Here is a 72089-nt window from a genome sequence, read left to right on the forward strand (position 1 = left end):
TGACCATATAACTGTGGGTTTATTTTGAGGTTTTCTGTTCTACTCCATTGATCTGTGTGTCTATTTTTGTGCCAGTACCATACAGTTTTGATCACTGCAGCTTCATAACATAACTTGACATCTGGAATTGTGATGGTTCTAGTTTTGCATTCCTTTTTCAAGATTGCTTTGGCTATTTGAGATACTCAGTTTGTTTTATTTTTATATTACTTGTAGGTGTTCTTTGTATATTATGAATTTTAATTTTGTGTGTTAGGCATGTTACTGTCTGCCAATTTTCTGTCAAGTTTGTTTATGTTATCTTTTGTCCTAGATAGGTTTCCTCTTTTTATGTGGTCAAATATGTCAAACATCAATATAAGCTTGTCAGTTTCCACAAAATAATTCCTTTGCGAGTTTGACTTGGATTGTACTGAATGTATTAGGAGAACTGATGTTGTTAAAATATTGAGGTTTCAAAACTCATCAAAATGCACAATTTTAAATGGATTGATTTTAGTGTATAAAAATTACTCTTTGAAAGCTGTTTAAAAGGAGACATCCAGGGTCATTGTATATGTCCACTTACTGTGGTATTCTTTTATATCTTTCAGTAAAGTTTTATAATTTTCTTCTTATATTCCTGCACATAATTCCATTTCTATTGAGAATAGGGTCTGTTTTTCATTCTCTTTTAAATGGAATTTTTCTGTTATAGAGGAAAGTGCATTAATTTAAATATTAATCTTTTTTCTTGCCACTATATATCTGTTGTATGATGGCTCTGAGATTTCAGAATTTATCCATTATAGGAATTAGTGTTACCTTAGCTGTCTCATGGATATAATAAACTATTTTAAGAAATACAATATTAAATGAAAATATGTTATGCAAGATTGTATGGCTGTTCAGGTAACTGGGTAGAAAGTGATATAAATGAAGATATAGAATAAAGGACAAAGAGCAGACTTGAGGGAATGTAAAGAGTTCAGTATTGTGCATGTTGAGCTTGAACTGTTCACAGAGCCTCAAGTGGAGATGTCCAATGAACAGTTTGGAACTCTGGAGAAAAGTCTTGACTTCAGATAGAATATACTTGAGGATGAAAGTGGTGGGCTTGGATGCCATAGCTTAGAGGGGACAACTGAGGGCACAAATGGACTGAGGTTGGAAAACTAGTCCATGCCATAAATGGAGCTAAGAGGGTTTTGGTTTTTCAGGGTTTTTTGGGGGAGGGGGTTAGTTGTTTGTTTTGGCTGGGTTTTGGTTTTGCTTTGTTTTTAATGGGTGCTCTCTTTCTTTCTAAAGTGAATGAATATGAAAAGAAATCATAGAATCACAGTCTGGAATCTTACATAGATTCAACAATTGACACACTGTGTGACTTGACAAGTAATTGAACATCATGCTTTTCAGTCTATGAAATAGTATCCCTATCCTCTCTATTCCTTGGAATTGTCATGAGGTTGAGGGTAGGATAAAAACATAGATACAAAGTTCTTTTATGAGGTACAAAACCCAAACAGAATAGAGGCATCCTTAAACTCTGAACTTGTTTACCATCTTCCAAATTCCTTCCCAATTCCTGGGGAAAACTTTAGGTCCCTTGGTTGAATATTAGTTATCTCCAGGTAAAGACAAAATACACTCTTGTATCAAGGGCTAGAAAAATCCATTTCAGGTCAGGCCAGGTCAGAAAACAGAGAATACATGAAAACAAATAAGGAGGGGGAAGATTAAGAGATAAGATGATGTGAATCTTATGCAGAGAGAGGTAAGTAGGAGACATTAAGAAGGAGGCTGGGAGGTGGAGATGTAGGACCTCATTTAGTATTGACCTAAGAGTATAGACAATTATTTTAAAATTATGCCATAATCAAAGCGGATTCTGGCTTAAAAAAAGAAACGTAGTTTCCCATGATAAATTAGTTACTGTAAGGCATGAAGATCATTTAAAACAGGAGTTCTTAAACTACACTTGGCCAGAATCACCTGGGAACACAAAGAGGAAGACGTAGCCAGCAGGTCACCAAGACCCTTCTTTCCTAGTTCAACTACACAGCTCAACTTCATCTGTTTTACATATTGAATAATTATTTACTATATCATCTTAACAGAAAGTTTCCAGGGTAAGGGAAAAAATCTGGAATAATACTCCAATATTATTATATCTACTAGATAGAAATATGTAAAAATATCAAATGTTACCATTATACAAAGAAGGTAATTTTCATTCTACAAAAGACTCTCCGCAGGGCTCCCTTCATGTCTCTGTTCCTCAGGCTGTAGATGAAGGGGTTCAGCATGGGGGTGACCACAGTGTACATCACAGCCATGACAGTCTCCTTAACAGTAGAATTATTCATGGATGGGCACAAGTAGAGACCAATAACTGTCCCATAGAAGAGAGACACCACAGAGAGGTGGGAGCCACAGGTGGAGCAGGCTTTGCGGATGCCCCTGGCAGAAGGAACCTTGAGGATGGATGACACAATCTGTGCGTAAGACATGATGATGAGCAGGAATGGGATGACAAGAACGAGCCCTCCCATGATAAATATCACCAACTCATTAACTTGAGTGTCAGAGCAGGCCAGCTTCAGCAGCGCAGACATGTCACAGAAAAAGTGGGGGATTGTGTTGTCTGCACAGAACCACAATCTGGCCATGAGCAGGGTGTGTAACATAGCATGGAACATGGTCAGCACCCAGGAAAGCACCACCAGGAAGACACAAAGCTTGGGGCTCATGATGGTGGTGTAGTGCAGGGGGAAGCAGATGGCCACATAGCGGTCATAGGCCATGGCCACCAGGAGGAAGCTCCCCAGGTCTCCAAAAAACAGGAAGAAGTATATCTGGGTCAGGCAGCCAGCATAGGGGATGGATGGGACTTGGCTCTGCATGTTCTGCAGCAATTTGGGCATTGTGACAGAGGAGAAGCAGAGGTCGGAGAAGGATAAATTGCTGAGAAACAAATACATGGGTGTGTGGAGGTGGGAGTCCAGGCGAATGAGGACGATGATGAGAAGGTTCCCCACGATGGTGGTAACATACACGACCAGGAACAGGGCATAGAACAGGTCTCGCTGATCTGGATCAATGGGCAGGCCCAGGAGGACGAATTCTGAGATGACAGTTTGATTCTTTCCTATCATGCTCTGCCTTCAGTATCTTTACAAAGAAATTACAGTATCCATTAAAAACTGAATTTAAAACCAAACATATTTCTGGGATACATAATGTTAGGTGCTCTGTAAAGATACTGTATATCACTCTCATCACAATAATTACCATTTCTATACTCCAAATCTCTAACGACAGAACCTCCATGATCAGAAACGACTTTTCTTCACTTCTCTTTAACAATGTTCCAACCTTTATAAAACGCTCTTACCCATTACCTTCTGGACACCTATATGTTGGTTTTCCTCATACCTATCTGACCAGGCATCCTCAGTAACTCTAATTAGTTTCTTTTTGTCAAACTCTTCATGTTGATGTTCCAGGGCTCTTTCCTCAACACTGTTCCCTTATAATGCTACATATAGCACGAAGAAAAACTCATCTACTCCAAAGGACTTGATTACCATTTAAACCTCAGATGTAGATGACTCTCTAATCTATAAAACAGTGTACCTAGTTGCTTAATGATTATCTTCCCTTAGACTTATCACATGCATTTTAAGCTAGGCAGATCCTAAAAGAAAGTCATGTCGTGCCCTTCTCTCAATTCCAATTCCTTCCTCCTCTAATTCCCTCTATCTCAGTAAAAGAAATCAAGGGGCAAGTCATACACCTGAGAGGTTTCTTTAGTCCCCTCCTTTCCCTCAATATCTAATCTGTCAAAACATCCTAAAGACTCTGCCACATTAAACCTCTTTCTCATTCATCCACTCATTACCTCAACCATCACTATCCTGGCTGGGCTGACATCATGTCTTGTCTGTACTATTGCGACAGCCTCTTCTCTCTTCACTCGTCTCCCTGCTTCCACACTTGAACACTCTCTCCTTCAATATCCTTCATTCACACTGTGGCATTCTAAGATGAACATTTGATCATCATTCTCCCTAAAGTCTTCACAGATTCTCATTGCTCTCAAGATAAAGGCAAAATTCCCTCCAAAGGAATTGCACAAAAGTTGCTTCAAGACCTGCCCCTTGCTGACTTCCACAGCTTCACCTGGCCCCATAGTGACACTCAACATTCACCTCTCCAGAAATGCTGGACTTGAAAGGCACAATTTCTTGCCTCCAGCCTTTTCCACTTGCTGTCCCCCCGCCTAGCATCTTCCCCCCTCTTCACCTGGTTTGCTCCTACTTACCCTTCAGCCATATTACATGTCACTTCCTCAGCTACATCTCTCCTGTCCCCCCTCCCCAGACCAGGTGAGAACCTGCTACTATGCTTCCCCAGCATCCTGTACTTGTCCCTAAAGCATTAAATGCCCAGGGAACTGTTTACAGCTGTTCTCCCTACTGGGTTGTTAAACATGCAGGAAAGGCCATGTCTGCCCTCATGACTGCAGAAGTGTCAGCACCTGGCACAGTGCCTGGATACAGCCAATGTTTCATAAATATTTATTGGCTGTGCTTCAGCCTGAGACATGCATTCCTTCAACTCTAGAGACAGCAAACTCATGTTATGTTAGAATACCTACTCCTATTAAATCCTCTCAGAAGAAGTACTCACTTGCTTCCACCATTTAGCACTAAATTTGTTACCTTGTTACAGAGTTATGAATGTAATACTCTACCCATAGAGAGTGTTGGGGTACCTCAGATAAGACTACCCTGTTCACGAATATAGATTAATGATAGAGATAATAGAGACATATAACTAAGTGTATAGATATATAAATACAAGTATTGATATAAATAAAGTTATACTCTCCTATTTATTCTGTTTCTCTGGAGAAACCTGACTAATACACACCTTAATGTCTCTAAAAGCTGACAAAGAAAGCAGAGGAGAACCACCAAGAGATGTGAGGCTCCTTCGTTAAAGACCTGACTCTGCTGGTGCTGTTTGATCCAACTACGTTAACAGTTTTTACACGTGGACATTACATACTGGCATCACAGTGGGAACAAACATCTAGGGGAAATCTCACAGCTGTTTCCTCAGAATTTTGCTTCCCAGTAGATGAGGGGATCCATCTCTGGTCTTGACGGTATGCTGAGGAACCAGAGACAGCACCTGCAGATGCTACCACTAATTAGGTAATGACCCTCTCAGCTTTACCCATTGTCAGTGGTTCTCACCCTGGACTGCACATAAGAATCATCTAGCACAGTGCTTCTAAAATTGAAAATCACCCAGGAATTCTGCTAAAATGCTGGTTCTGATTCAGTAGGCCAGTTCTACATATTTTTATTTTATCTTTTTAAAAGATTTTATTTATTTATTTGACAGCAAGAGAGAGCACAAGCAAGGGGCAGCAGCAGGTGGAAGGAGAGGGAGAAACAGACTCGCCACCAAGCAGGAAGCCTGACGCGGGGCTCATTGCGGGGCCCTGGGATCATGACCTGAGTTGGCTCAGGCAGATGTTTAACCGACTGAGCCACCCAGGTGTCCCATAGTTGCACATTTTTAATTAGCACCCAGGGACTGCAGTGCTGTGGTCCATGGACTATACAGTGAGTAGCAAATATATATGAGGCTTTTAAAAATGAATATTACTGGGTGCCCTCAGATAAATATAGTCACAATCTTAAAGGAGGCCTGTACAAAAAATGTTAAAGTTCCCAGATGGTTCTAAAATAAAACAAGGGCTCAAACTACTGCATTAAAGCCTACCACAAGACATGAACAGACATCTCTCCAGAGAAGACATACAAATGACCAACAGACACATGAAAAAATGCTCCACATCACTAGTCATCAGGGAATACAAATCACAACCACAATGATTACATCAGGTAGAATGGCTAAAATTAACAAGACCGTAAACAACAAATGTTGGTGAGGATGTGGAGAAAGGGGAACCCTCTTACACTGTTGGTGGGAATGCAAACTGGTACAGCTGCTCTGGAAAACACTATGGATGTTCCTCAAGAAGTTAAAATAGAGCTACCCTATGACCCAGCAATTGCACTACTAGGTATTTACCCCAAAGATACAGATGTCATGATAGAAGGGGCACCTGCACCCCAATGTTCATAGCAACAAGGTCCACAATAATCAAACTGTGGAAGGAGCCAGTATGTCCTTTGACCGAAGAATGAATAAGGAAGATGTACTATATATCTATATCTATATATCTGTATATATATATACACACACACAATGGAATATTACTCAGGCCTCAGAAATGATGAATACTTACCATTTACATCAATGTGGATGGAACTGGAGGGTATTATGCTAAGTGAAATAAGACAATTGGAGAAAGACAATTATATGATTTCACTCATATGTGGAATATAAGAAACAAAGCAGAACATCATAAAGGAAGGGAGGAAAACTGAATGGGAAGAAATTAGAGAAGGAGACAAACCACGAGAGACTCTTAATTATGGGAAACAAACTGAGGGGTGCTGAAGGGGACGTGGGTGGGAGGATGGGGTAACTGGGCGATGGGCATTAAGGGGGGACACATGATGAGATGAGCTGGGTGTTACACAGCACTGATGAACTGTTGAACACTACATCTGAAACTAATGATGTGTTGGCTAATTGAATTTAAACAAATAAAGCCTACCACAAGAGCTGTCATTACATTGGAATTATACAATCTTGTAAGAATATATGACACACTAATATTTACAAATGCTATCACTGAAAACAAGATTGTAACTGGTAAACGTTAAAGAAATATTTCTAGAATGTGGGGAAGTCTCGGGAGGCAGGGAGGTGAAGAAGAGGAGGGTTATCATACCTGAAGAACTATCCTGCAGAACATCACACAACCTGGGAAGGCAAGACCCTTGGGTTAGAAGGACCCTAAGGGACCAGCTCATTCACCCTCTGCCCAACTTACCCAGTGTGTCTGAGGGTGACTCCAGTACACTAACCTAAGGTCCTGTTTCCCTTTATTTACTGAGACGTGTGAAGTGACAGCCTCTGTAGTCACCTGTGTCTGCAACATCCCTTCTCACATCTCCCATTCTATGCTTCCCTGGGTCTAGGAGGCCCTGGATCCCACAGGAGTCTAGATCTTAAAGGAACTCATTAAAGACACAGAAATTACCCAGGACCCTTAGGACAAATGCTCTGAGTCCTGGAGCAGTGACCGATTACATCACTGATCACACCTGACTATACTTTGGGGGAAGTGGGGAAGGAGAGAAGTTCATATAGGGATGCTTAATCGCTGCCAGTTTAGGGAATATACAGTAGTCCTGTGGGGCTGGAGCCTACATTTTGGGAAGTGAAGGAGGATGGTTGGAGAAGCCATAGAAAGGAACAGGGACCAGGCTGTGAATATCCTAAAATATCTTACAGTGTAAGAGGCTTTACTTTGTGGGCAAGAATAAGTCGTAAGTAGTCTTTGAACAAAGTGCCATGAAAGACACATATTTTGGAAAGATTCCAGGGTGGCATAATCTCTCACTACAACCCAGTTTCTCATAAACATACTCAAGGCGAGAGATAAACCTGCAGCTAACAGAGATTAGATCTCTGTGACCCAACCACATGCAGATGCATAGAAAGTCCTGGAATCAGAGAGAATTCTCCCAGATTATTTTCAATTCTTCCCTTTTTTTTTTGGTTTTTTAACATTTTAATGGGAAATCTGATATTTGAAAATATTTTGCTCAGCACTAGCTAACTGATCAAGCATCACCAATGAATATCATTGCTATCCAGCAATATATACAGTTAACTGTAGATCATCAATAGCAAATATAATTGCCATTAGAATATCATTTTGCTGGGTGCCTGGGTGGCCCAGTCAGTCAAGCGTTAGACTCTTAAGTTTCAGCTCAGGTCATGATCCCAAAGTCGTGGATTGAGCCACATGTCAGGCTCCACGCTCAGCGTAAGAGTCTGCTTGAGACTCTCTCTCCCTCTCTAAAATATATAAATAAATCTCTAAAAAAAGACAGAATATCATTTTGCAAATTCTTTCAAGAACTTAGAAGTACCAAGTAACACGGGGAAACTTCAGAGAGCTAATGTAAAATCTCAAAATGACCTTCAAACACACGTATTTTCTGGAGTAGTTTACCACCAGGAGGAATACTCTGGGTGATACAGACTTTGTGGGCATCATAGAAGCTGACCTAGAGAGGGGATTGTCACTGAGGGCAGAACAGTGAGAATGAACAGATCTACTATTATGAGAAAAGACTCTGGGGCACTAGAACTATTACTTGAGTTACAAACAACAATCAGTTTTTATACCTGATACCTGCTTATATCTTCCCAAACATTTGTAACCGTACAGCTGTCAGAAATCCGCACATTCAGTGGACTATCTTCCCCATGTCACCTTTCCCTAAGATTAAGTCAATTGAGTATAGGGCCATTGTTGAATTTCTTTTTTTGTTTGTGTTTGTTTTTTAAACATTTTTAAACATTTTAAATGTTTAATTTCTTTTTTAAAAAAAGATTTTATTTATTTATTTGACAGAGAGAGAGACAGCCAGCGAGAGAGGGAACACAAGCAGGGGGAGTGGGAGAGGAAGAAGCAGGCTCATAACGGAAGAGCCTGATGTGGGACTTGACCCCGTAACGCCGGGATCACGCCCTGAGCCGAAGGCAGACGCTCAACTGCTGTGCCACCCAGGCACCCCTAAATGTTTAATTTCTTTTTTTTTATTATGATTTTTTATTTTATTATGTTAGTCACCATACAGTACATCCCCGGTTTCTGATGTAAGGCTCGATGATTCATTAGTTGTGTATAACACCCAGTGCACCATGCAATACGTGCCCTCCTTACTACCCATCACCGATCTATCCCATTCCCCCACCCCCTCCCCTCTGAGGCCCTCAGTTTCTTTCTCATAGTCCATAGTCTCTCATGTTTCATTCCCCCTTCTGATTACCCCCCAACTTTCTTTATCCCTTTCTTCCCCTACTGATCATCCTAGTTCTTATGTTCCATAGATGAGAGAAATCATATGATACTGTCTTTCTCTGCTTGACTTATTTCACTTAGCATTATCTCCTCCAGTGCCGTCCATGTTGTAGCAAATCCAAGAACCATTTTTCTGAGGAGCTCTTATTCATATTACATAGATTACAGCTTGGAGAAGGCTTGTCTAGAATGGTGGCTCTCATTGTGTGCCTTGCATTTGACATAACGAGTTGTACACCTGAAAGCTGTTTTAGAATAGAAGCATAGGAAGCCATATGTATGAGTGAGGATTCTAGGTGCATACCAGAAAAGAGATTTCCAACTAGAGAATTTTTTGGAGTGCCTTTGTAATGGACTAAATGTATGCATCACCCCCAAATTCATATGCTGAAGTGCTAACTCTGTAGTGTCATTTGCAAATATATTCTCCCATTCCGTGGGCTGCCTCTTAGTTTTTCTGACTGTTTCCTTGGCTGTGCAGAAACTTTTAATCTTGATGAAGTCCCATAAATTCATTTTATCTTTTGTTTCTCTTGCCTTTGGGGATGTATCATGAAAAAGGTTGCTTTGGCTGATGTCGTAAAGGTTGCTGCCTATGTTCTCCTCTAGAATTTTGATGGATTCCTGTCTCACATCGAGGTCTTTCATCCATTTGGAGTTTATTTTTGTGTATGGTGTGAGATAGTGGTCAAGTTTCATTCTTTTGCATGTAGCTGTCCAATTTTCCCAGCACCATTTATTGAAGAGACTGTCTTTTTCCCACCGGATGTTTTTTTCCTGCTTTATCAAATATTAGTTGCCCAAAGAGCCGAAGGTCCATTTCTGAGCTCTCTATTCTCTTCCACTGGACTATGTGTCTGTTTTTGTGCCAGTACCATGCTGTCTTTGTGATCACAGCTTTGTAGTACAGCTCGAAATCCGGCATTGTGATGCCCCCAGCTTTGACATAGTTAGAATGTCCATGCTACCCAGAGCATTCTACACTTTCAATGCTATCCCGATCAAAATACAGAGGACATTTTTCAAAGAACTGGAACAAATAGTCCTTAAATTTGTATGGAAACAGAAAAAGCCCCAAATCTCCAAGGAACTATTTTCAACTCTTCTTCGTGCAGAGATAGAAAAGGAAACTCGGGTTTGAATCCCACTGAAGTACTTCCACATCATTACCTCTCTTGGAAAACCTTCACAGAACCTGTCACCACCATCATTTCAACCATTCTTCCCATGTGTCAGATTACCTATTTTCCAGTCCTTCCTTGTACTGTAATTGATCGCAAGGCTACAGTTGGCATTTGTAACTCCTTTCACTACACATTCTATGTTCTCATTGGCCATCATCTCAGCTGGATGGGGCTCTTTCCATAGTAGTAAATGGGAACCTTCATTCCTGGGGAATCTTCACCCTCATCAGTCCTGTCTTTATTAGGTCGTTATGCTTTCCAGTCAGATTTATTATTAGATAAAATACTAAGTGGCATCCAAGTGTTCCCCAGAATTTCAGACATGGTCCTCTCTGCTCCAGTTGTATACAACAACCCAGATTCACCTTGGTAATCAATATCACCACGTCAGGCAGAATGGCAACTCTGTTCTTTGGATGCCAGTTTACATAAGAACAGCAAAATATCCAGATGGTGTGCTCATCTTCCAATTCAATGAAAACGTTGCTCTATGAAACCACCCCCTGAAAGAAGCACTCCTCTCTTAAGAACTACGTGAGACACTTGTGCACTATTATAAATTCTTCAGTTTCATCCCTTATTTAGCTACCGCTACAGTAATTGCACTGACTTCAACTGGCACCTGAATTCTGCTCCGCACGCTCCTTGTTTCCTGCTCTGGAACTTCTCTAACTCCACGAAACAGGACGTCAGGGGCAACAGTCTCAATACTCATACAAATATTTAGGTGTATGATCCATTTTAAGTGAAATGTAGAGAGTGTGAGGTATCGATTGAGGTTCATTTTTTTTGTTTTTTTGCACATGGAAATCCAATTTTTCCAGCAGCACTGGTTGAAAAGATCATTTTCCAGAAATTGTCTTTGCATCTTTGTCAATAATCAGTGAGCAGTACTTTAGTGATCTATTTCTGGACTCTATCTACTATTCTCTACTCATAGTGATCCATATTTCTATATTTTCTTCAATACCACTCTTTCCTGATTATTTTAATTAACAGTAAGTCTGGAAACCAGGCAGTATGAGTTCTTTAACTTTGTTTTCTTTTCCAAAATCAGTTTCAATTTTTTTGTAGTTTCTTTGCCTTTACATATACATTTTATAATCAGATGGTCAATTTGTATCAAAAAAGTCCTGTAGGAATTTCGACTGGAATTGTGTCCAAGCTCTGGATCAGTTTTGGTAGAGTTGACATCTTAACAATATTGAGTCTTTCATTCATGCACAGTTTAGATCTATCCACTTTTTTCTTTGATTTCTTTAATCAGTGTTTTGTAGTTTTCATGCATATATTAAGATTTATGCCTGAGTATCAAATGTTTTGGTGCTAGTGTAAATAGTACTTTATTTTATTAATGTATGTATGTATGTATGTATTAAAGAGAGAGGGAGAGGATAAGCAGGGGAAGTGGCAGGGGGACAGGGAGAGAGAGGGAATCTCCAGCATACTCCCTGCTGACCTTGGAGCTGACATGGGGCTCCACCTCATGATTCTGAGATCAAGACCTGAACCAAATCAAGAATTGGACGTTTAACCGACTGAGCCACCCAGGCACCCCTAAGTAGTACTTTGAAGAGTTTTTCCACTTTACATATGTTTATTGTCAGTTGATATAAATTTGATTTTCATATATTAACATTATTTTATATTTATGCACAGAAATAAAGCTTCTTAATACATTGACTTTATATCCCATGGTACTACTCAACTCACTACTTCTGGAATGACATTTTATGTTCTTTGGGATTTTCTAAATAGACAATCTAGTTGTCTATGAACAGAGATGGTTTAATACTTTCCCCTCTATATACTTTTTATTTTTTTCCTTGTCCTGTCTCACTGCTTAGGATTTCAAATACAATGTTGAATGACAGTGGTGAAATCAAACATTTTTACTTTGTCCCTGAACTTAGGGAGAAAGCATTCAATCTCTCACCATTAAGTATGATATTAGCTCTAAGTTTTTTCACCACCTTTTTATTTAAATTCCAGTTGGTTAACATCCACTGTAATATTCGTTTCAGGTGTACAATTTAGTGATTTGTCACTTACGTACAGCACCCAATGCTCATGGCAACAAATGCCCTCCTTAATGCCCATCACCTGTTTAACCCCTTCTCTCCACCTCCCCCCCTCACAAACCACCCTTCCAGTAACCATCCATTTGTTCTCTATAGTTAAGAGTCTGTTTCCTAGCTTGCCTCTCTTTTTTGCCCCCTCTGTGTTCATCAGTTTTGTTTCTTAAATTTAAATGTAAGCGTGAAATCATAGAGTATTTGTCTTTGACTGATTTATTTCGCTTAGCACAATACTCTCTAGCTCCATCCATGTCATTGCAAATGGCAAGATTTCACTCTTTTTACTGGCTGAATAATATTCCATTATATATCGATATCTAGATATCGATATATAGATATAGATATAGATATAGATATAGATATAGATATAGATATAGATATAATCTATCTCACATCTTCTTTATCCGTTCATCAGTCCATGGACATTTGGGTTCTTTCCATGATATGACTATTGTTGATAATGCTGCTATAAACATAGGGGTCCATGTAATACTTTGAATCAGTATTTTTTTATCCTTTTGATGAATACTTAGTAGTGAAATTACTAGAATTACCTAAAATTACTAGAATTACCTAGAATTACTAGAATTTCATATTTTTAGCTTTTTGAGAAATCTCCATACTGTCCTCCAGAGTGGCTGCACCAGTTTGCTTTCCCACCAATAGTGCAAGAGCGTTCCCCTTTCTTCTCATCTTCACCAACACCTGTTGTTTCCTGTGTTGTTAATTTTAGCCATTCTGACTATCATGAGGTGATATATATCTCTGTAGTTTTGATTTGTATTTCCTTGATGATGAGTGCTGTGGAACATGTTCTCATGTGTCTGTTGTCCATCTGGATGTCTTCTTTGGAAAATTGTCTGTTCATGTCTTCAGCTCATTTTTTAAACCAGATTATTATTATTATTATTATTGTTGTTGTTGTTGTTGAGTTTTACAAGTTCTTAATAGATTTTGGATACTAAAATTTATTGGATATGTCATTTGCAAATATCTTCTTCCATTCCGTAGATTGCTTTTTAGTTTTGTTGATTGTTTTCTTTGCTGTGCAGAAGCTTTTTATTTTGATGAAGTCCTGGGAGTTCATTTTGCCTCAGGAGACATGTCTAGCAAGAAGTTGCTACAGCCGATGTGAAAGAGGTTATGCCTGTGTTCTCTTCCAGGATTTTGATGATTTCCTGTCTCTTTAGGTCTTTCGTCCATTTTGTGTATGGTTTAAGAAAATGGTCAATTTTCATTTTTCTTCATGCCGCTGTCCAGTTTTCCAAACACCATTTCAGGAAGAGACTGTCTTTTTCACGTTGAATATTCCTTCCTGCTTTGTCAAAGTCTCGTTGACCATGTTGTATGGGTACATTTCAGGGTTTTCTGTTCTGTTCCGTTCATCAATGTGTCTGTTTTTGTCCCAGTACCATACTGTCTTGATCACTACAGTTTTATAATATGATTTGAAGTCCAGAATTGTGATGCCTCCAGCTTTGCATTTCTTTTCCAAGATTGCTTTGGCTATTTGGGGTCTTCTGTGGTTCCATACAAATTATAGGATTGCTTCTTCTAGCTCTATGAAAAATGTTGTTGGTACTTTTTTTAATTTAAAAACAATTAACTAACATACAGCTTACTATTAGTTTCTGAGGTAGAGTTTAGTGAGTGATTCAACAGTTGCATGTAACACCCAGTGCTCATTACATTAAGTGCCCTCCTTAATGTCCATCATCACCCGGTTACCCCATTTCTCCATACACCTCCACTCCAGCAACCCTCAATTTGTTATGTGTAGTTAAATGTCTCTTATGGTTTGTCTCCCTTTCTGATTTTGTCTTGTTTTAATTTTCCCTCCTTTCCCCTACGTTCATCTGTTTTGTTTCTTAAATTCCACATATGAGTGAAATCATATGATATCACATGCTATGATATTTCTCTCTGATGATGATCTAGTTCCAACCACATCATTGCAAATGGTAAGATTTCACTTTTTTAAAGATTTTCTGTATTCATTTGACAGAGAGAGCAGAGCGAAAGAGAAAGAGCACAATGTGGGGGGGGGAGCAGAGGGAGAGGGAGAAGTGGGCTTCCCTATGATCACGGAGCCTGATGTGGGGCTTGTTCCCAGAACCCTGTGATCATGACCTGAGCCAAAGACGATGCTCAACAGACCGGGCCACCCAGGCACCCCAAGATTTCTTTTTTAATGGCTGAGTAATATTCCATTGTATATATGGACCACATCTTCATCCATTTGTCTGTTGAAGGGCATCTTGTCTCCTTCCACAATTTAGCTATTGTGGACAATGCTGCTATGAACATTGGGGTGCATGTGGCCCTTCTTTTCACTACGTCTGTATCTTTGGGATAAATACCCAATAGTGCAATTGCTGAGTCATAGGGTATCTCTATTTTGAACTTTTGGAGGAACCTCCATTGTGTTTTCCAGAGTGGCTGCACCACCTTGCATTCCCACCCATAGTATAGGAGGGCTCCCCTTTCTCTGCATCCTCCCCAACATCTGTAGTTTCCTGACTTGTTAATTTTAGTCATTCTGACTGGTGAAAGGTGGTATCTCATTGTGGTTTTGATTTGTATTTCCATGATGTCCAGTGATGTTCAGCATTATTCATGTATCTGTTGGCCATTTGGATGTCTTCTTTGGGGAGATGTCTCTTCATGTCTTCTGCCCATTTCTTGATTGGATTATTTCTTTTTGGGGGGTTGAATTTGATAAGTTCTTTATAGATTTTGGATACTAGCCATTTATCTGATAAGACATTTGGAAATATCTTCTCCCATTCTGTCAAACTAATATAACACAGCATGTTAACTGTACTGAAATTAAAAAAAAAAGAATATCCCCTAGCAAGGGGCCTCATTATATAGTGACATTGTCTGTCAGTAAGTCAAAGGAAGCCCATTTTTTTCATTCTTAAGTAGCTGATATTTCTTTAGTACAGCACCAATGAAATACATGCCTGTATCGGGAATCCTGTTGCAGAAAGGGGAGAAAAAGTATCTCTACTTCTAATCTCTTGCTTGGCATTCATTCATTCATTCATTCATATTTTCTCTCTCTCTCTGCCCCTGTTACTTTCTGAACGTCTATGATCACATTTATATAAGCTAAAATTAAGATGAGCATATATACCAGTTTGTCCTGTACAGTCCCATTATTAGACTCCTTTTATTCTCAAAATATATTCCAGTTTGAACTATGAAGATATAATACAATAGACATCCTCATGGTGAGGAGAAAGTTCTGGAGTTCTTTTGTTGGTGGTTATATATATATCCATATGTACAATAAAGTATCATAAACTACACACAAATAAATGATAGTGATGATGATGCTGATGATAATAAAAGAATGTGTGCAGCAAATACAGGTGGAATGCAAGTAAGGTCTGTGGTCCAGTTCATCATGATGTGCTAGTCAATTTCCTGGTTTTGTTAATGTATTCTACTTATATAAAATGGTACCACTAGAGAAACCTGGATAAGGTACAAATTATCTTTCTGTACTATTTTTCAAATTTCTTATGAGTCTATAATTATTTCAAAATAAAAAATTTATATGTATCTAAATTCCAGTTTGGACAATAAATTTTATGAACTCTCAGCTAAATGTACTTAGTTTAGTCACTCTTAACCCCCTTTCTTGACTTTACAGTTACTTCCTACAACTTCCCTGATAGTGCAGCCAAGACACTTCAGTGTATATGCAGACACTCTGTGAAACAGTGTGGAGGTTCCACAAAAAGTTGAAAATAGAGCTACCCTATGACCCAGCAATTGCACTACTGGGTATTTACCTCAAAGACAGAAATGCAGTGATCTGAAGGGACACCTGCACGTCAATGTTCATAGCAGCAATATCCACAATAGCCAAACTATGGAAAGAGCCCAGATGTCCATTGACAGATGAATGGATAAAGCATATGTGGTGTATATATAGGTGTATACATACACCACACACACACACACAGAGGAATATTACTCAGCCATAAAAAATGAAATCTTGCCATTTACAACAACATGGCTGGAACTAGAGAGTATTATGCTAAGAGAAATAAGTCAATCAGAGACAATTATCATATGATCCCACTCATATGTGGAATTTAAGAAACAAAGCAGAGGATCATAGGGGAAGAGAGGAAAAAATAAAACAAGATGAAACCAGAGAGGAAGACAAACCATAAGAGACTCTTAACCACAGGAAACAAGCTGAGGGTTGCCAAAGAGGAGGGGGATGGAGGGATGGGGCGACTGGGTGATAGACGTTGGGGAGGGTATGTGTTGTAATGAGCACTGAGTATTGTATAAGACTGATGAATCACAGACCTGTACCCCTGAAGCAAATAATACATTACATGTTAAGTAATTGAATTTAAATTTTAAAAAAATGGTTTTTAAGTTTTTGGAGTCAGGATTTAATCTCAGATCGAATGGCAAAGCCAGTGCTCTTTGCCTATGAGTGAGACCTCCTGAATACCAGCTTGGGAAACAAAGGAAAGGATCTGAAAAATTGATTTTAAGTTGTGAAAATTAGAGTAACTCAATTCAAAAGGGCACACCACTTTGGAAGACGTTTTGGCAATTTTTAAATAAAGGTAAATAAAGGCTTACCACATAGTACAACATGCTCTTAGCTATTTACGCAACTGATCTGATAATAGGTCCATTTTATTCTTTTTGATGCTACATCTATCTTAAAAGCTTCTGCATTGCAAAGGAAACAACAGAATGAAAAGGCATCCTGTTGAATGGGAGAAACTATTCGTAAATATCTAATGAAGAGGGAGTGTTTTCTCATGTGTCTGTTACATTTGTATGTCTTCTTTGGAGAAGTGTCTGTTCATGTCTTCTGCCCATTTTTTCATTTGCTTGTTTGGTTTTTGGGTGTTGAGTTTGGGAAGTTTGTTATAGATCTTGGATACCAGTCCTTTATCTGTAGTGCCATTTGCAAATATCTTCTCCCATTCCGTGGGCTGCCTCTTTGTTTTGTTGACTGTTTCCTTTGTTGTGCAGAAGCTTTTTATCTTGATAAAGTCCCAAGAGTTCATTTTTGCTTTTGTTTCCCTTGCCTATGGAGACATGTCTTGAAAGAAGTATCTGTGCCCAGTGTCAAAGATGATACTGCCTATGTTCTCCTCTAGGATTTTGATGGATTCCTGTCTCACACTGAAGTCTTTCATCCATTTAGAGTTTATCTTTGTATATGGTGTAAGAGAATGGTAGAGTTTCATTCTTCAGTATATAGCTGTCCAATTTCCCCAGCACCATTTATTGAAGAGACTGTCTTTTTTCCATTAGATATTTTTTCCTGCTTTGTCAAAGATTAGTTGACCATAGAGTTGAGGGTCCACATCTGGACTCTCTGTTCTGTTCCACTGATCTGTGTGTCTGTTAGCCATCAAGGCAATTCAAATCAAAACCACATTGAGATACCACCTTACACCAGGTAGAATGGCAAGAATTAACAAGGCAGGAAACAACAAATGTTGGAGAAGATGTGGATAACGGGGAACCCTCTTACACTGTTGGTGGGAATGCAAGTTGGTACAGCCACTTTGGAAACAGTATGGAGGTTCCTCCAAAAGTTAAAAATAGAGCTGCCCTATGGCCCAGCAATTGCACTACTGGGTATTTATCCAAAAGATACAGAGGTAGTGAAAAGAAGGGCCACATGCACCCCAATGTTCATAGCAGTAATGTCCACAATAGCCAAACTGTGGAAGGACCCGAGATGCCCTTCAACAGAAAAATGGATAAAGATGTGGTCCATATATACACATGTGGAATATTACTCATCCATCAGAAAGGATGAATACCCACCCTTTGCACTGACATGGACGGAACTTGAGGGGATGATGCTAAGTGGAAAAGCCAAGCAGAGAAAGACAATTATCATATGGTTTCACTTATATGTGGAACATAAGGAATAGCACGGAGGACAGTAGGAGAAGGAAGGGAAAAATGAAAGGGGGAAATCAGAAGGGGAGATGAACCATGAGAGACTGTGGACTCTGGGAAACAAACTGAGGGTTTTAGAGGGGAGGGGGACGGGGGGATGGGTTAACCCAGTTTTGGGTATCAAGAGGGGCATGTATTATAATGAGCACTGCGTGTTATAAGCAAACAATGTATCATAGAACACTACATCAAAAAGTAATGAAGTACTCTATGGTGACTAACATAACATAGCAAAATAAATAAAATGTCTAATGAAGGTATATATCCAAAGAAATGATATCAGGATCTCAAAAAGATATCTGCACTCCTGTGTTCATTGCAGCATTATTTACAATAGCCGAGATATGGAAACAATCCAAATGTCCATCAACAGATAAATGGATAAAGTGTAGCATATACAATATACTTTATATTTCCCTTCAATAAATGGTGCTGGGAAATTGGACAGCTATATACAGATACAATGGAATATCATTCAGCCTTTAAAAAGAAGAAACCTTGATATTTGCGACAACATGGATGAACTTAAAGGACATTATGCTAAGTGAAAAAAACCCACTCACAGAAGGACAAATACTGCATGATTCCATTTTAGATACAAGGTATCTAAAATAATCACACCCGCAGACAAGAAAAATTGAATAGCGCTTGTCAGGCGAGAGGGGGGAGGAGGAAATGGAGAACTGGTTTTTCAATGGGTATAATACGTTTCTGTTACATAAGATGAGTAAGTTCTAAAGATCTAATGTACAATATGGTACCCACAGTCGATAATATGGTATTGTACACTCTAAAATATGTTAAGAGGATAGATTTCATGTTAAGTGTTCTTATCAAAAAAGAACAGAAAAGCCATAAAAGAACACAAGGAAATCCTTAGAGACTAGGGATATATGTAATATTTTGGTTGTGATGATAGTATCATGGGCGTATGCATAAGTCTAAACTCATCAAGATGTATACATTACATGTGTGTAATTTTTATCACGTGTACTTCTGTAAAGTAAAGAACAAATGGACTATAAGCACAGTGAAAGCTTGGGGGAAATATAAAGAGTTATACTTTGCAGGTTAAGATTGAAGTGCTCATAGAGCATCAAAGGGAGATGTCTACTATGAAGATGAAAATAAAAACTGGGAACTGGTGAAAGATCCACAGATAGAAATGTGGAGGAAGCAGAATATAAGAAAGGATTAAAATAATGGATTTAGATGCCACCACCTAGGGGAGACAACAGGAAACAAACCATCCAAAGTTGGAATTCTAGACAATGCCATACATGGGGTTAAGACTGAAAAATTAATGACTTCTCCCCTTATTTCTGAGATGGGGGAAAGGAGAAGAAGAAACCCTAAAATTAGACAGTCTGAGAAATTAAGCTCAATATTGACCAATTCTGGGACTTTGGCAAGTCATCAAATTCCACATTTTCAATCTTTAAGATGGTGATAAGATTTCTTTGTGGAATCATCATAAGAGTAGAATAAGATCATAGATGTAAAATTTGTTTAAAAATTCCAAAATACTAAGCAGGAGGGAGACACAATTATCATATGGTTTCACTCATTTATGGAACATAAGAAGTAGGAAGATCGGTAGGAGAAGAAAGGGATAAAGAAAGGGGGGGGCGTAAATGAAAGGGGGAATGAACCACGAGAGACTGTGGACTCTGGGAAACAAACTGAGGGCTTCAGAAGGGGAGGGGGCTGGGGGAATGGGATAGGCTGGTGATGGGTAGTAAGGAGGGCACGTATTGCATGGTGCCCTGGGTGTTATACGCAAGTAATGAATCATGGAACTTTACATCAAAAACTAGGGATGTACTGTATGGTGACTAACATTATATAATAAAAAATAATATTAAAAATATATAGGTAGGTAAATACATATAAAATCCACAAACAACATGTCGCATTAGTCTGTAAGTTCTTTTTTATTTTCCCCAAAAATGTTAGAAATCCTTTTATGTGTTTGTTTTTACAAATGTGTGTGAGATTTCCTGGGTTACATAACGAGGATAAAAACTGCTGAGTTACACGGTGTGGCTTTTTTCAAGTTTACTGAATATCAACAAAATGTTTTTCGTATTGGTTATAGAAATATGCACATTTTCAGCAGTATATTAAAATTCTTATAGCTCCTCAAACAAAATATTGACCTGGGAGAGCAGGGTATTATTTGAAACAGAGTTTTGGTTAAAAAAAAATGGACACATGATATATTAGTTCTTAAACAACTGGAGACAGAAAGATCAATTAAAAGTTAAAAAATAAAGCTTCTTTAGAGTCTCCTGGGAATAACAAAGAGAAAGACCTTGTTGGCAGGTCACTGAGATCCCCCTTTCTGAGAGCAACTACATAACTCCATTTCTTTGATGTATTGAAGAATTATTTAGTATATCATTTTAACAGAAAACTTCATAGTGAAAAAAAAAGCCTGGGTCAATATTCTTATTTAATATCACTGTATCTACTTGATAAAATTATGTAAAAATCCCCAGCTTTACCATTATACAGGGAAAGGAATTTTCTTCTTGAAAAGAACTCTCCCCAGGGCTCCCTTCATGTCTCTGTTCCTCAGGCTGTAGATGAAGGGGTTCAGCATGGGGGTGACCACAGTGTACATCGCAGCCATGACAGTCTCCTTAACAGTAGAATTATTCGTGGATGGGCACAAGTAGAGACCAATAACTGTCCCATAGAAGAGAGACACCACAGAGAGGTGGGAGCCACAGGTGGAGCAGGCTTTGCGGATGCCCCTGGCAGAAGGAACCTTGAGGATGGATGACACAATCTGTGCATAAGACATGATGATGAGCAGGAATGGGATGACAAGAATGAGCCCTCCCATGATAAATATCACCAACTCATTAACTTGAGTGTCAGAGCAGGCCAGCTTCAGCAGAGCAGACATATCACAGAAAAAGTGGGGGATTGTGTTGTCTGCACAGAACCACAATCCGGCCATGAGCAGAGTGTGTAACATAGCATGGAACATGGTCAGCACCCAGGAAAGCACCACCAGCGAGAGACAAAGCTTGGGGCTCATGATGGTGGTGTAGTGCAGGGGGAAGCAGATGGCCACATAGCGGTCATAGGCCATGGCCACCAGGAGGAAGCTCTCCAGATCTGCAAAAAACAGGAAGAAATACATCTGGGTCAGGCAGCCAGCATAGGGGATGGATGAGTCTTGGCTCTGCATGGTTTGCAACAAGTTGGGAATGGTCACAGAAGAGAAGCAGATATCAGAGAAAGACAAATTGCTGAGAAACAAATACATGGGTGTGTGGAGGTGGGAGTCCAGGCAAATGAGGACGATGATGAGAAGGTTCCCCAGGACAGTGGTAACATACATGGCCAGGAACAGGGCATAGAACAGGTATCGCTGATCTGGATCAATGGGCAGGCCCATGAGGACAAATTCTGAGATGACAGTTTGATTCTTTCTTGTCATGCTCTGTGTCCAGTATCCTTAGGAGGAAATAATACTGTCCATTATAAACCCGAATAAAAATGAACATATTTCTATGATACATGGTAAGTTGTTCTGCAAAAATTGATTTCACCCTCATTATCCACAACAACATTCTGTAACCACAAATATAACAAATCACTAAATTCAATCACTTTCAGACTTTTTTCATTTCTCATTCATCACCATTTAACCATATTGACTTTCCCCTCCCTTCTGAAATACTCTCATCTCTTATCTTCTGTGTGATCATCTTGGTTCTCAGCCCTTCATTCTCAGTAACTGTGATTGGTGTCTTTCATAACAGCAGCTTATATATTGGTGTTCCTTAGGCTTTTTCCTAAATACTGCTCTCTTACAATGCTACCTATGCAGCCCTAAACAAATGGCCTATTCCAATGGCATAAATTACCATCTAAATCTCATTGATAAATCTCTATCACCTTCAGAAACTGTATCGTTAATTGCTTAGTGATTATCTCTTCATATAAAATCACAAGCATCTTCGGTTCAACAGATCACAAATAAAACTCATGATCTCACCCTGCCCCTCTCCCAATCTGCGCCTCCAAGTCTCTCACATCTCAGAAGAAATCCAGGCGCAAGTCATACACCTGAGAGGTTTCTTTAGTCCCCTCCTTTCCCTCAATATCTAATCTGTCAAAACATCCTAAAGACTCTGCCACATTAAACCTCTTTCTCATTCATCCACTCATTACCTCAACCATCACTATCCTGGCTGGGCTGACATCATGTCTTGTCTGTACTATTGCGACAGCCTCTTCTCTCTTCACTCGTCTCCCTGCTTCCACACTTGAACACTCTCTCCTTCAATATCCTTCATTCACACTGTGGCATTCTAAGATGAACATTTGATCATCATTCTCCCTAAAGTCTTCACAGATTCTCATTGCTCTCAAGATAAAGGCAAAATTCCCTCCAAAGGAATTGCACAAAAGTTGCTTCAAGACCTGCCCCTTGCTGACTTCCACAGCTTCACCTGGCCCCATAGTGACACTCAACATTCCCCTCTCCAGAAATGCTGGACTTGAAAGGCACAATTTCTTGCCTCCAGCCTTTTCCACTTGCTGTCCCCCCGCCTAGCATCTTCCCCCCTCTTCACCTGGTTTGCTCCTACTTACCCTTCAGCCATATTACATGTCACTTCCTCAGCTACATCTCTCCTGTCCCCCCTCCCCAGACCAGGTGAGAACCTGCTACTATGTTTCCCCAGCATCCTGTACTTGTCCCTAAAGCATTAAATGCCCAGGGAACTGTTTACAGCTGTTCTCCCTACTGGGCTTTTCTTTTGCAGGAAAGGCCATGTCTGCCCTCATGACTGCAGAAGTGTCAGCACCTGGCACAGTGCCTGGATACAGCCAATGTTTCATAAATATTTATTGGCTGTGCTTCAGCCTGAGACATGCATTCCTTCAACTCTAGAGACGGCAAACTCCTACTAGAATATCTAATTCTACTAAATCATCTTAGAACAAAACCTTACTACTTTTCAACACTTTATTACAGAATTTCCTGACATAACCTCTAACTCATGGAAAAATTTGAACTTCAACTACACTACTCTTTAACCTAAACAGACAACCCACTATACACCCACACCATCACTATTTCCTTGTGTTGCATCCACAGGATTCAGTGATATTGCTGTAAAAAATTATATCTGATGGGTCTCGATATTTAGTAATTTGGGGAGAAAAGGAAGAAATAAAGGTAATTTCTACACTTGAGCCCTTATATAGTATTATTTATGAATGCCATAATTTAAAAAAGACTAAATGTAACTGGTGAACACCAGTCAAAATATTTCTAGAATGTGGGGAAGTCTCGGGAGGCAGGGAGGGGAAGAAGAGGAGGGTTATCATACCTGAAGAACTATCCTGCAGAACATCAAACAACCTGGGAAAGCAAGACCCTTGGGTTGGAAGGACCCTTAAGGGACCAGCTCATTCACCCTCTGCCCAACTTACCCAGTGTGTCTGAGGGTGACTCCAGTACACTACCTAAGGTCCTGTTTCCCTTTATTTCCTGAGTTGTGTGAAGTGACAGCCTCTGTAGTCACCTGTGTCTGCAACATCCCTTCTCACGTCTCCCATTCTATGCTTCCCTGGGCCCAAGAGGCCCTGGATCCCAGAGGAGTCTAGATCTTAAAGGAACTCATTAAAGACACAGAAATTACCCAGGACCCTTAGGACAAATGCTCTGAGTCCTGGAGCAGTGACTGATTATATCACTGATCACACCTGACTATACTTTGGGGGAAGTGGGGAAGAAGAGAAGTTCATATAGGGATGCTTAATCGCTGCCAGTTTAGGGAATATACAGTAGTCCTGTGGGGCTGGAGCCTACATTTTGGGAAGTGAAGGAGGATGGTTGGAGAAGCCATAGAAAGGAACAGGGACCAGGCTGTGAATATCCTAAAATATCTTACAGTGTAAGAGGCTTTACTTTGTGGGCAAGAATAAGTCGTAAGTAGTCTTTGAACAAAGTGCCATGAAAGACACATATTTTGGAAAGATTCCAGGGTGGCATAATCTCTCACTACAACCCAGTTTCTCATAAACATACTCAAGGCGAGAGATAAACCTGCAGCTAACAGAGATTAGATCTCTGTGACCCAACCACATGCAGATGCATAGAAAGTCCTGGAATCAGAGAGAATTCTCCCAGATTATTTTCAATTCTTCTTCATGCAGAGATAGAAAAGAAACCTAGATTTTCATTTCATTGAGGTATGTTTAGCTTCTTACCTCTGCAGGAAACCTTAATAGCACCCTGCCACCACTCTCCACATGTGTCAGATTACCTCCTAGTTTCCAGCTATTTCTTACTCTGTATTGATCATAAAGCCATAGCTAATATTTATAACTCCTTCTTCCATATTTCCTCTATGTGTATCACTTCAGCTAGATGGCTTCTTTACATTCAACTTTCATTCCCTGGGAGTCAGATCCTCAGTGTTAATGTCTTTATTGGGTTGCTGTAGCTTTCCATTAACTTTTATTAAGTAGTCCTCCAAAGAACTTCCTGGTATCAGGCATGGTCTTTCCTCATTGTGTAGAGATATACAATTTTTCTATTGTTAAATTGGATTGTATTACCCCAGACAGTATGGTAACTCTTTTCTTTGCCTGTTGGTTCAGTAACACAAAAAACATAAAATGGCCAAGTGGCAGTCTCAGCTTCCCGTAGAATAGAACCATTACAGCAATCCTGATAGAAACATTCCTCAGGAGCCATACCGGAAACTTCTTGTGCACCCCTTCAGATTCTCTCAGACATCTTCTTTTATTCCAGGACAGCTGCATTCACCAGTTCTGCAGACTTCAAGCAGCTTCACAGAGATACAATCTAACTGTATTGCCTCAGGCCTGCTCCACCTGCTTATTACATTCTGTCATAGGGTTTTTCTGCTTCCATGGAGTAGAATATCATGGCAGCCAGTTTAATACTGATACATACACACCTGAAAATGTAAGAAGTTCAGGACCCATGTGCCAACCCTTAAAAAAGCAAGTGGTGGGAGCTAAGGTGGATGGTTCTATGATGCACTTCACAAGCCTTATTCACATCAGTACTGGCCAACTTAGTAAGCCACCCCAGTTATTGGTTCTCCTCTCTTCACTATTTACACCCCTCTGTCTCTTCCTGTGAGAGAACAGTCCCAAATAAACTACTAGCAAATAAGATTCTGTCTGCATTTTGGGCACCCTAGATGACAGCAGAAAGTAAGATCTCTAAACTAGCAGCCTAAAATTGTTGGGGTAAGAAGCAAAAATTTTTTGAGTATATCATTTGGTCTAATAACGAAAGTCAGTCCTGCTACCACCTCTTAATTCCCAGACTCATAAATCATGGCTATGGAAGAAAGAGCACTATATATGGGTTCCTGGTTCAAAGTATATACCATATGTATAGGCGTGTACACCAATCTTTCTGGCTGTGATCTCCCAACTGGCATTACAACTGAATCCTTGGTATAAGGCAGTAACTGCAAAGCCAAAAAAGAACCTGCTATCATTTTCTGCACCCTCCTTTCATGAACCTTCCAAGGGATTCCTCCATCTTGACTGTTTTTGAAGCTGGAGACTATCGCTCTCCTCCACTTGTTTGTTTCATAGAGTAGTAAGAAATTGAGATCTTAAAACTGAGGGCAGGGAGAGGATGTAGAAAGGAAAGACCAGAGTGCAGATGCGTTTTAGAAGCACAGATATAAGGAAACAGAGAATTAAATGCAAATTATATATAAATACATACATATATATATTACATATGCTCACTAAATATTTGAAATAATTAAATGAACTATAGACTAGCAGCTCCAGCATAATGCTTAATAACAGTACTGACAGTGGGCACCCTTGTCTTATTCCTGATTTTAGTGGGAATGTCTCTATATTTCCCCATTAAGCTTGATGTTGGCTTTTGGGCTGACTGAAATATATTATTATATCACATTAAAGAAGCATTTATTGCCATTATTTTGAGCATTGTTATTAGAAATGGTTGTTTAATTTTAGCAAATGTACCATTTTCATTAAAAAAAACTCTTTCCACATTTAAAAGGATTGAAATATTTTAATTCAACAAGTGAAATACAAAAGAACAGTAGCTATAACCATGGAGATGATCATTTAAACAATAATAGGAAAATGCTTTAAACTATACTACTTAAACTTCCCTTACCACTATTCAAATTTCATTCATTATATCAGTATAATACCTCATCTCAGTATCTACAATTTTAACAAATGCTTGGAAAGTTTTTTGTTCAGAAACAGATGCTGGTCTAACAGAAACACATTTGAAAATATTCTTTTTCTGGTCATAGTTTCCAACACACCTATGAACTCGGCCTCTGATCAGTCTTGGAAGTTCACGATCCTGTTTTTGAAAAAATAAATATCAAAGAAGTTATTTTTTACTTCATCTGAATTTCAGTTTTTTAAAACTAATTATATGCCCAACTAAATATGAATCACCCCAAAAGCTGTAATTCCCTCACCTGATTTAGGGCCCCACTGCTTGTAAGACCATGAGAGCTAGGCATATATGGGTGCCCTGTCACAGAGGAAAAACTTTCACTTGGGTAGGGCTTTTTACAATTTGATGAGCTGTTGCTTCTTAAGACTGAATTACTCCCAGTGTAATAGCACATCAATTATTCACTTTATTAGACTGCTAGAGTTCCACTTCCAGTAGACAGCAGACAGGTAGTTCAGACCAACTCTCTAGCTAAGAACAACTAAAAGAGCTGGATGAAATATTTTTAAGTCTCCTTATAGACACTAGAGAGATACCAATGCAGTGAGGGAGTAGAGAGACTCCCATCTGGGAGAGGACAGGAGTCCAAAGTGGGGCTTGACATTTAGGGATGTTTCTTCTTGAGATTATCTGTCAAGAATAGTCAAGACACTTGAGAGTCTAAGAAACTGAGCAGAGCTTTTGACAGGCTCCTAGGACTGGGAGATAAAAAATGGAATCAGGGGGGTGCCTGGGTGGCACAGTCATTAAGCTTCTGCCTTCAGCTCAGGGCGTGATCCCGGCGTTCTGGGATCAAGCCCCACATCAGGCTTCTTTGATAGGAGCCTGCTTCTTCCTCTCCCACTCCCCCTGCTTGTGTTCCCTCTCTCGCTGGCTGTCTCTCTCTGTCAAAATAAATAAAATCTTTAAAAAAAAATGGAATCAGAGGTTCCCAAAGAAAGGAGATTCTGGTCACCACTCATACCCTCACCCCGGCTTAGGGTTGGGACCCAAAAGGGCTATGCTTTTAATGGAACCAGTAAAATGGAAAAACACCAGCCAGCATCAAACCCTCTCAATCATTAATTAAAGGTAAGTATTCTGGAATTTTTCACCAAATGGTCATAAAAAGCACTAGCTATAAAAGGTAGTATTGATAATTGCTAAAAAGACTATATTAAAAAGAAGAATTTCTGCTCCCCAAAAGCCATTATTAAGACTGAAAAAGCAAACTATGGAGTATGAGAAAAAAATTGCAATACAAATAATGGATGAATAACTTGTACCCAAAATAGTCACGCAAAGAAAAACCTCTGATAAATCAGTAAGGACAATACAATAATTCAATAGAAAAAAAGAACAAGAGAGCTGAATAGACTTTACAGAAGAAGGTATCTAAGTGGCCAGGAAATATATAGTGTTCGACCTCATTAGTCATCAGGGAACTGTAGAAAAGTAAGATAACACTTAACACCCACATAGCTGAAATAAAAAAGACTGACAGTACTAAGTGTTGTTAAGAATGCAGAAAATCTATAACTTGTGTACACTGTGAGAGTGTAAATTAGCACAAACCTCTGGAAAATTCTTTAGTAAATAACTACTATATTGGAACATACACATGCACTATGATGCAGTGATTTTACTTCTAGGTATATGCTCAACAGAAATGTGTGCATATGCACGAGACATACAATAATATTCATAGAACATTATTCATAACAGCAAAAAATCTGGAAACATGGATGCCACCAACAAAATAGAAACTGTTTTAGCTTTTTGTACACGGAAATATAAATAAATGGACTATAGCTACATGAAACAACATAAATGAATCTTACAAACATTGTGTTGAGGGAAAGACATAAAAGACATACCATATATATAAGGTTCAAAAATAAACAGAATTAATTTGTGATATTAAAAGTCAGGATAGTAGTTGCTTTTAGGTAGGAGACAGGAGGTAGTGAATGAGAAGACACAGGATGCATAGGGTGACAGCAATGTCCGCTATCTTAGCCTTGGTAATGTTCACTTTGTGATATTTCATAGGTACTTCACAGAACTGTATGATTATGATTTGTGCACTTTTAGGTATATGTTATACTTCAATAAAAGATTTTTAAACTTAACAGACTAGAAAAAATAAGCATTAATGATATTATAGAAATTAATAATATAATTACTATTTATTGATCATCTACTATGTGTCAGGAGATGTACATTCATATATTTTATTATCTTATCTCCAAAACAACCTTTCAAAATAGGAATTAGTCTCCCCATTTTACAGATGAAAAAACTCAGGAAATTTAAGCAGCTTACTCAAGGTCATAAAGCTAGTAAATGGTGGAGTAAAATTGGAATCCAAGTCTGATTTCAGAATTTAGGACAATTTCACAATTAATACCAAACTCTTCTACAAAGTATGTAACTCTTACAAAGTCTCCAGCCTCCTTTGTCACCCACAGTCTTCTCTGTCACCAAGAGTCTTTCCTATATCCCGGCCCACTCCTTGCCTTCCTCCAACTTCAGAACCACTATCCTTCCATACTCTGGTGATTATAAACTACTTGCAGTTTCCTCTACAATCCATGTTCTCAGCTTCATGTCCTTCCATATGCTGCCTTCTCATCTAAGAATGCATTCCTTCTACCTCTCCCCTCCCCCAACACACTTTGGCTTCATTTATTACTCTTTAAATGTGTAAGATAAGATAGGTTACTACATTCTTCAAAAATCTTTCTCTGATCTGTCCCATCCCTCCTATCTACCTTTAGAGCACACTGTACACACTCTACCCTACCATTTATCATACCACAGTGTAACATTTATGTAACTCTTTCTGAGATTATAATAAAGTCTTTGACAGAAAAAGCTGTTTAGCACTTATATTCCACTTTGTATCCCTTGTATCTAGCACAGCACCTGGCACATAGTAAGTTATCTGTATTAGCTGCACAAATGAACTTTAAAGTCAGAACTAAAACCAAACAAAATGTTGAAAGTACTACCAAATTGTTAACAGAATTTCTACTACAATGGAATTATAGCCTGCATTTGTATGTTTTGTTGGCATAGACTTTACAAAGAATATTTAAACAAATACTCACTATTTCGTAAAATACACAAGGCAGAGTATTTTTCCCATCTCTCATAAGGAAAGTCTTTGAATAATATGGACCAGGTGTAACAGCTGAATCAAGAACAGCTAAGCAACATTAAAATGGGGAAAATCAGTGCTGGTAAAATGCAAATACAGTTTAACAGTGGGAAGTAATATTTAAATAAATATTCCTACAACTAGCTCTTCAAGTTTTATTTATACAATAATAAAGACAACATCTTAAGAGGGAACAATATCTCTGAAACTGTTTTATACTACGGAAAACAAAATTTCTGGCCCTATCCAACTCAGGGGTTAAGTCTGAGCCCCTGTAACAATCTTTCCCGTTTTAACATTATGAATCAGAAGACTACTACCATAAATAACCAAATACATCTTAAGTCACACAAATCAATAACAAATCCAGGAAGTGAAGAAAATCCTAATAAACCATAATCTCCTTTTGCAAATTTTATTTTTAAGATCCCCTAGGTATTCCTATAGACATTCAAAACTATTGTCCAAACAGTATTACTGAGGTGTTCTGAAGTACTATACCTACCCAATATTTCAAAAAGAAGTACAGTTTTCTGTGCATGTTCATGCCAGTACTTCATGCTTTCAATAACTGCAGATATAATTCTTAAAGAATTATCTTTTTCCTTAAGCTTTAACTGATACAATGAGCCTTCCTTTTGAAAAATAAAAACATAGCATTACAAAAACATTTCATTTTTTTCATCATACTCTTTCACTTTCCATGTAAAGATTTTAGGTTCTTATGTATAAAATGTATAAAATATATTAAAAATATTGAAAATTTTAGTATAGTTATTCCCCTAAATTAAAGACATCATTAGCACTTTACAGGAGAAGAAACTAGGATGTAATTGGAGACAATTAACCAAGAAGAGAATTATTTGTATGAACATTCACTCATTCACTGAATATTTTTAAAGCATCGTGTGCCAATCCTCTGATAAACACAGGTGAGTAAAACACAGTTCCTTTCCCTAATGTGTTCACACTCTAAGAGGGGAGCCAGACACATTCACTCAATCATTCCAAAAGTACTTACTGGCATTTACTAGGTGCCAAATACAGCTAATGAGGAAACAACACTGAACAAAACAGACAAGCTATCTCACAGATTTTGCCCTCTAATGGAGGATTCAGAAAATAAACAAATAAATACATAAAGGAATGTCAGGAATTGATACATCCTATGAATAAAAAAAAAAACAGGGTAAAAGGATAAAGAGAAACAGGAATTATTATTTTTAATTTTTTTATTATTATATTGTATTAGTCACCATACAGTACATCCCTAGTTTTTGATGTAAAGTTCCATGATTCATTACTTGCGAACCTCCAAACAAGCTCTCAAGGAATTATTATTTTAAATAGGTTGTTAAGTGAGGATTGAGGGAATAGCAAAGTATAAAGGCCCTAAGATGAGAATGTGTTTCGCATTTTTAAAGATCAACTAGGAATACAGTATGTTAAGGTAATAATTTTGGGGGGAGGGAAGAAGGCACTTTCCCTTTTAAGGGTGGGGGCACATCAAAGAACACTTGATGGGACTTTTTTTTTCCTAACTGCAATTACCTTCCCTCCTCCTCCCCTTCCTAACCAAGATACGAATGCCTCCCATTGAGAGCTACTGCCATAATGAACAACTGTTACTAAGGTAACTATATCATATCACTCTTTTGTACAAGGAAACATAAGGCTGAAAGCCTTATATAGCATATGTAGCACACGCTACATTAGTCAGATTTCTAGCCCCCCCAAAAAAAAATTTACCCCAAATGGCTTGTTGAAAAGACTTCTTACATGTGTATGGGCAGAACAAACACAGGGTACGTAAGCCCTCAAGGACTAACAACAATAAGAGACTTCTGTCGTTACTAAGCTGAAAGGACAAGGGGAAGAAATAAAATTACCACACCTGTGAAAGCTGGACTCATGGAAGAGCTGCATCATTTAGGGACAGCTACTGCCTACAACACAACATTTAAACAGGGAGAAAACTGGAAAACCCTGCCTCTCTCTCCACCCTCTGATTTCCTGCCAGTGACTTCCAGTGGCTGACCCCTAACAAGAGCTAGCCTAGGGACCTCAGGAAGCTGCACTATGCAGGACAACTCAGCCTTCCAGAGCACAGAGAAGAGTGGAGAGTAAAGAATCTATTGGGCCAGGCAACAAGGGAAGGAAAGTAGTGAACAACCAGAACACAAAATATATAAAAGATATTCACAAAGAGCAATTAGAGCAAGGAGTGGTGAGAGGAGAAGTAAGGCTGATGTACAGGTATAAGGAAAAATATAAACCAAAGCAGAGTCCTATTAGAGTCTATATCATGTTCAGAGAATTGTGAAGGGTCTGAAATGGCCAGTATATAAGAGAATTTGTAGATTATAGAATGTGAAGTTGGAAAGGTAAAATAAACTCTGGCCTGAAGTCCAAATCTAACCTATTGTCTGCTTTCGTAAACCTTTATTGGAGCACAGCCAAGCCTGTTCATTTATGTATTGTCTATGGCTGCTTTTAAGCTACAATGGTAGAGTTGAGTGGTATACCTAAGAGAAACAATATGACCTATAAAGTAAAAAAAATATTTACTATCAGGCCATTTACAAAAAGAGTTTGCTGACCCCTGTTACAAAAAACTTAGACTGACACATGAAGAAATGGCAGAATTTCTGTTAAGTAATGGATAAACTCTCATCATCTCAATAATCAGTCAGCAGTGAAATTCAGGACCCAGTAGGACACTCTAAGGCAACTATGAGAAGGAGCAGCCATTCAATCTCTAAGGAAGTATTTTGGAAACAAACATTCAGCTACGCCAATGGGATTAGATATTTGTGTTAAACATGTAATGCATGCCATGAGATTGATTTTAAATGCTCTTATCTTTGTAATCTAAATATTTATCTATCTCATTTTTAAATGCAAATGATCCATATTAAAAAGTTTACCTTGAGAGTGTTTTCTGGAATATCATCCAACATTTTCTTCTTAAATTGATTTTGTTGAAAATTAGGCTTAAACGCCTGTAACGCACTGTTTTTGTCTAGATCTCTCATTGTGGAGCCAGGTATTTTTGACGAATGTGTTTGTCTAAGTACTTCGGCTTCTCTTTGGTGAGATGAATTAGGCGGTTCTGATATTCTTAATGGTTTCCCTTGTTGAACTCCCCAACTCCTTGGACAAGAATTTATTCCATCATTTGCCACCAGGTTTGTTCTTTTGCACTGAGGCCTAACATCATTTCCAGCCCAAGTTTTCCAGCTGGTATTTTTGTTGCCATCCTTGTAGCTGTAATAGGTTTTTTTTTTAATTAATATTAGTTTTTGTTTCTATATACTTTTTCTTTTAAAAAATTAATAGTGAAAAATTGTGATTTATAAAGTACTTTGTACTACTGACTAGTTGGAAATTCCAAATACATTATCACAACAACCCTACAATACATTATACCTCTCTTTTTAGGTGACGAAACTGAGGGAGGAAGTAACTTGCCTGAAGTTAGACAGCATGTTACTATCTATCTGGAACCCAGAGAATCCTAGCCTCCCAACTCAGAGTCCAGTGCTATAAGGTATATTTTTAAACTATATAAGCTTTCATATGACAGTGGTTGTCTCTGAGTGGTAAGATTCTGAGGACATTTGCCTGCTTCTTTATACATTTATTTTTAAATTTTCTACAAAGTAAAATTTTAACAAGTTAAACTATGGCTTATCGGTGATTTTAAATCACAAGAAGAAGAAATACAGGCAGTGTAGATAACTATTTGTTTAGAAATTTTATACTTTTACTACATAGCTTAAAAGCCCAATTTATGAATCTGTTGCAACATTTTAGTAGCTACATTAATCTAAATGAATTATATTAGCTGATGAGAACACGATGTTAATGAGGTCAAAATCAAAAGTATAATTTCTAAGCAGACCAGTTAAGAGTTCCACAGGGAAAAACTAGTTCAGGTCACAAATTCTTATTTCTGAATAATTCTCCTGAAAATATCACCAGTATTAGCAGGGGGCAAATAATACAACTCATCCCTTGTTAGAGAAAATAATCCAAAGAAAGGTCCAGATTCCCTAGTGACCAGGCACAAGTCCAGACTGTACGGGGCCTGAAGCTTGTATACTGTGGGCAGCTTTCTTAAGTAAATAAGGTACAAAATTAGGTATGCAAATAATGAGGAAAGAAATCACGAACAATTTCAAACTTTTAAAAGGTGATAAATATCACAAACATCACAATATCCAGGAAAAAAATATTTCTAGTATTTTTATTAATTAACTGCCTATAAAATTTTTCCTACATTGATCACCTTTTGATATGATAGCAATTTTATTTTCAATAGAGAGAAGAGAAACCAAATTTTGCCTTTCCTCTCTCATGGCTATAGAAATTACGTTTATTATTCAGTTTAGAAAAATTTCTTTCCGCTTCACAACTCCTTATTGATACACAGCACATTGGCAACTTCCTCCCACATTTTTGTCTAGGAAAAGTCCTGGAAGAACCAGTCCTTTGACCTTCCCGGGTGAGCCCACACAAAGATGCTGCTTCAGCAGCCAATCCAGCTCAGTCAGGTCCTCAACATCCCAACCAGACCATGAAAGGCACTTAAGTTGTAGTGGCTTCTGAGAAGGGAAGAGTAATGTCTGCTTTGGAGCCTTCTCCTTGGATCTAGGTGTCCAATGGGATCTCAAGAACAAGCTCTTACTGGGGCTACATGGATGTGAAGGTAAAGCAGAGATTCTAAACTTAAGCAGAGAACCAGCTAAAAGAGCTTCAGCAGATTACCAGCTGCCTACTTGGGTTTTCAAATGTTTTTTGCCCCCTGGATTTTCTGTTGTTACATTCCAACTGTCTGACAGATTATCTATGATTTCAAATAGGAATATCTAATACTGACTGCCTGTCCAGAATACAGTGTTACCTAATTCTCTAATGCCAGTCAGAATGGATTTTCTTATAGCACCTGCAGCTGAAACTGTCCCTCCAAGGACCATCTCAAACCACTGAATGGCCTAGGTAATAAGCCCTGGGTTACAGAAAATAACTAACTGGTTCTGAGGAAACTAGCATGATCAAAACTAATTTTATTTATTTTATATCTACTTTATTAAAAGCTTTTCCCCTTTAAAAATATGGTATCTCTAATAAAAGTGAAGGTAATATTAACTTTAAAGGATTGTTGTAAGGATGACTAAAAAACATATCAAAACACTAAACAAGATTGATACATGGTATACGTTCGATGTTGTTTTTCTAATACTTTGTTCCCAAAATTATTTCCTTCAATAGTTACTATTGACTCAAGAATACCAAATCCAACCCAACAAATAATCCATGTCCTTTTCCTATCTATTTATTTTTTCATAATATTTAGGGATTAAACTTAGATTCTTATGGCAATGATCCAGAAGCATCCTCACCATCTTCCTTCATGGTCATCTTCATTTCTTGAGCACCTACCACTGCTTGTGCATATGCATTTTGGTCATCATCTTTCTTTCTTACTCTCTTCTGTTTACCATGGAGCTGACTGTCTTACTAGGGTGAGACTGACCATTCTATTTGGTTGTCAATTCCTAAATATATCCAACACTAAAATACAGTTATTCCTGACTCTTCACATACTGTCAATTAGTAATGATTAGTAATGATCCATAGCATGGTGATAAATATTGGCAGAAATTTCATTTTAACATGAAGAATTCTTTGGAAACATATGCACTGACAAATTTGCCTATTTTTAAAGTTTTATATAGCATTTTTAAACTTCTTTTATAAAACACAGTTAATACTGCCATGGTTACTTACTATTAAGTATAAAAATTTCCTAAATGTAATTTTGCCTGAGAAAGGAAGAGATGAAGGAGAAAGGAATGGAGGAGAAAAAAAGAGGGGAAAGAGAAGAAGGAATGGAAGAAAGAAAAATCTTAAGTAAACTCACCTCCAATGACTCTTGCTTCTTTCAGTATTTGATTGAATAGACTTAGACATGGAATCTTGACTTCTCAGAGGATGAGAAACTGAATGTGGTATTTGCCTTTCAAGGAAACACGTCTTATTAAATATTAATAGCTTGTTTCCAAACTGAGAAACGTAAAATACACAATGAAGTATAACATCAGTCAGTAACAGACACCATACAGTCACTGGTATGTATTTTTCCACCTACCCTGTGTTCATTGTTTTCATTAAAGGAGGCAACTCTGGATTCACAGCTTCCCAGGCCCAATCTCAAAAGATACAAGTAGCATAGACAAAAGTAAGATAGGTAGCATTTTTAAAAAAAATAATCATTTCATACTATTTAGTTGGTGGGTAACTAAAAGCCTGAAGAAGAAAAGGACTTGAGATGCGGATATGTTCTTCAACAACACTTTGTTGTGGAATTTGTCACCGCCTGCCCCATTAATTTTTATAGATGTCTTTCTTTCCCATTGTATTTTAAACAAAGGTAATAGTTTAATCTGTATCTTTTCCATGATCAATTCTAGTGTGGTACACCTTCTACTTTGTAGCATGAATTCAGTGTAACCAATGTTTCTTAAATTTTTTTGATCCCAACCTACAGCAAAAAGTACATCACAGCCCAGAACATAGGCACATACACACATGCATGCTGTGCATGAGAGAGAGAGAGACAAAAGAGAGAGAACATAACAAAACTGTGACATCAACTTGTATCCTTACCATCTGTGATGCACCCTGACATTTTCTATTCTACTCTATTCTCTTCTATTTCCTTCTTTAAAGATTATTTCCCAACCAGACTAATGGATCAAGACAAAAATTTGAAGAACACTGATCTAGCCCTACGTCTCACCCAATGTAGGAATCTTACTACATCTCTGACAGGTAGTAATCCTGCTCAGAGCTTGGACAGTTCAGTACTTCAGGTGGATGAACATTTCCTTATGGAGTAGCTCCAACCATTGTTATTTTTCAAGACCAACATTCATGCTATTTAAAAAAAAATATTTTAAACGTCAGAGAATTTTTCTAGATGGCAGAGGAAGACCAGATAAATGCCCATTTATGTACATCTGTGTGAACTTTTATCTTTCATTGATAAAAATGAAAATGATATAAATTCCTACTTTGAATTCCTCAAATGTGGAAGAAAAGAAAATAATTATAGATTTATAAGCAGACTAAGGCCTATGATTACATGCTGGATGAAATTAACAAATACATATGGGGGGAGAGAAATTTTAAAATTCTAGTTGCAAAAGATCCTATTAAAGATTTTCAAAGTAGCCTCAAAAATATATAAATGTATATAACCAGCATATACCAAGTATATTTCAGAATGCCTGCTTGTCCGTGCCTTCTTCTGAAGAGAAATAAAAAGTCAGCAAACATTAAGACCTCTCAGCACCCACCACCAAAGCTAATTGTTGCAGAGATGAGAGGCCTAATCATAAAGCTAAATCAGAATTTTAGTGACCTTACTTAAAAAGATGCGCTGAACCAAAGGCCATCTTTAGAATTTAATCAACAGATACAGAAGACAGTCAACAGTGGACTGTGAGAACTAACACTAAAAGGCTATGTGAACTTCCAGCAAGGACAGTTTAGGTCATGGGCTAGCTGCAGCTATAAGGAAGCCGACTAGATGGGAGAAATACAGCAACAAATGAAGAGAGGCAAAAATGCTATCAGAAGAGAAAAAAGCCACGCAGTAGAAATTTTAGGCTTCTACCCTTCCTCAGGTCTAAATTTTCTCCCATTTATCCTGTGTTCATGTGTACACATATCCCAATTCCTGAGGCAATTTGAGTTTCTCCATTCTTTATCACCACATGCCTAAGTCACAATATCCATATATCTTGAAAAAGAAAAAACAAATCTTTACAATGTGGGTTACAACTTCATTAGAATAAAGGCTCCAGATCTAAGATACTCCATTTAAATGCTAAGCCACCCTTGTAGACAAGGAAACTCAAACTACTGTACTGGAATGTTCAGAAAGAGCCAAGTAATCCCTATATTTGGATAGGAGAAAGGAGAAAAAAAATAAACTTTCTATTTCCATTATAATAAAATAAAAACGGTGATTTTTCTATAATCCTAATTCTTATTTTCTGAAAATTTTCCCCTTATTTTCTTACCTGGTGGTAGAGGAGGGAAATCATAACTGTCAGAAGCAGTACTGATACTTGGATCATTTGTAAGTGGATTGGATGTTAGTGGCTGTCTATTCCTCTTTTTCTGATTGAACAATGGTACAGGCAAACAGCCTAAATTGAATGTACCAATAAATTAGTACATAATAGGCAAATAGATAGAGTTATGGAATAACTGTGTATAATAACAATTTTAATTTGTCTACTTCTACATGTTAATTTTATATTTATCACAGAATATTTCTGTATCTTTGGATTGATTTTTACATTCTTTTTAAGGTCCCAAATAACCTCATTTGTCTCTATAAAAACTACATTAACACTGATTTAATTCCTCTTGTTTGGAAGTAATTCCCATCTCCTTCCTCACCCCCCAACCCCTTCCAAATCCACTTTTTGTTTTCCTTATTTCCTTTCTGTGCTTGCTTATTACCCTGTCAACTGGAGGGGACCCTTCAAGTACAACAGAAGTGAGGCAGAACCACACTCTGACCCATACTTTCCAAAACCCTAACCACTCTTTGGACTATGACAGCACACCCTTTAGGGCCATGGTTCTCCAACTTTAGTTTGACTAAGATTTATGTGGAATTGTGTTTAACATGCCAGTTCCTAGATCCCACTCTCATAGATTTTATTTCAACAGCTTTAGTTTGGAATCTAAAACTCTGCAATTTTAACATGCACTCCAGGTGTCTATAATACATATTTTCTGTGGATCATTTTGAGAATGCCTAAAATGATAATATTCAATCCACATGAGGATAAATATTACCTCCAAGCCCTCAAGATGGGAGGACTGGGATCTCAAGGCAAGCCAAAAGTCAGAATTTATAAATACTAAAACTAGAAGGGATCTCAGACACAAAAGGGGTCCAAAAAGCTTGCACAGTGCCTAGACAGGCCTCAAGCTTCATAAATCTCAGTTCAGATATCTTGCCTCTAGATCATACTCTAGCTGGTCCGTTAACACTTGTACTGTGGTAAAAACATAGATTCTGGGATAACTGTCTGATAAAAGGCTGGGAAAATTATGTGAGCTCTGAAATCAGACTGCCTGGGTTTGAATCACAACTTCAAAGTATAAATTTGGGCAATTTCCTTAACTCATTGTGCTATTATGACATACACAGAGAAGCTGGATAATACAGTGATTAAAAGCATGAACACTAGAGCCAGATTCCTAGGTTCAAATGCTGGCTCTGCCACGTCATAAGTTACGTATTTAAACTCTTTGTGCCTTAGTTTCTCATCTGGAAAACAGGAATGATAATAATGATGCCTATCCCAGAGAGCTGGTGTAAGGATTAAATAAATTAATACATATAATTAAATGGGTAGAATACAGCACAGCCACCATAAATAGCTATTACTGTCTTCACTGTGCATTATCACCATTCCCCTGGTTCTCTTCATTCTTACTCACTGTCCTTTTACTAACTAATAAATTGGGAAAGCAGGAAGTTGTTAGGGAGACAGAAGTGCTTCTGGAAATATTTTAAATAAGTAAGTCACAAACACAAATAGAAATAAATCTATTTCTTTGTTTTCAGCTTAAAAGTGAAAAACAGGGGCGCCTGGGTGGCACAGCGGTTAAGCGTCTGCCTTCGGCTCAGGGCGTGATCCCGGCGTTCTGGGATCGAGCCCCACGTCAGGCTCCTCTGTTATGAGCCTGCTTCTTCCTCTCCCACTCCCCCTGCTTGTGTTCCCTCTCTCGCTGGCTGTCTCTCTCTCTGTCAAATAAATAAATAAAATCTTTAAAAAAAAAAAAGTGAAAAACAACTCAAGCACATAGGGTTTGTAGAAAGAATACTAGGATAAATCCAGGAATATTTCAATTTACTCCCACCTCTGCCACTAAATTTTTTAACTAAGTTATTTTATTCCCTTGGACCTAAAAAGTAGGGAGGCTAGATTATATGTTCAATCTTTTTAAAAAGTTCCTTCCAAAATGTTCCGTCTATAAACTACACAAGGTTTACATGGTATATAAAAATATACAAAATTTAAAATAAAAATTTTATAAATAAAATTGAACAATAAAATTGTTTGATACCTGCTGTACTTCGAGTTGAATTTTCATTCAGGTTTCTCTTCATTTCCTTCAATATCAAAGCCTGTAACTTTTCTTTAGCACTCCAAATTTACAAATGAAGTTGATGACTAAATCTTCAAAGAAAGAAATTTTCAACTCAAATTGAATCAACAAAAAAATCAAATTCTCAGCCTAGTAATTACTGAAGCTATGATTTAACAGTATGGTTTCACACCTGATAAGGGAATCACTTTACAGAATCTTTTGCTTCCCGAATAAGAATTTATAACAATCTAATTTTTCCAGCTCTGTTTGAAATTGGTTAGGACTAAGGTGGCCATAACCTTGCTTCCTTAACATACATAGACTTTCACACACTCTACATAATGTATTCCAGGACCAAGGACCCCCAATAACAACAGTTCTGAACCGTAGAGGGAAATGGACTACAACACTGGCAAACTGGTGTGCTTACAAGGCCACAGAGGAAGCATAAACAATCGAACCAACCACGTGAGAACATGCTCTAGCTCAGTTTAAAACACTCTGCAGATCACTTGCTTTGGCCATTAATTTGAGATTCCTGTATTATATAATACCACAGACTAAGGCCTCAATATCCAGAATAATTGTAACGGTAAGTTTCTATTCGGTGTCTATATAACTCCAAGAAGCGAAACAAGTTTTTTCTTCTACAACAAAATATGTTGTAATTTTTTCCATGTTTAGCCTCCTAATATACTTCAATCCCAATTTAATTCAACCAACACTTGCCTATTACATGACAAGGCAAAACACAAACCTAAATAAGGTAATTTCTGCTCCTAAATCCACTATCCAATGAGGAAAATAGACATGAACACAACTATATAACAATGTAAATCATACTGAGGTAAACATTAATGTCCAAATATCACTTATAGAAATAAAACTTAGGAAACGTAAGGGCAAGGACTGTTTCTGCTTTGTTTCCACATCTTGGGCTTGAAGCCGGTTACAGCAGGCCCTTTAGAAAATATTCTTGATGTCATTCTACGAAGCAAAGCAGAGGTTATGCGACTTTCTCTCAACACAGAAATACCAAGGCAACTCACACCTTGCCCCTAGCGAGGGGCTTACAAGGGCTATTACGTTTCTGAGCGTCACGCAAACAAAATCAACGAAAGTACGCTAGCCTCCCGCGACCATGGAGTCAGGGACACGGAGTTGCCCAACCCCGGCTTCTAACTAGACCCCGATGGCAGTAATGTGGTTGGCAGCTTCGATGTGCAAAAAGTTTGTTCAATGCAGACACACACACACACACACACACACACACACACACACACACACACCCCCCCCCCCCCCCCCAAAGACCACTGCCTCAAACGGAGGCCAGGAGGGCCTATCATGGCTCCTCCTGGGCGGTCCAGTCAGGGATAAGTTCTCTTCCAACGACCTCTACTGATCCAGGGACTGGGGCAGTTCGGTAACTAGGGACAATACAGTCTTTCCCTTCTTGGCCCTCCAGCCAACACGACACACAACTTCAACCTTCAGGTTCCTGCTCCTCCAATAACCGCCGCCTGTCGCCCTGTCGCCGACACACTCCAGTCAGCTACTGCCGACTTCCCGGCCTCCGAAAAAGCGCGAGAAGTCGAGCTTTGCGCAGGCGCGCCACCACACGTGCGTCCAACTGCGCAGGCGCAGGCACCGCTTGCAGTGGGCTTAGTCGCGCAGTGGCGTCGTCCGGTTCGTGGACGATGAGAAAGACACATGCCCCCTCTCTCAGGAAGGAAAACGTTAGCACACCTACCCTCCCGTTCACAGCTGTGAGGTACGCGGCACAGGAATGGGTCTAGGGACAAACCTGTTTCTGTTCACTGCTGAGGTGCACCCGGGACTGGTCGCCCAATACCCCCCTCCCCCCATCCAACACACCCGTGTTTTTTAGGTTCTAGACATCAGTTTGTAAGATGCTGGGAGTTCACCTAGAATAGAATAACTGAAAGGCCACAGGCCTCAAAACCAGGTCATAGGGTTTGCTTCACCTTGCTGGGTCAGGGCTGGGAATTAAAGTCGCTTGGCGGCCAGGGGGAGAGCTGAGGCCGGGTTAAGAAGAGGGCCCTGCAAATCCGAGACCTGTCTGTAAGGCTGGGCCTGTGCTGTGCGAGCTCGGTGGAGAGAACAACCACTTGAGACCGGGGAGAGGAAACCGAATGGTGCAGTGACAGTGGCTCTGGCCTTCAGGCCATAGACGGTCACTTCCTGGCTCCCTGGTCTTGGGCAAGTTATTTACATCCTCTATTTTTTTAATATTTTTTTATTATGTTAGTCACCATACAGTACATCCCCGGTTTTTGATGTAAAGTTCGATGATTCATTAGTTGCATATAACACCCAGTGCACCATGCAATACGTGCTCTCCCCACCACCCATCACCAGCCTCTAAACCTACATTTCCCTCCAGTAAAAACAGCAAAAACTATTTAATCAAAGTATTAAAAGAGAAAATGAACAGTCCTGGCACAGTGAAAGCTCAATAAATGTTAGCTTTTATTTAATAACAGTAGCTATTTACTGAATACTTACTATAGGCCAGAAATACTAATCCTAGCTCTGTCTGGAGTCCAAGACATGTTTTGTTGTTACTATAACTTCTGGCCATTTGAAGCCTGGGACAGGTGAACAGAAATGTGCAGAGGGTATAGAGATGGAGGAAAGGTTATTAGTACAGGCCTAGGACTATGAAACCATGAGACATTAGTACAGTTGATCCTTGAACAACACAGGTTTGAACTGTGCAGGTCCAGTTATACATGGATTTTTTAGAGTACAGTACTGTACATGTATTTTCTCTGTCATGATTTTCTTAATAACATTTTCTTTTCTCGAGCTTACTTTATTGTAAGGATACAGTATATAATACATATACAAAATATGTGTTAATTGACTCTTAGTAAGGCTTCTAGTCAACAGTAGTCTATTAGAAACTTAAGTTGTTGGGGAATCAAAAGGTATACAAGGATTTTCAACTGCTTGGAGGTCAGCACTCCTAAGCCCTGCATTGCTGGAGGGTCAACTCTTATAAGATTAAATCTAAAGAAGGAGAATGAGGGGCACCTGAGTGGTTCAGTTAATTAAGAAACGGACTCGATTTCAGCTCAGGCCATGATCTCAGGGTTGTGAGATCAAGCCCCACATCAGGCTCCCCACTAGTGTGGAGCCTGTGTAAGATTTTTCTCTCTCCTCCCTCTGCCCCTCCCCGCCTCCAAAAAAAAAAAAAAGAAGAAGAAGAAGAAGAAAGAGAATAAGTATGAATGCCAAACTAAGGAATAAGTTTGAAGGAATTTTGTCTTCATTTAATCCGGAGAAGAGAAGATTTCACACAATAAAATGTCTGAAAAGACTTGTTAGTTGTCATGGTTCCAAAAAAGGAAACTTTTAAAAATGACTAAAAGCTTTGGGGAAACAGATTTTGACCTGATACACACACACGCGCACCCCAAAAATGGATTTCTCATTAAAAACAAATACTTCAGGGGCGCCTGTGGCACATCGGTTAAGCGCCTGCCTTCGGCTCAGGGCATGATCCCAGCGTTATGGGATCGAGCCCCACATCAGGCTCTTCAGCTATGAACCTGCTTCTTCCTCTCCCACTCCCCCTGCTTGTGTTCCCTCTCTCGCTGGCTGTCTCTATCTCTGTCAAATAAATAAATAAAATCTTTAAAAAAAAAAACAAATACTTCAAACCCACTATGAGCAACATGCTATGCTACATCTGTCAGGACTGCAGACATGATCAATGTGGAATCTTTACTAGCAGCGTATAAACTTACCTATTTTATCCCGATCTTGTTATGGCTACATTGGTTTATTTTCATCTGGAAAGTTAAGTCAGGATGGGTGACAGCAAGAGGGCCACAAAGAAAGGAAAAAATTTAAATAGAGTAATTTGATTACATGACTGCTGGATAACCGCATTATGAATGAGATACCTTCCTTATATGTAATATTGGAGAGAAGACCCTCCTTATCTCCCAGTCATACTATTTTGTAAACAACATCTTAAATGTGTCTCCCACAAAAATTTTTGAATGAATTTATTGGATGACCAAGACTATGAAAAATTTATTCTCCCTTTGTTTTATAAAGTACATTATTTTACTAATAAATCAGGCACCACCACCCCTACAAAACATTTGTAGTGCTGGAAATTATTAGGCTTATTCTTTTAAATACTTCAGAACATTAAATATTCAACCTAATAGATGATAATAACTAGAAAGGGTTCCACTTTGTATACCATCAGTTCTTTGAATTCTCAAAAAAGAATTAGACTAATAAAAATTTGTAGATTTTGTAGGGCTCAAAAATTTGGTGTGGTTTGGGAAACAGGGAGTTAAAAATGTTTCGGAAGTTAACTTGGTATAAGAGTATGAAAAGCCTCTGTTGCTCTACTTCTAAGGAAATGCTCTCCTTTTTTTCTAATAAAGCTTTCCGCAGAAGACAAACTCTGTACACAATAAACAAGGTAAGTATAAGACAAAATTGCTGTAATTCATTAACTCTCAAAAAAGTTATTCATTTTGACATGTAAAGGAAACTTTATTTAAGAATGTTAAATGTGCTTCAAAGTGCTGATCTGTTAAAATTCCATAAAACAAGCTTCGAAATGCAAGTCATTTGTGCCAGCTACGAGTAAAGAACCAAGGCAGCATTTCCAGAGAGACTAGGGCAAAGGACAGAAGAAACCACAATCAGCAGAAAAGAAACAAAACATAATCAAGTGTTAATAATTCACCATAGTTACAATTCTTAAAACCAAAGTAAACAATACAACTATCATTTGTTTACATTTAGGCTTGTTTTCAGCATCTCTGCACTGTTTTCCGTGTACATTGATGTGGATAGAAAATCAAAGACTACAGAGGCTTTTTCTTAGGTTAGAATTGTAATTTTAATGTGTAAATTTGAATTTCATTATTTTGCTTTCTCTATCTCTGCATTATAATCTGTTAAAGGAAGAACATAGGGATTAGTTCATTGAATATTATGAAACATTCACATTTTATATTCTCCAACATGTGTTTCATTTGTATGCTTGTTTGTTTCCTGAGCACACTGTAGTAAGTTTATGTGAATTCCAAAAGAGCAAAATTAGAACTTTGGGAAAGTCCAAAAATAACAGGAAGCACCGTTCTGTAAAAAAACACTGGGCTTAGAATCAGAAAACTTGGGTCCCAGGCCCAATTTTCTCCTGGTACCTGAAGGATTTTTCCTTTAGCACTGCAATGGGAATGTCAATACTAACCCACCCTATCTTAGAAAGTGAATATATGAATAAACTGAGATAACATGTGGGAAATTTAATTATAAATGAAACTTCTCTGTGGTGGTAATGAATTTCTTGTTGTACCCCTATCAAACAATCTGGCATTACTAGTACATAGTATTTCCAGTACTTGAACATATTTGACTTTCTGGATGATTGAGCATGAAATCAAATCTGATTTGGTTCAGAGTCATTTTTCCAAAGGGATGTGATCATCTTAGTATTCTGGATAGTTTCCCCTAATAAAACCCCCTATTGAGTAACACATTCCAATGAAGAGTCTGTGCTGCCAGGAAGTTAGACTGTGTATTATAATGAACTCTTAATTTGGTTAGCATTTATAGCATGCCCCAAGACATTTTCAAGCGTTACAAAAACTTGAAAATTACCCCCAGTTGCTTTACCTTAGTATTAAGGCAAAAAGTGAGGATGATTCCTAAAGAAATTGACAGAATTATCAAAAACTTCCTCAGAAGGAAATTAAAGCATATTTCAAAGTAGCTTTCTGAGTCCAAGGGATCATTTATTTGGTTCTTGTGTCTCTGACCATGAAAAAGTTACTGAAAGAAACAATGCTGGTTTACATCGGAAACAAGGGATGTACTGTACTGTATGGTGACTAACATAATATAATAAAAGATCATTAAAAAAAAAAAAAGAAACAATGCTGGTTCCACAGGAGGTCTCTTAGGATCTATCTGTCTTTGGCTGTTTTTGGAGGTGAGATTCAAATGTTCTCCAATGATGAAAATGATCTGAACTCATTTCAGAGAAGAAATGTTTTCGAGTGTGAGTGGAAACATAAATATCAAGTAGTAGCATGGATATTATGTGCCACTTCTTTATTTTTATGTATTTTTTAAATTTTTTATATTTTTGAGGATTAGAAAAGTATAAACTATTTTTACTATTAACGGTAGTAGTGGAAGCACCAGTAGGTCATGTTGTAGCTGAAAGGAGAACAGAATTTTTGTATTAGTATGAGATACTAATTTATTATTGCATTTAGATCTACTGACCATGTGAGGGAGTAAGAAGTTAAACAGCTGTATCTAGTTCATCTCTGCATATTTTAATCCAAATATGGTAAAGGGCAGGGCTACAGAAGGGAGTGTCCATATAATAAGGAGGGCTCAGAACTTGTAACAGAATATTAGGTTATACTCCACTCAAGTGAACTCTGCACTTCGCACTTTGGTTAAAGTCTCATTTAAATTTAAATTTCTAAACTTTTCTTAAGAAATTTAGTTTTACTTGATCTCCTCTTTTCTGAATTGCAGAAATCAGATAAAACTACTTGATAAAAATGACTTCTTGTCATGTTATTGAAGATCCTATAAAAAAGGTTGCTATCTTTGGAGGAACTCATGGGAATGAGTTAACAGGAGTATTTCTAGTTAAGCACTGGCTGGAGAATGGCACTGAGATTCAGAGAACAGGGCTGGAAGTAAAACCATTTATTACCAATCCAAGAGCAGTGAAGAAGCGTACCAGATATATTGACTGTGACCTGAATCGAGTTTTTGACCCTGAAAATCTTGGGTAAGACTACATTTTGTGTCGTATGCATGGGTGCACGTACAGGTACGTGTGTGGAAAGTGGTCTGTGTGAGAGAGCACGTATGTGTGGCACATGATATGCAAATCCACACGTATAATCGCTGTTGTGAATAAGATCACTTTCACTTTAATCTTACCCTGCTATGACTTTCTCAGTTACCTAAACTGGGTAGTCACACGCTCTCTTACAAACTTTTTAAAGCATCAGACTATTCTTACCTGATTTTAAATGCATTCTGTATAGACTGAGACAATAAAGAACAATGGTTTTTATATTTGAACCCTATCTTTAAAGAAGCAGATTGACTGGTCTTGTAATTTATCAGTGTGTGGCCCCTACGCGTGCATACATCTTTGTTGGCTTTTTAGGTGGTTCGCTACTGTGTCTTCGCAACTGTGTTTATGGTAGCACATGAAGCTCTGTCCAAGAAAATTGTCGTGTTTCAATTAATATTTGTTTAACGAAAAATGTGAATAAACTCCCATCATCAGAAAAAATCAGGCCATCCTGTGAAATGAGGAGTAGATATACTAGCTTCAGTGGTGGATCACTGAGAGATAAAGACACGTCACTTGCATGTTCTGAATTTAAATTGCAACCGGTTTATAATATATTGCACACAATTTATGCAATAGTAACACTCTAGGCATTAATTATAACACATAATATAAATAATATTAGTTATTTTGCCTTTGTTTACGTCTTGGTAGCTCCTAGTGTACATATATAGGCCTCTTAGTATTTGCTTTTTACCACTTCCTTTTATTTACCTAAAAATATTTTTAAACACCTGTTGTTCATGGGGCACTGTGCCAGGTACCGTGGGAGTACAAAGCTATGTACAACATGGTTTCTGCCCACAACAAGTTGGAAGACTACAAAGATAGAAGACACACAAAGGAACAACTAACACAGCACTGATTTTTGTACTCGTTTTCTAATAAAGACTAACTCCAGTTTACAGTTTCTTAAATTTAATCTCACAGCCGATCAAAAGATGGTTACTACTTTTAATACAAATATGTCTCACTTTATGAAATGGATGTTTTCTAGGGAAAATTATAATTAGTTATGTTTTGTGAATCAAATTATGTTTTTACTAGCATACATTTTAATTTCAGGAATGCTTTGTCTTCACGACTGAGCTTAGGTTAATACAATTAAGGTTTATCTAGTCACCTGAAATAGCTTTTAACTAACTCTTACATTACAAAAATTTGTTGAAGAATAACTCTTTTAGTCAGCATGTTAACTTCTCAAATAACTCTGAAATAGACTGGGATGAGTCTTCTAATTATGACCACTCAATAGTATGCATTTTCAATGAGAGCAGGTTTTAAATTAAATTGATTTTCTAGTTCTTATACTTTAACACTCTTCAGAGGCTAGACAGTTCTCTGTCAGGGTGGTTATGAAACTCATAAGATAGATAAGTTAATTATTTTCTCCAGTCTTCCCTCTCCCAAATCTGTTCCTTTTCCTGTATTCACCCTCTCAGTGATGTCACCAATACCCACCAAATCCCCTATGGAAATCAACTTAGAATCTTCCCTGTTCCTCACGCCCCATGTCTAGTAAGTCACTAAATCTTCCCATTTATTCAAGTATTGAATATTTTGCAAATCCAGTCTTCCTCTGCATTTTCACTTCCTTAGTTTATTTCTTCTGTGGACAGTTAGAGTAGCCTCCTAAAGAATCTCTGATCTAGCCCTATGCCAGTCCTTCCTGCCATTGACTCTCTGTAGCAGCCATAGGGATCATCCTAACAGGCAAATCTTATCATGTGTGTCCCCAGCTGAAAATTCTTCAAAAATCTCCTCTCCAGCATAGAGTTAAGTAACTTAGTATTGCTGCTGTGCCTTTTAGGATCGTGCCCCTGCCTATTGTTTCAGCTTCATCCCTTGGGACTCCTCCTATGAGACCTGGAACCCAGGCATGAAAACATGAAGGGTCCATTGTCTTTTAAGATTCCAGTTCTTGGCTCTGAGCAACTGGGTGGCTAATGATGCCATTTATTCACATGAGGGAGAATTAGAAGCAAATCAGGGGTAGAAGAAACTTGTAGAGTTGTTTCATGAATCAACTTTTAACAGGCATATCTGGGTGGCTCAGTTGGGTGGCTGACTCTTGATTTCGGCTTAGGTCATGATCTCAGCATTCTGGAATCAAGCCCCATGTTGTGCTCCATGCTCAGCGGGGAGTCTGCTTGAGATTCTCTCTTTCCCTCTCCCTCTGCCCCTCCCTCCCCTCTAAAATAAACAATAAATCTTAAAAAAATAAAATACTTATCTATCCATTAGGAACTATGTTTGGTTGCATATAATAAAAACCTGAAAACAGTGGCTTAAATAAATGTTTTCATTTTCACAAATAAGTGCAGATATTATTTCACAAATAAGTTGGTAGTCCAGGGCTGGTTGCAGTGGTTCAATAATATCATTAGTGTTACAGGTCTCTTCTATCTTCCCACTGCACCATACTTAGTATGCAGCTTTTGTCCTCATAGTTTTGCTGTATGGTCAAAAATGGCCACTCAACTTCTTGACTGCATTTCAGGCAGGAATTACCCAGGTTCAAACTGTAGGTCCCTTGAAAATACTAACAAAAATAGTTGGGGAACAGAAATAGATGGAATTATAGAGAAGTGGTTGAATTAAACCATTGTTTAATGAGGAAAAATAAACTTAAATCATCATCATGTACAGTAAGATAAAAAATGTATCCTTAAGAGTAAGTAAGGGGAGATAGAGACTCATTTGAGAATTCAATAAAAACTTATCCTAGAAAAAATATATATGCATATACCTGCAAAATTTTGCATTGTCTTAGAATTTACAGACTGTAAAGTTTGCCCTGGATCACTAGTGGTTCCCTGATCTCAATTAGAATCTAATTGATCTAATCTAATTAGAGAACATGATCACCTAAGTTTGACTATTTTTGTGCACTAGAAAATTAGCTAGAGGACAAAAAATGTATGTGTGTGTTTGATAGTCTAGCCCCATAAAATAGCTTGGTGCACATAACTTTTAAAAAATTATTGATTAAATGAATGAATAAAGTTTTTTCAACACTGAAGTCAAATGGTAAGTTCTGTTTGAAATGTCCTTTCAGGGATCAGCCACATAAAGGAACTGTTGCTTGTGAGCATGCCAATGCACCATTACATAAAATCAAACAGAGGAAGAAAAGGAATTTTTTTATTTATAAAGTTTTCAAATAAGTTTCCACTTCCCTTACAGATTTTTCATATTAAAGGTTTGGCAACTGGTTCCTTATACACTGTGTTCTTATTATATATTTATGTTATCTTAACCACAGATGTTAATCTTTTTCTTTCTGCTAATAATAGCAAAAAAATGTCAAAGGATTTGCCATATGAAGTGACAAGGGCTCAAGAAATAAATCATTTATTTGGCCCAAAAGACAATGAAGATTCCTATGACATTATTTTTGACCTTCACAACACTACTTCTAACATGGGATGCACTCTTATTCTTGAAGATTCCAGGAATGACTTTTTAATTCAGATGTTTCATTATATTAAGGTAATGTTAATGTTACTAATTTATAAGTTAGCATAGTTCCTGTACTTATACAATTATACAATTATATGTGTAAGAGAACCAGAAAAGGGGTCAGGAGATGAGGGAGTGTCCAAGAGAGATGAGGGAGTGGGAAGGGCACCAGAATAGAGGCAGTGTTGACAGGCAGGAGAAAAGGTGAGGAAATGAGTAAAATAATAAATACAGTGAATAAAATAATGAGACAGTTGTGGATACTTGTGTCTGTAAGATTATAAATCTCTTATCCAGACAGCCACCAAATCATAGGCTATTTGGTAAAATTAATGCCAACATTTAAAATGGTGTGGTTGAAGTAGCTGAATTCTAGTTTTAGGAAGCTCAAGAAATAGTCATTTAATGTTGAGTAAAGGCCAGTGATAGAAAGAGTGGCCCCTTTTAGTTCTGCCTTTGTCTGCATTTGATTCAGATGCCCCAACACACATCTGTTCTTCCAGTACTTGATAAAACTAATCATTTTAGGGCTCAGAAATTTACAAGACGAAAAATTCAGCAATCCAATGCCTATAGCTAGAGAAAAATTGCTAGAAAATAACAACCAAGCAAAACCACAAATAATAAACTATATCTTTATTTCTGTGTAGTGGATACTCTTCCTTCCAGAGGGCTCATATGATCTAATGAAAAGAGTTTGACCCATGTAGCCAGGAGAGCCCAGGTTTATAATCCTTGCTTTCTCACTCACTTACCTCGGACAAAATACCCCACTCCCCAAACCGTGCTTTCCTTGTTGTATAAAATTGGCATAATAGCAACACTTACCCATATGGCTGTTAAAAGCCTTAAATGAGATAAAATATTTAAAGCATTTAGCCTAGCATATAGTAAAGAATACTTGTTATTTTTGTTTCCCTTGTGTTTTTGAAAATAACTAGATAGTAGTTCTGGTGGGAGATCATAATGCAGCAATTCTTTGTTGCTCATTGAAGGGAGAGACGAATGTTCTGGTTGCCAGGCATCGAAGCAGCATGGCTGACATTGTCATCAAAACCTGGAGGCAGTATATACAATGGAATATTACTCAGCCATCAGAAAGAACAATTACAGAACATTGCAGCAACATACACAGGACTGGAGGAGATTATGCTAAGTGAAATAAGTCAAGCAGAGAAAGACAGTTATCATATGGTTTCACTCATTTATGGAACATGAGAAATAGGAAGATCGGTAGGAGAAGGAAGGGAAGAATGAAGGGGGGTAAACAGAAGGGGGAATGAAGCATGAGAGACTGTGGACTCTGGCAAACAAACTGAGGGCTTCAGAGGGGAGGGGCGTGGGGGATTGGGATAGGCTGGTGATGGGTATTAAGGACGGCACATATTGCATGGAGCACTGGGTGTTATATGCAAGTAATGAATCATGGGACAGTACATCAAGAACTGGGGATGTACTGTATGGTGACTACTATAACAAAATAAATATTATTAAAAAATGAAAAAAAAACCTGGAGGCATATCTTGAATTCTCATTCAAATAAGTGGAGGTGGGGGAAGTCACCTAACATTGCACAGACCTGGACTGTGGGGTGGAAACAGAATTCTTTATGTGACCAACACGAAGCTAAATAGTAACTGTAACCAGTGGTGAAAACAAAAATAACCAAATCTATCCAGAAGGAAAGATTATTTCATGTTCTTTGATCATGGTCCCCGAGAATTGTTTAATGTATCTTCTACCCAGAAAGCTATGCAGAATTCCATTTTATGTGTAATTCATTGGTGTGTTTTCGAAGCTGGAATAATAACGCTGAATCTTAGAGTATTTCATAAAGCTGTCTTACTAATCTTAGCTGATGTAGTAAAACATACTGAAGGCGTTATTGACTCTCTAGTGGCAAAGAGAACAAAGCATGTGGTCTTTGCATAATAAGAGAGATGTTTTAAATTCTTTTCAGATTTCTTTGGCTCCAGTACCCTGCTATGTTTATCTTATTGAACATCCTTCCCTCAAATATGCAACCGCGCGTTCTATAGCCAGGTATCCTGTTGGTAAGTCATATTTTCCGTTGTCACACTGCACAAAATATGTCCTAGGTGAAACTCTGAGAAAATTAATTTTTGAAGAATATTTATAGCTACCTTGCTCATCATTATGGCTTATAACTGTCAATTAAGAAGCAAACTAACTCCAGGCAGGCTCTAATTATATCAAATTCCCTCAGTTTCATTGAGCAGCTTTCTGCATACCAGGAGAGAAACAGTGAGCTGAGGGAACTTAAATCTTTTATAATGAGCAGTAAACATGCCTACCTTTTGTGCCTAGAAAGAGATATCTCCATCTTCCAAGACCGCCACTGTACAAACATTCTTGAAAAATAATCTGGAGCCAAGGCAGTCAGTGTCTGCTGGTTTTATGCAGAAACATAAAAGACCCATGAAAAATCTCTCAACGTTCCTCTTAGCACCTGCTTTGCATTCATGTCTCCCATAAACTGTTTGCTATCCATTCACTTGTTTGCCCTGAATGTTACTAGGCTGTGAATTCACCTTTTAGCAACTTCCAACATGGAGGCTTGCACACTCAGACACTGTCTCTTTTTTCTATATTCCACTTTCTTCCTGAGTGACCTACTAACATAATTGTTTGCAGATATACTATAATCATTAAAATTGCTATCACAACTTAAAATCCTTTTTTGTTAGATCTCAGATGGTTTTAACCAAGAGCAATTTAATTTAAAAACAGGTTGTCAAACAATATAAGCAAATTTAAAGTTATCTTGGTTATTCAGTTGTTGATAATTTGGTGCAAAATCAGAGATCTCTTGGGGCAAGCTAAATATCCAAGTATCGGTAATTATTTGAAACAAACCAAATGCTTAACAATAACAGATAGAGATCCTATTTCTCTGGAACGCCAAATAAATCAAAAGATTTCCACACTTTGAAAAAGCGATCTTGGTCTATGATGTTTGTGAGACAATGCTGCTCTTAGCTAGAACAAATATCTATCGATATGTTTGGCCCTAAAAAATAGAGCCAAATATTTCAAACATTTCAATTTGAGAGAGTATCGAGATCATCATAAATAATTAGAAATATTGTATGTTCTCCTTGCAACTTTGCTATTTGGAACATTTTTATACCATCCACTCACTGAGGGGGAAAAACACTTAAGATCGGAGAGAAACTATCTCCAACTCAACATTTTATTTTATTTTTTAAAATACTTTATTTGGGGAGGGTGCAGAGAGAGCATGAGCAAGGGGAGGGACAGAAGGAGAGGGAGAAGCAGACTCCCTGCTCAGCAGGGAGCCCGATGCGGGGCTTCATCCCAGGATCCTGGGATCATGACCTGAGCTGAAGGCAGCCCCTTAACTGACTGAGCCACCCAGGTGCCCCTCAACATTTTATAATACACCTATAACTGTTGCCCCATAGGAATTTGCTTTAGCTTCTACTAGCTTCCACAAGGACCACCTTTGCATTCAATTGCTAAGGCAGCTGAAATGGCAGGATCATTCTAGATAAACTTTATTCCAGAAAGAAGCAGTTTGCTGCAGCCTTATGATCTTTCCTACAATCGTCTTCATTTTCTGTCTCTGTTTCTCTGTCTCTTGTCTCTGTCTCTCACATGTGCATGGGCATGCACACGCACACACACACACACACACACACACACACGCAGGAGAGGAACTAGACAGAATTTTCTACTAACTGTCCCAGATCAACCATGGCCTCATTCGAGACTCAGAAGATTTAATTTTATGACCATTACTTCTTCAGCTCCACTCAAGACTATGCCGTGGCCATTTTCTACAAATTTAAACATTCTTCTCTGACACAGGATCTTGTGTCAAGGTTAATTGCTGGTTTAGAAAATAAGGCCACCCTATTATCTTTCACTCACAATCGAAAGGGAAAAAAATCCTTCAATAACTGACTCTTCTGGGTCAAACACCCACCCCTAGCCATCATAGCTGCTCTCCACATTGGACTGCCCACACTACACCTTCCATCTCTCCCCAAAACAAGAATATGTAGAATATATTTTTGGCTGCAAGAAACTCAAATGGCTTAAGCAATAAGATAAATTTATTACTTTACATAACAGCTCAATAGCATCATGAGGGGTTGGGTTCTTCTTGTCTTTCTAGTCTACCATCTTCAGCATTTTTTAGCAGTCCTATGACCACAAGATGTCCACTGTAACTTTAAGCATCATATGCCAACAAGACAATATCTAGTGGGTGAAAGAGAATTCTCAGGAACTCTCCTGCAGACCTTCAGTGGTTACAACCACTCGGTCAGAGCTGAGTCACATATCCATTCTTAACTCAATCACTAGAGTAATAGGGGTACTCTGGTGACTTATATTATTCCACATTTACACGTGAGCTGGAGAAAAGTTCCCTTACCTGGAAGATTGCATACCCAACCTAAATCAGGACTCTGTTAGCAAGGAGGAAGGCGGAATGGCTTTTGGATGGGCAGCCAGCAGTGTCTTCCACAACACACATGTAGACATATCCTTTAACATGTTTTCACATGTCTGTACAAATTATACACAAGATGCTTACCTCAGCCATACTTAAATATATGTCCAAACGTGTATACAAGAAAGCTAAGCACAACAAATAAAAAACATAGATCAAATACAGAAAGATTTTGTGAATCAAGAAATAAGAGAAGTGGGTGAAAATAGAACCGGCGCTAAGGAATGTACATGAACGCATATGAATCGGCTGGAAGAGAATGGATGATATTATACTTGGTAAATGGTTTAAAAGTGGAGGAGGTAAGGACTGGAGGGATAACTGTATGGGAGGCTGGAACAGGAGGTAAGTGACGAGATACTTGGTTTAGAGAGTATTTTGTAGGTGATAGGGTGGTTGGCACTGGTGTGAAAAGAAATAAATGCAAATTTATTCTAAGGAAAATAAAACTATCGCACCATCATGTCAGGATGGGTTGTTATGTTAAAGGCGAGAACGTTGCTCTAGGGTCACATAGATTGTCATGTTGACCTACATCCATGGCTCTAGATTTCTATGACTTAAATGGATAACTTTCCTCCTGTCAAAACTAAATATTAGGTCTATGACAGTTTCCCTTTATGGCCACCTATTATTTTGTCAATATAAATTTGTCTACTCTGTTTACTATATTATGATATTTAAATATTTTGACAATATTGAAGGAAACTTAAAGAAAAATGACCCCAAGATTTTACTACTCTAATATAGCTCTTTGATACTTTTCCATGTTTTCTCCCAGTCTTGATTCATTATGCTTATAACAGGTACATGAAAATGTTCTGCTTTTATTTTTTGCCTAACATTGTCTCAAATATTTTCCATGATGCTACATGGTCTACCTTTTTAGTAATTTTAATTATGGGATTATAGATCTTTATACATTAAAATACTCAATTCTATAATATATTATAATACTTGTTGTACAAATGTGACTATTTCCCCTTTTGTACCAAGGTATAGAAGTTGGTCCCCAGCCTCAAGGGGTTCTGAGAGCTGATATTTTGGATCAAATGAGAAAAATGATTAAACATGCTCTTGATTTTATACATAATTTCAATGAAGGTAAGTAGAAGGTAGGAATTGTTTCCTTAGTGTGTGTGTGTGTGTGTGTGTGTGTGTGTGTAAATAAATCAGAAAAGGGAGCTGAAATGAGCACGCATAGTGACTTAACCACTAAACCCTGAAATAGCAATTGTCAAATTTGCCATGCTCATGATAGTAGATGCTTTTTAAAAATGTTACTCACTTCCGCCATTCTTCAATGACCAGAGTAGACACATTTAAGAAAAGCAGCTACCAAATAAAGCTCCCCAAATAAAAGCCTCATTTTCTAATCTCCAGTTTAAGAAGCAAAGAAATACTAAGAAATACAAATGTCCAGTAAACATATGAAAAAATATCCAATATTACAAGTAATTGGAGAAATGCAAATTAAAATGAGAAACCATTTTCTCCCATTAGAGTGAAAAAATATTAAAATCTGATAATATTAACTGTTGGTAAGGGTAATGAAAAGAGGATGCTCTCATCCCTGCTGGCGTAAATTGGTAAGGACACTTCAGAGATAATTTTTACGGTATCTACTTTTTAAAATGTGCAAATCCTATGAACCAGCATTTCCATATCTCAAAGAAACACAAACACATGCACATCCAATGTGACCTATGCAAGGGTGGGTATCAGCATCATTAGTAACAGCAAAACAATAGAAATGACCTGAATATCAATCCATTGGTGAACAATTAAATAAAACTAATGTGGAAAGATCTTCAAAATATATTGTTAATTATAGAAAACAAGCTACAAACCAAAACATGCAGGTGACTAACATAACATAATAAAAAAATATTATAAAAAAATGCAGTATGCAAATTTGCTTCAGACTTATATAATAATAATAGTAATAAATACATGCTAGAATACATCTACATATATATCTTAATACACAGGCAAATTTCTAGAGGAAAACACACCAAACTGATAACAGTGATTACTGGGGAGGGCAAGAAAAAACAGGTTAATTTTGTTTTAATTGTTTTCAAGGTAAATGATGTATTCATGTATTATTTGTGTAATTAAAAAATAATTAAATGGGGCTGGTGGTGGGGTGATATATGGAACTCTACGCTATGCTCATTTATTTGGTAAACCTAAAACTGCAGCAGAAAAAAGTGTATTAATGACTAAAATACTAAAAGATATATTTATTTTTTTCTTTCAAAACAATATTTTATTTTTAAAATTTAAGTTCAATTAGCCAACATATAGTACATCATTAGTTTTTGATGTAGTGTTCACTGATTGATTAGTTGTGTAATGCTCATCACTTCACGTGCCCTCCTTAATGCCCATCACCCTGTTACCCTCTCCCCCCAACTCTCTCCCTTCTGCAACCCTAGGTTTGTTTCCTGGAGGAGTTAGGAGTCTCTCATGGTTTGTCTCCCTCTCTGATTTCCTTTAAAATTTCAAAATAAGATATAATTAAAATCAGAGACCTGAAACTAATACAACACTGTATATTAACTATCCTGGAATTAAAATTTTAAAAACTTAATAAAATCTTTAAAACTTTAAAAAATTCCTTAAAAAAAGAAAGAGGAAAGAATCCTATGTAAATAATTATTCCAGAGGCTGAATTGAAATTGCTGTGGAGTGGGTCATTATAGTGAAAAGCTGGAGAATAGTTCAATGTCATGGGACATATCATTCCTTAATATCAGATTGTGCACCCTACTGAAATCACAGGAATTTCTTTTGTGCTTGGGAATCCTTTGACTCCAAAGTCGTAAAGACTGAAAAATCAGGTTTTTACCGCCTTTGTCTGAGGATAGGGTCTATAGCATCGAATGGTCCTGGTGTTGGGAAGATCACACTAATTCACAAGAAACCCTTCAAATAGTAAGTGTGGGACTATAGTGCATGAAGAAATGACATGCCCAGCTAGAAGGCCACAAACCCGAGTGGAGAAACGTGGTTTCCAAATCAGAGTCCACAGAGCCCTCCCCAGGGGTGGGGATCTCCTAGCTGTCCAGTAGCTCCGGGACAGTTCCAGGACAGGAGCTCCAGAGCAGTTCTTCTCTTTTATTGCTCTTCCGTGTAGCATTTCACTTAAGCAAAGGATTCTGCAATTCAAAAATGTTAAACCACTATTAATTTTGACTTTTTAGTTTGGTGGATTTTTAACTAACATGGAAAGAGCAGCATTATCCAAAGAATGCTGACAAAGAGATAACCACCTAGAGAAAAATCTCTAGAAATGTACAGAAGAGCTCCATCCTTGACTCTGTGCTACTCACAATTATTAGTAAGTCAGGTAAAGATATATGTGACATGCTTATATATAAATGAAAGGTGGCAGGAAGCTCGCAGGAGAATATTCGGGGTCAGAAGGTGGATCCAAAGAGTCCTCACAATCTTTAACAATTGTCTGAAGTAAATGGTGTAAGTTAAATACATTTCAGGTACAAACTTTGCGTTTATGTTTAAAAAAAAAAACCCCAGGACAAGGGAGATGGTGTTCTCTCTTCTGTATTGAATAAACACCACTTGGGGAGCTGTGAATAAATTCTGAGTCTGTATTTCAGGAGGAGCGTCTATGAGGTAGAGATTAGCCAAAGAGAAAATTGAGAATGCTAGAAAGTTTGAAAACCAAAATAAGAATAATCCCTACTTGACTTATTTCACTTAGCATTATCTCCTCCAGTGCCGTCCATGTTGCAGCAAATGTTGAGAACTCGTTCTTTCTGATAGCTGAGTAATATTCCATTGTATATATGGACCACAGCTTCTTAATCCAGTCATCTGTTGAAGGGCATCTCGGCTCCTTCCACGATTAAGAAAGGGGGGTAATCAGAAGGGGGAGTGAAGCATGGGAGACTACGAACTCTGAGAAACAAACTGAGGTCCTCAGAGGGGAGGGGGTGGGGGAATGGGATAGACCGGTGATGGGTAGTAAGGACGGCACGTACTGCATGGAGCACTGGGTGTTATACACAACTAATGAATCATCGAGCCTTACATCAGAAACCAGGGATGTACTGTATGGTGACTAACATAATATAATAAAAAATCATTAAAAAAAAAGAATAATCCCTAAGACATACATAGAACTTCAGTTTACAGAGTACCTTCACATTTAACCTCATGAATGTGACCACATATGAGTAGTGAATAAGAATATTTAGACTGGCAAAAGAAGACTTTATATTAGAGTTTTAAAAGTGCTATATTGGGAAGCAATTAGACATGTTTTCTGTGACTCTGAGGGCAGAATAGAATCAGTGGGATAAAGTTACCTGCAGACATAAATTTCTAATTAACAATGCTGACCACCAGTGGAATGGACCACACTTTGTGATGCTGTTCGAACCAGAGTAAGATGACCACTTGGCTGGAAAGAAACAGAGAATAATCAAACACGGGTGAAGTTAGGCATTTGAGGCTCCTTCAGACTCTTAGATTCGAAGTAGCAAAAACATGCTTCTTTATACTCTACCACTTTTTCCTTTCCTCTCAGTGGACCTTCTGATTTAAAGAGATGACACCTGATAAGTTTACATCTTCACCTGGAAGGTGGGGTAGATTGTAAAAATGGCCACAAATTCTTCCCTTCCCTGTGTCCATGTTTTTACAATGTAATGTTTTAGATCCTTCTACCGAGAAATGGAGTCTATTTCCCTGCATTCTTAATCTGGCTTGGCCATATGATGTGTTTTGTGTCACAGAAAAAAATTGAAAAGGACTTGCATTCTGGGGCTTGCTCTCTTGCTCCCCTTGGGAACCCTGTACTGCCAGTAGGTGGATCAGCCTAGCCTCGCCTGCTGAATAATGGGAGTTATGAGGCAGAGAACTCAGATACCCTAGCTCCAGCCGACAGCCTGTCAAATGTCAGACATGAGAGTAAAACCATCTTAGATCATCCAGCCCCCAGCCGACCTGCCAGCTCACCACAAATGCATGAACAAGCCAGTCAGAAATCAGCAAGCCAGCCTAAACCAGACGAACTGCCGAAACAACCCATAGAATCATGAGCTAAGTGGAAGGTCTTTGTATGACACCACTGAGTTCTGGGGTAGTGTGTTTGTTAAGCAGCAAAAGCTAGCTGATAGAGAAGTGATCACAGTAAATCCACATTCCAACCCTGGCTGCACTGTCTGCTCTAAAGACAAAAGATTTTCCTTTGAGTTGCAAGCGTAGCATACTACGGGCCCTGTCTTGAATGAAAGATCATCCTGTTTATTCAGAGTTGCCTGGTGTACATGTAAACTACTTCTTTTCCAAGTTTCTGGGCATTGGGCTGTTTAATGATGCTGCATCTTTGGAAGTAGGACCCTACTGTTGGCAGGAAGCCTGTGTCCCTAGGTCTCACAATACTTCCTTAAGAGAAGGGGCACAATGCTGAAGTCATCTAACCTGCCGGAAGTCCTCCTGAGGTCATGCAACCATAGAATGTCAGAGCTGGAAGGGCCCTCCAACATAAGGTAATTCAGCATCTTCATTTGACAGGTGAAGAAACTGAGCCTCACGTAGTTAAAGCATCGTGATCCAGATCACACAGCTAGGTTAAAGCCTGGGTGTCCTGACTCCCATCCTAGCCTCTTTTTCTCCTACACTGGCTTCCCAAGTTCTGTTTTCTACTTCAATCCACTGGTGTCTTTGTGGACAATGTACCAATAGGAGTCGTTTGAGAACTTCTTTTGGCCAAACGTTGTTCATGAATACCCGTCACCAAAATGGGATGTTCTCCGTGTAACTGCCTTCATTTTTTGGTGGTGGTGGTTCTTCCCTTAGAGTGTCAACTTCCTTTTTTTTCAAGAGGTATTTTTAGTCACCAAATATACATATTGTTTTCACCATAGGAAAAGAATTTCCTCCCTGTGCTATTGAAGTCTATAAAATAATGGAAAAAGTTGATTATCCCCGGAATGAAAATGGAGATATTGCTGCTATTATCCACCCTAATCTGCAGGTAACATTTGCTGTTTCTTTAAAATATTTAAAATAAAGATGCCCCACCTTCAAATAGAACTTTACAGTTTATAAACCATTTTACATACATTAGCTCATTTGTGTTCTCAAAACACTGCAGTGTAGCTAGGGTATTCAAACCTTCACTCAGTAAGCATTTTTTGAGTAGATCCCGTGCTGCCTCTGGGGATACAGTGAACATTGTCCATACTTTTGTGGTATTTACAGTGCAGATATACTAAACTCTAAACTATGGTTTAGAAATCAAGACAACCAGATACTATAACCGAATAATGAAGTAGGGAGGGAGGCATCAGGCAAGGCCTCTCGGGGAAGGTGAAATTCCTGCCCAAGTGCAATGGGCAGGAATTATTGTATCTATTTTAACATAAGAAAACTGAGGTTCACACAGGCTTCCAGGTATGGAGTGAATAAGTCACGGGGTCATAGGCACAGCATAGGGAATTAGTGATACTGTAATAGCATTGTACCATGACAGATTGTTGCTACTCTTGGGGTGAGCATAGTATAAGGTATAAACTATCCTGTACACCTGAAACTAGGGTAATATTGTGTATCCGCTACATTCAAAAAAATTTTTTTAAAGAAAACAGAGGCTCAGAAGCTAGATCTTTCCCATAGTCCTATAGCTATCAGTGGCTGATCCAGAACTAGTGTTCTTTGCAGTTGACCACATTACTGCGACCTGCCTGTGATCAGCACTGAATGAGTCAGAGCAAAACACTCAGAACCTCTTTCTCTGCAACGTTTTCTGCCACCATTCCTCACTCTCCTCAGAACCCTGGTATCTGCTCCTTGTCTGGTTTGATCAGTTATGGCATAGTTAAGGGAGAAGAAAAGGCTCTTGGGAGAGTTTAAATCTGGGAAAGCCGACGGTAGAAAAAAGGAGGAGCAAAGATTCCAAAAAGCTAAAACATCCATTCTCATCGTGAGTACCCTACTCACCCTCAGACATCAGAGATGGAAGAGACCTGGTGGATTATCTAGGCTTTCAGCTCTGGCTACACATTGCCTAGAGAGCCTTTGAAAAATAATGATGCCAGGATCCCACTCAGATAATCTGATCTTATTGGCCTGGGTAATCAAGGTGGAGAACGACTGATCCAGTTCAGACTCCTATTTAATGACCCTAATAATAGTCATCCAGACTCACAACTTTAAAAACTAGCCTGCCCAAAAATACAGAGAAGTGGAACAAATCGTGCTTGGTGCCTTCGTGGGACCCAGGTGGAAACCAGAAGAAGGAGCCTTAGGCAGTGATTTAAAGGAAAGAAAGATAAAGATTGAAGGAGAGAGAGAAAGTCCTACAGGTAACAAAAATAACAAGTATAGGAACAGAGGCCAAGATGTTGATGTCCTAACTGGCTACACCACAAGATTTTTTAAAGATTCATATTCTTCAGGGATCCTTGAAGAGAACAAAAGTCATCCTGGGGAGGCTGAGAAGTGAGGCAGAGATCAGTAACAAACAAGGTTAGTGGTAGGTCTTGAAGGATAGTATTGATCTGATGGCTCAGTATTCTGCAAGGAATGAGTGATTCATCAGTTTTTGCAATAAATATATTTGAATGACTACCAAGCCTATTCTGGGCCCTGAGATTCAAGATAGACAAAGTCCGTCATGGAGCTTCCATACTAATCAGAGAACAGTCCATGAATAAGTAAACAATACATAAACCAGATCATTTCAAATGGTAATGAGTACTATCAAAGAAATAAACAGAATAATAGAGACTAACAGAGGGTTCCTGTTAGATGGGATGGTCTGAAAGAGCCATCTGGGAGATGATGCCATTGAAGCTGGATCCTGGGCCACGAGAAGTCAACCACGTGGAAAACAAGTCCAGAGGCTCCGAGGCTGGAACAAACTTAGAGTGTCTGAGGAACAGCAAGACCAGTGTCAATGGAGAGTAGGGTGTGAACAGAGAGGACAGTAGACCCTGGAGCTAGAGACGCAGTCTGGGTTTTATTCTAAGAGTGATGGTCCTTAATCAGGGATGTCCACTGGAGTGACCTAGAGGATGGGCCCCTGAAAGCCTGGAGCCTATTACAGAAAAAAAAAAAAAGAAGAAGAAGAAGAAGCACCAACGCAGTGCTTCTCAAACTTAGGCCACTGGAGGAGCTTTTAAAAAATCTTGATTCCCAGGTCCCATCCCCAGAGATTCTGATTTAATTCATCAAGGTGGACACAGGAAATCAGGTTCACCAGGTGATTTTCACGTGGCTCAGGTTTGGGTAGCCCTGCACGACCTTGGCACGTCTGCAGGTGCGGCAAAGAGGCTCCATCACTTGTTCCAGAGGCACATCTCTGGCTAAAAATCACTGCTCCAGAGCAGTAGTTTACAACACACTGTCCTACAGAATCACCTGGGTCTTTGAAAAACAAAACCAACCAAGAGTGAACTATGAACAGGGAAGCGAGGGAGGTGTGCGATGGAATCCTGCACCTTCGTTCCATATTCTGTGCTTACCTGACTCTATACTATGCATATCCGAACTCATGGAACTATGCATAAAAATGAATAAATTTTATGTAAGTTTTGAAATAAATGTTTAAAATTAATGGTACCTGAGCCCCACCCTTGAGATTCTGATTTCAGGAATCTGTGGTGCAGCCAGCCCTCTACTTGTCTATATTTTTTAAACATCCCAGGTGATTATAATGTGCAGTCATGGTTGAGAAAATTGCCGTAATGCAGTGCTTCCCAAACTTTAATGTTGTGCATGTGAATCTCTGGGGATTTGTTAACCTGAAGATTTCAATGTAGCAAGTTTGCAGTGGGTGATGAAATTGTGCTTTTCTAATGAACTCCCAGGTGCTGCTGGGAATTGTTAGAAATGCAGAATTGTGGGCCCTGCCCCAGACCCATAGAATCCAAATCTGCATTTTAACAAAATCCTGCAAACATATCAAAGTTTGTGAAGAACTGGTTTAGGGTTCCTGTAGTGTGACAGCATTGGGGTTTGATGGCTCAGAGGTCCAGATCCCTGATGTGGGACATTTCAGGTAACTCAGTTGTTACCATGGAATACACTCACCTTTTCTTAGACTTGCCCCAGCCCACTCCCACCTTCCTTCCCCGAGCCCCATCTGAATAGAATCCCTTTGCAGGCAGGCACAATGGTACTCATTTTCACAGCCCCAGCAGTATAATGTCCAGCACACTGAAGGCTCTTAATGGATATTTCCTAAATTTTAACAGGTAGAATATACACTTAGGGAGACATGCATTTAGTTTTGCCCTTTCATACTCTAAATCTTGTTGGCAACATTGAGGACAAACTTGGTATTGTAGCAGACTCTAATTACATGTATCAGTTATAAAAATTAGATGGGTACTCTTAAACCTGCTGCCCAAAGTAATGGCTCAGCCTCAGTTTAGTGAGATCACTCATGTGCCTCCCAACACATCTCTCGGGTATCTCCTTTTTTATACAATGCTATGATTTGTTAGTTTCTAGAGCCTGGCTTAAAACTTTAAAAGCAGGGAAAAAACCCAAACGTAACTTATGTATTTTGTTTCCTGAGAGGATCAAGACTGGAAACCACTGCACCCTGGAGATCCTGTGTTTTTAACTCTTGATGGACAGATTATTCCACTGGGGGGAGACGGTACTGTATACCCAGTGTTTGTAAATGAGGCCGCATATTACGAAAAGAGAGAAGCTTTCGCAAAGACAACCAAACTCACACTCAATGCAAAAAGTATTCGCTCCTCTGTACATTAGGAATCACTTCTAGCTCACCTGTTGTACAGTATCTCTACTAGTTTGTAAGCTCTTGAAGGGCAGGATTGTGCCTTATTCCACTTCATACTCACAGCACCTAGTCCAGTGCCTTGCACACAGTGGGCATTGAGGCAAATTTTCTGAATGAATGATTAAATTAATGAGTATCTTTGAAAGTATCAAATTGGGTAGGTAGCTTATTCAAAGAGGTGCATGTCTTATTTCTGTATAGCTCCTTATATATTCTACTTTGACAGTTTAAGATTCTGAATAAAAGAGCTTTTAAATTCAAATTTCAAAATTGAAATGGATACTATCTAAAAAAGTTAACTTGAGCATAGAATTAAATGTGTTTTCAAGTAATGTATAAATGCTACTAGAAACTAATGATGCAGACTTGCTATTTTTAGATTTTTTACATTTGAGTTAATGATAATATATTAAGTATCCCATCTGGAAACTTTACCAATAGTTGTGATACCCATAAGAGATTTTTAATTGCTCTTTTGAAGATGAAATGTGAACAAGAAATGAGGGCTGATTAGAAAGGTGACATTAAGAATAAATCAAGAAACTGAATGGACCTTTGTCCACAGACAGACAGTAACCCTGTGTGTTACTCTGCTCTGACATGGTCACTTGTTCTGCACTGACCTCTGAGAGCAGAGAGGCTCCTCCAGACATCTCACATGCCCCTTGGGAAGCTAACATTCCTTCCCAACTTGGGAAAATCCAGAAGAGGCATATTCCTTCCAACTATCGCTTCTCATTTTGAAGGAATGCACTTTGCCCTTGTTCCCAGCCAACACGTGAGGAAGTCTTTGGGCTCCTGCAGCATAGGTGATAAAGACAGAAATAGCAGGAGGCAGTGGACACTAGTGGAGATGCGACCAAACTCATGTCTCTGGTTCACAAATGCATTCTTTCAAGAAAGCACCCATGACCAAAATGCCCAAATACCTCCCGTCTCATGATTCTTCTCAAAGATCTCCCTCTCCCTCCTGTCCCTGCAGGAACCTCCCCTGCCTCCTCTCTTAGGCTCCAGCGGCCAAGTAAAGAGAGTTTTTATCGTATGATTTGGACCCCAAGGAACCCATGTTTATGGTTTCAGGTGTATATCAAAATCATTCTAACATTTTCTGAAACAAAGATATGTGTAAATATCTCATTCTTCCAAAGCAAACCCATTAAGCCAATCTCATTTTCATATTCAGTGTTTTATAAATCCCAACTAAACTGTTCCTAAAATTTTCAGCACCAATATTTTTGTACTTTCCCAAAATGATTTTTGTTGGAATAAACTTTCTTCCTTCTGAATTCTGAAGTAAAAGTTCAGTTTATCAATGAGTTTTCATACATAACAAGTTTTACCAACCTTCCTTCTCCCACTGTGAAAATTCCTTCACGTTTTATGTCTGAGTCCAATTTTTCTGGGTCAGTTTTTTCCAGATGTAAATGTTAGCAAGAATACTTTTACTCTTCCATCAAATTTTAGTGACCTATAAAATTTACAGTGTAAATGTAAAGTCTTATTTCTCCTGACTCAATATTTACAGAATTTAGAGTTTCTAATTAAATGTGATTTTTTAAAAATCTAGAGCATATTGCTGTTTGACTTTAGCCCCTTTCAGTTTTACTCTATTTTGATTATTTCTAACAGTCTACAGACTCAGTTTTTGCATTTGTAAAATGGGGGTGATCGTAACAGTGCCCCTCTCTTGGGATTATTGTGGAGACTAAGTGGCTGATGCAGACGCGCACTCAGCACAGTGCCCAGCAAAGAATAACAAGTTATTCAAGTTCAAATTCCTAATACAAGAGGCCTCTTATGATTTGCTGCTCCCTCCCCCACAACCTCTCTAGATGCTTTGCCTTTCAGGTCCTCTCTGTTCTAGCCCGTTTCACATTCTTTTATTCCTATATGCCTTCACACAGACTGGTCCTTCTACCCTCAGTTCTCTCCCTCCTTCCTCTACCCCTCGCCCCCATTCAGCCCTCACTCCAGCTAATTCCTCCTCTTCCTTCAAAAGGCTCCTCAACTCTCGTTTTGTCTTAAAGCCCTCTTGGCCTGCCCCTTTGCCCCTATCTGCTTTCATCCCATCTTAAGACATTACCAATATCTTTTTCAGTGTCTGCGATCTAAATAAAATAAAGTTTAGTCGACTGAGTGTGCTGAAACATCCTTTTCTACTGAAGTGTCTTCATATTCCACCAGTATCTTTGACTTCTCTCCTTCTTTCCCAGCCATTTCCTGAGTATATCCATCACTCCCAACTGAAATTCAGTTCATTCTACACTCTTCAGACATTAACTGTGTCCCAAAGGATGGCAGGGGGTGAAATACACCCTTTTAAGCCTGCACCCCATTGCAAAAACAGGGAAATATTCACATTTAATAATTCCTCTGTGCAAAACCTTTTAGTAGCTTCCTCTAACCTTGATAAGAAATCTCAAAGCCTCACCACAGCTGAACAAGTCCTATGTGCTCTCACCTCTGCCTCCCTCTCCAGCCCTATTTCATGTCATTTTTCCCTTTGCTCCCAGCAATTTGGCCACACAGATTCCTCCATCCTCAACTGCATCAAGCTCCCTAGTACCTTGAGGTCTTTGCCCACATCATCCCCTCTTCTTGAAGCCCTATCCCATCCCCATACTCCCTTTACATGGATGAGACGTATTCTTAAATGTGATTCAGGCTAGGCTAGACCGCTGTCTTATAGAAGCTCATTGACTCCACTGACTAGCACTAACTACCTGGATCCTTGGCCCAGGAAAAAACACGGTGACCTTTATGTGTCGTTCCATGTCTCTCCAAGTCTCAGTTTCTCTACTTATTAAATGGGGATGTGATACTCATCAGACCCATAAAACTGTGTTATTAAGATAACCAGCGTGATTGGAAAAGCTTTAAAAATAGGAAACACACAATCTTAAAGGCTTAAGTTGTAAAATACCTTTTGGAAGGTAACTTTTTGCAATATTGAGAGCTGTAAAACTGTTCGTATCTATTGACCTAGGCATCCCACTCCCAGAATATATCCTGTGAGAGGGGTTTCCACCTTTTTCTATCAGTCCACCCAGAATGTTCCCGTGGATAGCATATTCCTAGATTATAGGCTAAAGCTTATTTGAGCTAGGATGTAGATTATGGACAATTCCCATTTCTTTGCCGCACTGGAAAACACATCCCAATGAAGGATGTTACTCTAAGAGTTATTTGGATTAAGTAAATAATTCACCAAAAGCAGCAGAGCACTTATTATTAAATTGCGAGTTCTACAACCCATCAAGACACACAAGTGTCTTGGCATTGAAGTTAAAAACTGCCATCCTCACTGGAGGAGATAATGCTAAGTGAAATAAGTCAAGCAGAGAAAGACAACTATCATATGATTTCTCTCATCTATGGAACATAAGAACTAGGATGATCGGTAGGGGAAGAAAGGGATAAAGAAGGGGGGGTAATCAGAAGGGGGAATGAAACATGAGAGACTATGGACTATGAGAAACAAACTGAGGGCCTCAGAGGGGAGGGGGGTGGGGGAATGGGATAGACCGCTGATGGATAGTAAGGAGGGCACGTATTGCATGGTGCACTGGGTGTTATACACAACTAATGAATCATCGAGCCTTACATCGGAAACCGGGGATGTACTGTATGGTGACTAACATAATATAATAAAAAATCATTAAAAAAAAATAAAAATAAAATAAAAATAAAAACTGCCATCCTTATGAAATAACGCAAGAAAATTTTACAAATGAATATACATATGAGTTGGCCAATAATGATAGTAATATCATTGCCTCCTCAAAAAGGTCCTGTGAGGTGAAGAGAGGGGATTTATACTTTCTGGTTTCTATGTGGAACCATGGTTTTATAGCCACACAGAATAAGTTGATAGCCAGCAGGACATGATGGATAGAGCACTGCCTTGGGGTCATGGGGCCTAAGCCGCTGACATCTGCGGCTGTGACTCCTTGGGCATGTCTTTTCAGCTCCCTTAGTCTCCCTTTACTCCAGCTGGTTCCAGAGTTGTCGAGTGGTTCAAACAGGGTACTGGACACCAACGCACTGTGAGATGTAAACACTATGCAAAGGTGACCTGTCTCAGTGTGCTGACTCTGTCCCTGAGCCAGGACCAACAATAATGTTTCAGGTCCAAAAAGTGGGCTGTCCTTCAGCCTAGAGTGAGCACCACTCTAGGACTCCTAGTTGGTCTTCGTACTGGCATACCTAAGACAAGGATAAACCATGATCATAAGGCAAAATAAATATTTATTAGAAATCATAAAAGCATGTTTTCAACGGCATTAACATGTTCTCACTCTATTTATGACTTCTTAAACACAGAGTTTCATACACACACAACACTAAGAACAAGTATGTGAGTTAAAATTGACAAGGATCAGGCATATTCAATGAGAACAAGGTGACAATTCTATGTTTGGAACCAAGATCACAGTATAAACATGTAAATCTCATGTAAAAACTCAAGTATGGCTTGTAGGCCGGGTAACGGCCCATCGACCTGGGCCCCGCCCAGAGCAAAAGGACACAGTTCAACCAGGCCTTGAAGAGGGAAAGGAACTTCAATAATACTGGGCTCTCTCAGGCAGGAGCCTTCTAAGAGCTTAATTACTTCACAGTACTATCTCGTACACCTTCTGCCACATCCCAGAGAGGAAGGTAAGCACCACTTTTATTCCAGATACATACATCACAAAATGTCTAGAACAATAGATTCCTCCTGAGGCAGTTGAGCCAAAGGAAAATTCCCAGCCAAAACCATTATCTTAGCACAGGAGATTCCATCCCTGGAAAAGGCCTACCCCTTAAATTACTGAAATGTAAACTATGAAGCTTTAAGATGTCCTGATATGCCCCTGGATTCAGTGTGGCGTGGTGTATGTATGTGTGCATGTGTGTGGTCCATGCACATCTATGTGCACATTCGAGTTTCAAACCCGTCGTAGGGATCGTTGGGACAATGCAGACTGCCAGCATGAATCACCTGAGCAGAAAGCCTCAGCCCCCTGACGTAACATGTGGCAACCACAAAGGTGGGCTCACATCTACTCAATAACTGTGCTAGGAAAACAAATGGTGCTGGGAAACCTGTGGCCCAGGAGTCAGAACACTGCAGCTTCAACAGTTCTGATGTGACTTTCTGCATGGCTGCATGGCTTTAAGCAAATCCACTTTCCTTTCTGGGCTTTAGTTTCCAAGTATAAAATAAGGGCTCTGATCCTTTCAAACAAATGGTCGTTGGCTCATTGCTTCCTTTCGCCTTGGTAAACCTACCGAGGCTCAGATGATGTAGGCTGAAAGCCTTTCAGGGACGAATACGGTACAGAACATGCCCCTGCCAACAAATTCCATCCAGATCTACAGAGAACAACTCTCCAGATGTGTGAGAAGACCGAGATCCCATTACTGATTTCCATTTGCCTCACCCCCAGCTTTTGTTCAAGTGGGAAAGGGAGAGCTGTGCGACTTTATCCATTCATATCCGAATCAAAACAATTCTGGAATTCCCAGGTCATGGCACCATGGATCCAAACGGCTGCCCTTCAGACCAGGACATGTGCTCTGGATGTATCCAAGTAGGGAACGCCAGATACAGGATGCTGATCTCCAGGCTAAAAGGACCCCATTGTCCATCTGACCGGGATCGTTAACAACAACCCTCCTAAGTTCTGTGTAAACACCCTTATTATCTGGAGCAGTCGCTAGACGGAACGGAACCAAAATCCTTGTCCTCAAAATTTCCTTTGGCACTATTTCTGCCCGTCTGGAACACAGGTGCTTCTCCTGCCTCTATGACAACCCTCCTCCCCCGGTCTCCCCTCTCCAGAGAACATGCCCCGTCCCTGCTACCCCTGCTCACACCGCAGCTTGACCTAAGCACCACAGCATAGAGCCCGGTCGACTTCAGCTGGGAGTACAGGGGCTGCCGCCAACTGGGCAGGTCTCAGGCTCGTCCTTGACCCGCCCCACCTCTCCCAGGCCCAGCCCGTCAGGGGCACAAAGGCCAAGTGTCCACTCACTCAGGGAAGTTGGCACACAGAGCAGCCTAGAGTGGAGAAACGGGCCGGAGGGCACTGGTTGGCCCACACTCCTCAGTTTGCCTCAGCTCAGATTCACTAGCCCACTGCCAAGTTGTCCAAAGGCCAAATTTATTTTTATGCCCTTTAAAGTTAAAACTCATGGTTAATATCTTTATAATTCTGCCTCCAAAAATTCCCACATGAACCAGATACCTAAGGCAGAGTGGATTTTCTGGTGGTTTAGGTTCCAGTGACCCGGAAGAAGTCTCCCCTCCGCACTTGACTGCTGCCCCAGACTGACTGTGCGGAATTTCGGGGGGAGAAAAACCAGAGGATGAGGCTCTAAAAAGAAGCCTTATGTCTTGGCAAACACTCCTTTCTCACACTCCTTCTCCTCGGCCTCAAAATTCACAGTTAACAAAAATATTTAATACCAGAGCATTCCGGCTATTTCATTAAATTCCTCCAATGAAAAGTACTGATGTATAATAGTAACCTCTGAGATTTAAGACCGTGTAAACAGAGCAGCTGCTATTTCTGTGTCAGATGAAGCCCCGCTCCCAGCTGGGAGGCATGCGTGACGGCAGGGCCAGGACAAGGACAAGAGCCAGTCTCTTCCACCCAGGTCACAGCAGCCCGCACAGGCCCTGCCTGGCACGTCTCATGTGGACTTTTGTGTGTGTAAAGAAAAGCTTTTTGTCCCTGCTCTGGCCACCCTGAGGCCAAGTATATAATACTTATACCCAGGCCCAAATCCCCAAATCTGTTTCTCAGCTTTTAAAATTACATACTTCATCTGAAGTAACTTTCATTCAAAACTGAAATGTCTTTTCTCTATTGAAAATAAAAACCCCGTGTTAATTACTCTTCTCAAAACGTCTCTCAGTTTGAGACAGCTCAAGCCTTGGGGTACCAAGGCACTCATTCCAGGGGTAGTTTCCTGTTCCCTGAAGGGTCCGGAAGGGCATTTCCATAGCTCAGTCCCCTCTGCCCCCAGGACGTCCGATTTAGTTCACTCCCCTGTTTGTTCTGGGATGGGATCAAGAATCCCTTAAATTCAGGAGACCCAGTCACAGTAAGGAAGACAGTCAAAATGCGTGGGCTGGGGCTGGGGACTGTTGAGGAGATGTTGGAAGGAAGGAAGTTCTGCTCCTCAGGCCTCTACCCCTTCCCTGCCACCCCTGTCTCCCAGCCAAGCTGCCCTGCAGTTGGTGAGCCCAGGGGCTTCACCTTGGACTTCAGGGACTCGCAAGCTCAGGACTGCTGGCCATGGGTTTACACAAACCCTTTGCTGAGTAAAACAAAAAATCCAGGGTGCTTCCCACTCAAGCAGACTGGCAGCTGCCTGTCAGCCGGCACTCAGCATGAGGCTGCTTTCCGCTTCTGGGCATGCAGGGTGAGGCTGCATCCCTCCGCAAGCCCTCAGCACAGAGTCCAGGACCCAGCCTGCAGCATCAGACGGCCCATGCTCACACCAGCTCTGGGTTCTGCTTCTACACCGAAGTTTCCGGAAACTCATCTATTTCATCAAATGCATTGAGGGTGGTTTTGCTGTTGCTTCTGGAAGAATCTTGGATTTTGTTGACATCTGCTTTTAAAAAAAAAACCCACCA

General features: G+C 39.0%; 5 protein-coding genes across 6 annotated transcripts in view; 1 reads left to right on the forward strand and 4 right to left on the reverse strand.

Annotated features, from left to right (window-relative positions):
* Positions 1-2189: 2189 nt before the first annotated feature.
* Positions 2190-3134, reverse strand: LOC103667374 (olfactory receptor-like protein DTMT). Its single transcript, XM_008695527.2, has one exon. It carries the CDS (start codon positions 3132-3134, stop codon positions 2190-2192), a length of 945 nt encoding a protein of 314 aa, XP_008693749.2.
* Positions 3135-20742: 17608 nt separating this feature from the next.
* LOC103667373 (olfactory receptor-like protein DTMT) lies at positions 20743-21687 on the reverse strand. Its single transcript, XM_040639913.1, has one exon. The coding sequence runs from the start codon at positions 21685-21687 to the stop codon at positions 20743-20745; it is 945 nt and encodes a 314-aa protein (XP_040495847.1).
* A 4728-nt stretch (positions 21688-26415) lies between these two features.
* SPATA22 (spermatogenesis associated 22) lies at positions 26416-39836 on the reverse strand. The gene is made up of 8 exons (XM_008695259.1): positions 39794-39836; positions 37723-37851; positions 35784-35844; positions 35556-35651; positions 32557-32896; positions 30135-30264; positions 29580-29677; positions 26416-26607 (listed from the first exon to the last, which is right to left on the reverse strand). The coding sequence occupies exons 1-8, from the start codon at positions 39834-39836 to the stop codon at positions 26416-26418; spliced, it is 1089 nt and encodes a 362-aa protein (XP_008693481.1).
* A 6400-nt stretch (positions 39837-46236) lies between these two features.
* Positions 46237-65742, forward strand: ASPA (aspartoacylase). The gene is made up of 6 exons (XM_008695258.2): positions 46237-46628; positions 50000-50195; positions 52126-52219; positions 55663-55770; positions 60567-60676; positions 64228-65742. Exons 1-6 carry the CDS (start codon positions 46393-46395, stop codon positions 64423-64425), a joined length of 942 nt encoding a protein of 313 aa, XP_008693480.1. The 5' UTR covers positions 46237-46392; the 3' UTR covers positions 64426-65742.
* A 6227-nt stretch (positions 65743-71969) lies between these two features.
* TRPV3 (transient receptor potential cation channel subfamily V member 3) overlaps positions 71970-72089 on the reverse strand; it is a 31520-nt gene continuing 31400 nt past the window's right edge. Inside the window, exon 17 of one of the 2 annotated variants that reach the window (XM_008695256.2) lies at positions 71970-72064. In XM_008695256.2, coding sequence (XP_008693478.2) covers positions 71970-72064 — 95 coding nt within the window. Of the gene's footprint in view, positions 72068-72089 lie in introns of both variants that reach the window. The other variant, XM_008695255.2, reaches the window with a different exon arrangement.

The sequence above is a fragment of the Ursus maritimus genome, unplaced genomic scaffold (genome assembly GCF_017311325.1).
Source record: "Ursus maritimus isolate PB19 unplaced genomic scaffold, ASM1731132v1 scaffold_24, whole genome shotgun sequence".
Classification (NCBI taxonomy): Eukaryota; Metazoa; Chordata; class Mammalia; order Carnivora; family Ursidae; genus Ursus; species Ursus maritimus.

Excerpts from the sequence above, each read along its gene's own strand:
- ASPA (XM_008695258.2), top strand. The coding sequence starts at position 46,393 with ATGACTTCTTGTCATGTTATTGAAGATCCTATAAAAAAGGTTGCTATC. Across the intron at positions 46,629-49,999 it reads TTTGACCCTGAAAATCTTGG|CAAAAAAATGTCAAAGGATT; the intron begins GTAAGACTACAT and ends TGCTAATAATAG. Across the intron at positions 52,220-55,662 it reads TATAGCCAGGTATCCTGTTG|GTATAGAAGTTGGTCCCCAG; the intron begins GTAAGTCATATT and ends TTTTGTACCAAG.
- LOC103667373 (XM_040639913.1), bottom strand. The coding sequence starts at position 21,687 with ATGACAAGAAAGAATCAAACTGTCATCTCAGAATTTGTCCTCATGGGC.
- SPATA22 (XM_008695259.1), bottom strand. The coding sequence starts at position 39,836 with ATGAAGAGAAACCTGAATGAAAATTCAACTCGAAGTACAGCAG. Across the intron at positions 35,845-37,722 it reads TTTCCCTCCTCTACCACCAG|ATTGGGCCTGGGAAGCTGTG; the intron begins GTAAGAAAATAA and ends GTATCTTTTGAG. Across the intron at positions 35,652-35,783 it reads ATGAAAACAATGAACACAGG|GCAAATACCACATTCAGTTT; the intron begins GTAGGTGGAAAA and ends TTTCCTTGAAAG.
- LOC103667374 (XM_008695527.2), bottom strand. The coding sequence starts at position 3,134 with ATGATAGGAAAGAATCAAACTGTCATCTCAGAATTCGTCCTCCTGGGC.